Consider the following 51,025-nt stretch of genomic DNA (forward strand, 5'->3'; position numbering starts at 1 on the left):
GAGGTGAAGTTGTAGTCATGTTACGCTAAGGTGGGTACTTGTAAAGAATCACCCCTGTAAACAAATAAAAGAATTGAGAAATGGATAAGGCAAATGTTAACGTAAACACCAAGAAATACGAAAAAACAAAACAAATTCAACTAAGGATGCCTTAGAGATTTAACGTGATTAACACGTCAATTAGATGTGCTACATCCACAGGTGAAGCTTAAGATGATTCACTATGCGATGGAAGAAAATATAATGGAGATCTATCATGAACATCCAAAATACAAAAATGCCCAAATCTCACTTCTCTCTCATGCTTACACAACAAGACAATAAAGCAAGGCAATACTCTTCTAAGTCGGATTGATTCATCGGATCAGGTCATACTGTGCTCTCAACAACCATTCAGACCTTACAAGGAACGGGTACAAGAATCCAAGACACACATAACAAGAGTCACTAATTAGATCTATTATTTTACCAAGCCATTAATGTTTATTATACTATCATGGTTACCGTAAAAAAAAAAAACCAGAAAAGTTACATTAAGCATGAAATTCACACCAGCAGAGAATATATTACATATGTTTAATTCTGAAAAAAAAATTTAATTAATGAGCAAGAGCGTACAATTAACCTCTACACAGTCACTTACCATAGCCCAAAACAGAAATTAATTCTTTTTTTAAATAAATTTCATTGGATGATTCAGATTGGATTCCGATGAATTGGATCCAAATTGGCCTGAATCAGTTTAGGAATCGAGAATCGGCCCATTAATTGCTCTTAATGTTGTTAGGCTTGAACCACAACATCTAAGCCCAAATTGTGACTTCAGAAGTAAAAACATAATTTACATGTAGTAAATCCACTATAAAACACTACAGAGCATATCTAGAATGTCATGACTAACCTTCTTTTTTTTAAAATCAATTTAGTATGCATAATCGGTACAATAAAAATAAAAAAAAGATATAGAAGAAAAGATACATTAAACATGAAAATTCAAACTGGCAGAGAATATAATACATAACTTTTTTTTTTTGCAGAGGTTAAATACAAAACAAAAAATTCAGAAAAAGATCAGCAGAAAACTGAGAGAAAGAACCGACCACCATAGAATCAACCATTCATCATATCTTGGCCAGGGTTTCAAAAATTGGTGAATCAGATCGGGAATTGGCTGATTCATATTAGAATCGACTGAGAATGATTCTGGTTTTTTTTTCGAATCTGAATCAAAATATTCATGCCAACATTCTCCCGATTTCTACCATTTTTTGACCGATTTCGGCAAATTCCGATCAAAGCTGAATCAAGAATTGATATAGACCAACTTTGTCAATGATTCCTGGTTTCGAAACCTTGATCTTGATACCTTCATAATATCTTAGTGCCTCGGCCATCATCATGATATGATCTTTGTTGCTTCCTCTTCTACTCTTATTTGAGTTGAAGAAACAGGAGTAGGAGAAGGAGCAACAGAAAGCATGTCATGAGCATCAATATATGCTTCACTCTTTAACTTCAAGTTGATGCCTTCAAGGGTGTTCTTCCTGGGACAATGGCAAGACCATAAACATTTGCCATTTGTTTGCAAGGAAGTTTTTGCAAACTTACCCAACACTAGGGAAAGTTATTTCTAGGGTATAGTAATTACAGGGATAAGTACTATATAATAACAGCTGGGGTCGAAACCCCTTAAACTTAATTAACAAGATTTGGGGGGATTTGGGGTTAGTTGGTTATTAGGGTAGTTTCACAAGAGTTGAAATTGTTTGTGTTTGTTTGTAATAAGAACAACTGTTGCCTAGTCATAGATGACTACAGTATTCATCTCTTAATTATCTACATGTCTTATACCGAATAGATATCCTTAATCTATGCAGGTTAAATGCCAAATTCTGTGTAATTACTAATTTGATTTGTCTTAATTCAAACAAAACTCTATTAGAGGTTCTAGCATAGATTCCTCATAATGAGAGAGAGAGTTTGTGGATAAATGGGTTATTGGGAGAAATTTTAATTACATCCAATTATTAATGTATAGGCTAACTTTGGGTGGGCCAAGGTGGGCAGATTCAGGAAAGTTAGCTAAGATTTCGTCCCTCATGTGATAAAGCATACCCTTACTTGATTTGTTTCCATAACTTAGTCTCATCCCTTCGTACATCCCGTTGGAGGGCATTCACCATCTGTCTTCCTTATTTGTATCTTGTGTTTTCACCCATTTACCAAGGAGACTAACGTTGATGACCCTCGTATGGAGGCGTAACAGTACGACAATTTGGTCCAACTCCGACCCATGGATTCCGATCTGAATCAGATTCAAATTGGCCTAAATCAGCCATTCATCGTGTCTTAGTGCCTCAACCATCATTATGATATGATCTCGATCTGGTGTTCCCTCTTATACCCTTATTTCTTTTTTTGGATTTGAATTGAAGAAACAAGGGTAGAAGGAGCAACAGAAGCATATCATGAGCATCGACATAAACCTCATCACTCTTAATTTCACTTCTAAATCTTAATTAACAAGATTTGGGGGGATTTGGGGTTAGTTGGTTATTAAGGTAGTTACACACGAGTTGAAATTATTTGTGTTTGTAATAAGAACAACTGTTGCCTAGTCATAGATGACTACGTTATTCATCTCTTAGTTGTCTACATGTCCTATACCAAATCAAATGCTTGATCTGTGCGGATTAAATGCCAGATTAGTTATACTAAATAAGATTAAGACAAAATAAACATGTTCCTATTTGAATTAAGTGTCCAAGTAAGCAACTGCTCTTGATCTCCTTGTAAAGATCTGGAAATTTCCTCCTTAGAGTTCCATGTGAAACCAGAATGAAATCTGGTTTGCCCCTCCTTAGGTTGACGACTGTTAATACAGCAAATTCAAGTCTTGTGATCTTTAAATACACGTATAAATAGTTAAGGAACTAATTACTATTCCTACAATTTCTCTACTTATCCATTAGTTAACTACATCTTTTATAACTACTCTACCATTAATTCATAACTACTCACTCCTACCTACCATAATACAATTTTCTTACACTCTGGGGCTTCTAAATCTCTATGAGAAAGAGGCCACTGCTTGTAATGACTCTGGTTTTCAATGAATCTTCTTTCAACCCAAAAAAAAAAAAAAAAAAAAAAAAAATTTAAAATATTAATTCAAATTAATTAACACATCCATGTACTTCATTGGTGGTCCCTAGCTTAATTTACTCTCGCATGACACCTTGAGGCTTGAGGAAAATGTAGTGAATTTATTGGGTGACAGATGCCCCGTCTCGTCTAGGCTCTGTTTGGATGCCAAGAAAAGAAAAGAAAAAAAAATTGTGACAAAAATCTTGATGATGCAATGATTGATTTATGTGTCTATCTCTCTATTAATTCAAATTCAAATTTTTTTTTTGAATTTTTTCTTGGCCAAATGTTCTTTGTGCCGGATGTGGTGGGCGAAATGACCACCCTGCCCCCTGAATGGCAAGCTCATGTGTCTAGGTGTAGGCTGCGCTGCGGCACAGAGAACATCAACCCTTTTTTCTTTTATTTTCTTTTCATTTTTGGGCATCCAAACATAACCCTAAGGAGAAGATGAAGTGAAGTTGTAGTCATGTTATGCTCAAGCAAGTGCATGTTCGATCCTAAGTTGGGCATGAGTAGAATGGGATTTCTATGTTGTTGAACAACCTAAAGAAGAATTCCTCAAAAAGAATCACCCTCGTGAACAAATAGAAAACCTGAGAAATGGAGAAGGTAAATGTTAACGCAGACACCAAGAAATACAAAGAAACAAAACAGATTCAAGTAAAGATGACATAGAGGTTTAATGTGGTTCACACATCAATTAAATGTGCTACATCTACGGGTGAAGCTGAAGATGATTCATTATGTGATGGAAGAAAAATATAATGAGAATGTCTAAAGATTACTCAAAACTTGCAGCAAGAAATCTCCCTAGAAAACCCTAACATGAAAATGTCCAAATCTCATTTCTCTCTTTGGCTTACACAACAAGACAATAAAGCAAGGTAATACTCCTCCAAGTCGGGTGGATGCATCGAATCGGGTCATATCGTGCCTTTCGCTACCATTACAAACCTCACAAAATTTCTCCTTCGAGACACACATAACAACAAAAATTGAGATTTACAAATTATTCTATTAGCATTCTACCAAGCCATAAATTTATTATACAACCAAGATTACCGCGCCAAAAAACCGAAAAAATATAAGAGAAAAGATACATTAAACATGAAAATTCACACTAGCAGAGAATATATTACATAACTTTTTTTCTGAAAAAGAAAACCAAAAAATTAATTTTATTAATCAGCAAAATAGAGCATACCCTTAACCTTTTAACAATCACTTAACCATAGCCCAAACCAGAGATGATTTTTTTTTTCTTTTTCTGAAACAGAATTCATTGGATGATTAGGAAAGAGAAATGCAGAGGTTAAAAAGGAAACGAAAAATCAGCACAAAACTGAGAAAAAAATATCATGATCTCTGTTGCTTTCTTTTTTTCTTTATGGTGAGTTGAAGAAACAATAGTAGGAGAAAGAGCAATAGAAACATGGAAAATTATCCTCTTCAATTCCTTAAAGTGTAGGAGTGCGGCAGTGCTAGGTGAAGATGTCGACACTTGGCAACTGTCCCAGCACCTGGCAACTGTCGCATCCAACGATCCATATCAATGAATTCAGACGGTTGGATGTGACAGCTGCCAGGTGTCAACATCTACAGTTTTACAGCTGCCGCACTGCCACACTTTAGGAATTAAAGAGAATAATAATCCCAGAAACATATCATGAGCATCAATCAGGGTTCTTCCTGCAGGGACAATGGTAATAGCACAAACATTTGTCATTTGTTATTTTGTTTGCAATGAAGTTCTTACAATCTTACACCCCCCCCCCCCCCCAACACTTGGGAAAGTTATTGCAAGGGTTTTTATTCTTTATTTTTTATTTGAATTTGGAAGTCTTGAAGAACAAGTTATAGGTGAATAACCCGGAACCTTTTATAAGATTTTGACAAAATAAAGATATTCCTAGTTGAATTCTTAGTGTCCAAGTAAATGACTTCTATTGATCTCCTTAAAAGATCTGGACAAAAATTAAAAATAAAAAACGAAAAAAGGCAAAAGCAGAAAGGAAAGCACATTATCTACTCTAGATCCTCTCTACCATTGTACATGGACCACCCCTATCTCCCATTGGTCTGCCTAATTTAGGGTTATCAACATTCGGGTTTGGGTCGGGACTTGATCGCTCTTGCACATCTCAAGCACAAGAACAAAACCCACCAATTACATTATAGGTCCCCAAAACCAAAACCAAAACCAAAACCGGGATCGATCGATACTAATCGGTAGGTCGGTATTATCTGTCTTTAATCAATCCTTGTTGATGTATGCATTGACGCTACCCTTCGCTAATAGTTCGAGCTTTAAGGTGAAACGTTAATGAACATGATATCAAAGCAAGAAGGTCAAGTGTTAAACTCCCATCTTACACCTCAACAAAACACTGAGTAAACTGAGACTATGATACTCAGGGAGAATGTAGAGAAACTTGAACATGCCCTTAAAACTGTCAAGGACATAGAAGAACGAATGATTGATTCTGAATGCCTATTTTTCTTCCCCAATACTATCTTACATGAGAGATTTAAGTGAAGTTTTGCGAATTTTGATGGCATTGGAGATCCAAGTGCTCATTTGAGATAGGACAGCTGAAAATTAAAGGTTTCACTGATGATCAATTAGGGCCAAGAGTTCAAGTTTACCTATCAACATCTGCCTAGTGCAGTTGGTGAGCTGTGATGTACTTCATACCCATGCTCACCAGGAGGTCTCGAGTTTGAGTCTCCTGACTGGTACCTTCCTTAGTATTTGTTTGCACAATCTCTTACCACTTTCGAAGACTTAGCAAAAGTAGAAGAATAAATAGAAAATGCTATATATGAAAACCTCATATAGGAGGTGGGGCCCTTTATGATTGATGTCTTATGACACCTACCTTCTCTAATTATTTGATAAGGACACTCAAATCAACATGATCTTCATTAGAGAGAAAAAAATAACAGTTGGGTGCGGTATCGATTATCGATAGAAGGCCTCACATCATTAATGAGGAGGGAGGAGAGAGAAATTAAGGGAGCATATATTGAATATATATGATGTGCCTTCTACCAACATATATTTACTAAATACGATGAAAAAATTTAAGTAGAACTATATTAGATAAGGAATTTTCTTATTGACATCCTTTAAGGTGTCAAATAATTTTTAATCTCTCCCAAACACGACTAAGGAAGATGGTGCATGTGGCCATACAGATTTGTATATCTGTCATTCTTAATTAGTTTTGGTATGCATTACTAAAGAAAATGTACCCACTTGTGGTCTCCACACACCCCCATCTTATGATCATTTTAATATAATGAGGGACATTATGGGTGGGACAAATAATATTAATGAAGCACATGTGATGAACCAAATTGTCAAATCCGACGGTCCAATGCCTACAATGGCTCTATTAAGTGTGAATAATAGATTTAATATATTTTATTGTTTTGTTAGCTGGACTCTTAACTTCATTTCTAGGGATATTAATGATTGTGTCCATTTTCTTGTCTGAAAGGTCTCGTCGACGACATGTAAGATAAGGCCATATTTTACTCATTGGTTTATGAATTTAGATGTTTTTAAAATTTCGTGTAACACATCTCTTCTATATGAATAGAATTCATTTGTACCAAAAAAAAAATAAATTCAAATACTACTTTCACAAGTGTACTTAAATATGCAAGACAATGAAACCTTTGACAATGACGTAATGATAAATTACTTTCAATTATTTTTAAGGAAGAGGTTCTCTAGATCGCATATCTAGATGATGGCATATCTTTTTAGGATATGTCATCACTTTTATGTTTTTATTTTATTTTTATGGAAGTCATCATTTTTATGTTTATCTTTGTCCTCTTCACATGAGATGACCTCGTTACTCTCCTACATACAATACTATTTTGCCACATCTCATAATGGGATCCCCTCCACACTTGAGAATCCTCTCCTTATTTAATAAAAACACTTTTAGGGTCGTACAACCATCTCATTAATGGTTGAAGGAATTCTACAACCATTAATGTTTGTACTTCTCTGCCATATTTATGAATGATCGATAATATCACCACCCCTTGTGCAATATCCTGTCAACGCCATCTCAAGACTTCTCCATTCATCGTGGTGGAAGGAAAACTCGATCCACCATTTTATATTTCTAACTTAAAAAACTTTAGAAAATAAATTACAAGATGACGTCAAATTCTAAATAAATAATCTATACAACCCCATATTTCCATTTTATAGTGATTACAATCTTTTCCCTAATTGGATTTTACTTTTCTATGCTACTTTTTCCTTTCGAACATCACAAACAGTTTGTTTTGCATTATAATTTTTTTTTGTTGGTAGTGTTTAGAGAGAGAGGGTTCCCTACATTGCCCCAGTACAATTTCGGGTGAACAAAGGAAACCCTTTTGAAATTTGACAATTGAAAAATGGACATTTATGATATAACACCCCCTCACTTGATCAATGATATGTGAGAAAGTGTGCAATTTCATTGTTGACCTTGTGCACATCTTTTTCCAATGTTTAGATTACTTAAAAAAAATTAGTTGGTAGTAATAGTATATGGGTCCAAATTAATTAATACAATTAATGTGTGTTAGTCTGACAATTGAGGGAGAGACATTTAATGATATATCACCCCTTCACATGATTTGCGAGGAAATATGCAATTTCATTTTTGAACTGGCATTATGCACATCTTTTTCTGTGTACCTTCGATTTCTTTTGCATTACAGTTTTTTGATATATCCCCTCTTGATGCGGTCAATAATATGCGACAGAGTCTGAAATTTCATTGTTGACCTTGTGCACATATTTTTTTCTGTGTTTAAAGTACTTGAAAAAAATTTGTTGGTAGTATTGTAGTACTAGTATATGAGTCCAAATTAATTAATAATAATTACTGTAAAACAGTTTGACAATTGAGGGATGGACATTTATGATATATCATCCCTCACATGTTCTGTGATGAGGTGTGCAATTTCATTTTTGACCTCATTGGTAAGTTAGTTACCTTTAACTCTTGTGTGGAATTCCAAGCGACGATAAAATCAAGGTGGACAGTAGTACTGTACGGTACAGTACAGTGGGCCTTTCTATGTTAAATATTGGAGCCCACTGTCAAGCCCACACGTGCTCAACCGCCAGTGTTCTCTTTTACTGTCACGTTTCCACGTGTCCAATTACTTGATCATCAAGAGTCATGACTCCTACGGAAAAGCATCGAAGGCACAGCTTTGCAGTGATCAGTGTTGGTAACCAGTGACCGGTCTCCCTCTATCCCATCGTGGGCCCAACTCTGAAAAGTTTAGTTAGGTATACTCTCATGGACATCAACCGTTCGATCAGAATCATTTATTAGAATCGGTGTTCAAATAGATCCTAATCGGAAGGCTGTCAGACAGTACAGTGGATATCTTTGTAAATTCCCCTGGAGTACGTGTACTCCAGACAGTACAGAGTAATACCTTTTCAGTTCCCCCACCATTGTATACGATTCCCATCATCTTTCTGTCAAGAGGCTTTATCCGCTGGTACCTAGTACTCATCATCTCTACCATTGGATCAGAATCATAGGACGTCACTTAACTTGCCACGAAACATGATTTACCGCTTATCATATTGTACTGCCACACTATATAAAGCACTTCCCTCTTCTTCTCTGTTGACGAGTAGGGTTTTAAAAAAAATAAATTTGGGAGAGAGAGAATAATTACTGGCTTAGAAGCGCGCGAGGACTTTTTAAAGCCACGGTGGTGAAGAAAGAGAAAACGACTGCGACGCGAAAGATGGTGGGAAAACAGGTGGCCTTGGTCTTTCTCTTCACCGTCTCTGCTTTTTCTTGTTCAATTTTGAGAATTTGTGCGAGTTGTCTTCTCTCTCTTTCCCCTACTTCTATAGTCCCCACAAGTGCTTTTGATTTCTCTTTTCTCTTCTCTCTTCTCTTTCCAGATCACAGTGAGTATTCACTAGATGTGTTATTGGTGCTTTCCTTTCCTTTCTCCTGGTTCAGTAATACCTTGCTCACCAAGATTTTGCCTTTCTCTGTGTAGGGTATCGTTGGAGACTTTGAGTCCTCACCAGAGATGCGCAGAGGCGTAATTCCGGCTACCGTCCGGCATAATAACCGGAGAGGCGTCGTTCCAGAGAATCACCGTTCTGTGCTGCCTCCATTCCAGGAGAAAATAACCAACTTTAATGGAAATTGTCCGAAAGAGCAACGACCTTCACCAGCGGCAGATTTTAAACTGGACAATTACGTTGTTGTTCTCCACTTTGGGAATAATGGTTTCTGCGAGACCAGCATAGAGGCTTTAATTTTATGTTGCAGTTCGATCCCTGAGAACTTCTGTATTTTCTCTCCTGAATGTCTTGTAGCGGCAAAGATGTTTTTCAAGGAATGGAGTGATGTTGTAGAAGCTTTGGTTTTTTTCTGGGAACAACGACTCGATGGAATTCATCTTCTAGACCCGTCCGTGAAACTTAACGAATTCCTCCCTTTTGATATGGAGGAGCTAAATGAACGTCTCAAAGACCTCTTTGTCTCCCGAGTCAAGAGTCTTTTGGACGGAGAGGAAGTCAAGCGGTGGCAGAAGAAGCTTGAGCTTACCAGTGATGAGATCGCTGAATTCTCGGCTTCTCTCAAAAAGCCTCAGAGTATCGTTGTTTTTGATGAGCTTATGTCGAAGAAGAAGGGGCTTGTCGCTGCAAGGGAGCTTATTGCAAAGAGAATCAGGGAATTTAGGTCTGCCATGAACTGTATACTTAATTATTTCAACGGGTTGACTTCCCCAGAGTGTCGTGGTAACACAGTTGAGGTGTTAAGGTTTAGTGGTGATTTTGATTGGAGTCGTATTCACCACGTTATGCTGCGGGAGATTCGGCGCCTTGATCAGGGTCTGCCAATTTATGCTTCCCGGAAAGAACTTCTCGAGGAAATACATCGCCAGCAGGTATGCCGGTTCTCAATGTTTTTATCACTGAGGTTCTTATGGGGCTTGGAAGAACACTTCTGCTGAATTGATGAACTCAACTCCTATTATCTGTGTGATATTGAATGTCCTGTCTTAAGTAGTTTACTGATTAAAGATGGTGCTGCCAATCGAGTTTTGCTTGTTATGTGCTTTTTGTTGACATGACCCTCTTTTGGTTATAGGAATCGATTTGCTTCGGGGTGGGGGTAGGGGCTAGGCTTGGGCTTGAGAGACCAAATACAAATGTGGCCCTATTATCTTTTATTTATGATAGGAATTCTTTCAATGTTTATCCTTATTTCACCTACAAAAATTTACCAATGTTCAATTTGGTAGACACAATAATGTTACAGCAGTCATTTATGGAACTGAATTTGTCTCGAAAACTGTTATTTTAGAAGTACTTTTGTTTTTTTTTTTGGAAGTATCATGTAGAATGGGTAGCATTGTCTGGTGCTTGGTATTCTGTTATATTTTTTAAATTCCGTTGCTTATACTATTCTGAAGCATAAAAAATGTCAGGCAGAGGTTTGAGCTGGTCTGTTATTGGTATCAACTCTTTGTTCTCATTCTCATCCACACAGGTCATGGTCTTGATTGGAGAGACTGGTTCAGGGAAGAGTACACAGTTGGTTCAGTTTCTTGCTGATTCAGGAATAGGTGCTGAAGACTTTATCATATGCACTCAGCCTCGCAAAATTGCTGCCATGTCCTTGGCACAAAGGGTTATGGAAGAAAGTAAAGGTTGTTATGAAGACAATTTAGTTGCTTGTTATCCAACATACTCATCTACCCAAGGTTTTAATTCCAAGGTAGTTTTTATGACGGACCATTGTCTACTGCAACGCTACATGAAAGATAAGAATTTGAGTAAGATTTCTTGCATCATTGTAGATGAGGCTCATGAAAGAAGCTTAAACACTGATCTTCTTTTGGCACTGCTTAAAGACCTGCTGAACGAGAGGCCTGATCTGAGACTTATCATAATGTCAGCAACAGCTGATGCAGAGAAGCTTTCAGATTACTACTCTGGTTGCACAACATTCCGTGTTGTTGGAAGAAATTTTCCTGTTGAAATCAAATATGTTCCTTGTGCATCTGAAGGAACTTCTGCCTTTTCAAAATCTTATTCTGGGGCTTGTGCTTCATATGTTTCTGATGTTGTGAATAAGGCAACTGAGATTCACAGGGCGGAGGAAAAAGGCGCCGTACTTGCTTTTTTGACTTCTCAGATGGAAGTGGAATGGGCTTGTGAGAACTTTCAGGTCCCTAATGCAGTTGTATTGCCTTTACATGGGAAACTTTCGAATGAAGAGCAAAATCGTGTTTTCCATGATTACTCTGGAAAGAGGAAAGTAATTTTTGCCACTAATCTAGCTGAGACATCATTGACTCTCCCTGGGGTTAAGTATGTGGTAGATTCTGGCATGGTCAAAGAGAGCAGATTTGAGCCTAGCACCGGTATGAATGTTCTTAAAGTATGCAGAGTCAGTCAAAGTTCTGCTGATCAACGTGCCGGCCGTGCTGGTCGAACAGCACCAGGCAAATGTTACAGAATGTACTCAAAAAATGATTTTCAGTCTATGCCTTCACACCAGGAACCTGAAATTCGTAGGGTTCATCTTGGTGTTGCAGTTCTGAGGATTCTTGCGCTGGGCATCAAGAATGTCCAAGAGTTTGATTTTGTTGATGCGCCTAGTCCCAAGGCAATTGACATGGCAATCAGGAATCTTCTTCAGCTAGGTGCGATTACTTTCCAAAATGGTTCTTTTGAATTAACTGATGATGGTCTGTACTTGGTTAAGTTGGGTATTGAGCCTCGACTTGGAAAACTCATCCTTGGTGGCTGCTGTCATGGTTTGCATAAAGAGGGTCTTGTGCTTGCTGCTGTGATGCCTAATGGCAGTAGCATTTTTTGCAGAGTTGGCACTGATGAAGAGAAATTGAAAGCTGACCGTCTGAAGGTTCAATTCTGCCATCAGGATGGGGACCTTCTAACCCTTCTCTCTGTTTACAAGGAATGGGAGGATGTGCCCCAAGAAAAGAAAAACAAATGGTGTTGGGATAACAGCATTAATGCAAAGACCATGCGAAGATGTAAAGAGACTGTTTTGGAATTGGAACATTGCCTTAAAGGTGAACTAAATATTATTGTCACAGGTAACTGGCTCTGGAACCCACGTGTGTCCAGTGAGCATGATAAAAATCTGAAGAGAATTATACTTTCATCTCTTTCAGAAAATGTTGCCATGTATTCTGGATATGATCGATTAGGATATGAAGTGGCCTTAACTGGACAACATGTTCAACTGCATCCTTCTTGTTCTTTGCTGATATATGGTCGGAAGCCATGTTGGGTAGTTTTTGGTGAACTCCTATCAATATCAAATGAATATTTGGTTTGTGTTACTGCTTTTGACCTTGAATGCCTGTCTACCCTTTGTCCCTGTCCTTTGTTCAACATCTCTCAGATGGAGAGCCGGAAGCTGCAGTCGAGTTTGATGACCGGATTTGTCAGTATTATATTGAAAAGATTCTGTGGGAAGTCAAACTATAACTTGCATCATCTTGTATCACGCATTCAAACAGCTTGCATGGACAGATGGATTGGTATTGAAGTTGATGTTGAAAAGGGAGAGATTCAATTGTTTGGCACTGCGGAAGATATGGGAAAGGTTTCTAGTCTTGTTGATGATGCATTGCACTATGAAATGAGATGGTTAAGAGATGAATGCATAGAGAAATGCTTGTACCGTGGCGGACTTGGTGTTTCCTCTGTAGCTTTGTTTGGATCTGGTGCTGAAATCAAGCATCTGGAACTGGAAAAGAGATTTTTAGCTGTGGATGTTTTCCATCCAGATGCAGGCACTCTTGATGATAAGGAACTTCTTATTACTTTTGAGAATTGTGCATCTGGTATCTGTGGCTTCCAAAAATATACGTGCATTGGACAAGATAGTGAAAACCGTGAAAAGTGGGGCAGGATAACGTTTCTTACCCCTGAAGCTGCTGAAAAAGCGGCTGCAGAGCTAGATAATTTTGAATTCAATGGCAATGTTCTAAAGGTGTCCCCTTCATGGGTAAGCTTTGGAGGTGATGTGAAAATGCATTCATTTCCTGCTGTAAAAGCCAAGGTTTCTTGGCCACGCAGGTATAGCAAGGGTTGTGCAATCATTAAGTGTGCTGAACAGGATCTTGATTCTATCATTGATGACTGTTCTAACCTGCTGATTGGAGGTCGGTTGGTTCGTTGTGAACTTGGCAAGAAGTACATGGATTCTGTTGTCATGAACGGGCTTGACAAAGAAATTTCTGAACAAGAGATTCTTGACATTTTGAGAACTGTAACAGATAAGAGAATTCTGGATGTTTTCCTGATAAGGGGAGACGCTGTTACTAACCTACCATCTGCTTGTGAAGAAGCACTTCTTCGGGAAATTGCTCCCTTCATGCCTATGAAGAGTTCCCTAAGCAATTGTTGCAATTACTGGGTACAGGTATTCCCTCCTGAACCAACAGATTATTCAATGAGAGCTCTGATAACTTTTGACGGAAGATTGCATTTGGAGGCAGCAAAGGCTTTGCAGCATCTACAGGGGTATGTGCTCCCTGTCTGTCTTCCATGGCAGAAGATAAGATGCCAGCAGATGTTTTATAGCTCAGTATCCTGCCCTGGTCCTGTCTATCCTGTTGTTAAGACACAGCTGGATTCTTTACTTCAAAGCTTCAAGCATCGAAAGGGTACTTTCTATAATTTGATTTCTTTTCCTCCTCTTTCATGTATGATATTCTTATTTTTATGCATATATTTTTTTTTGATAGTTATTTTTCATGCATCTTTGTTTCATATATGCAAGTTATTGGGATCTATTGTCTCAATCATAGTTGTCTCGGCATCTAGGCGTCCCAAGGCATTGGAGGGGGTCCAGACGCAAGGCGACGCCTTGACAACTATGGTCTCAATGCTCTTTTGTGTTTTAAACCTGTATATGGTCCAGCTGGAGATGCTTGACATCTCTGTTTCATCTGATATTTCTTACGTTATTTATTTATTATAGTTATTGTCATCATTTTTTCAATAGGCAAAGTTTGTTGCCTTTTCACAAATAACTTTAACGATAGAATGGATTGTCATTTTTGTTTTCGTTTCTCGAGTTGGCTCAGGTGGTTAGTTTAGCAGAGAAGAGAATAGATTCGCTGAGCATCATAGACCGGGAGCACAGGCAAGCCCTCCTCTTGTTTAGATCTTAAGGCAAGAAAAAGTAGGTGTTTCCAAAAAATACAACACGGAGCTATCGCTTCACTCTCCAATCCGTTCTTTAAACAGAAGAACCACCCACCCGTTGGCAGAGTAAGCATCTCGTTGATATAAATATATGGGATCAAATATTCTCCCCATCTCAAGGAGGGCCTACACTTCTCTTTCGTAGTTGATCTTGCTCTTTGAAGTGGTTGTCAAATGTGAGGCTTCACTCCCCCCTCGCATTTTCAGTTTATTCTTTCCAACTTCAAGAGCGACATGGATCCGACCAACCAAGATGCGGAATAGAGTATGCCTATTTCCTTTTGAGAGTTCAACCTCCCCGCTAACAGGCATTGCCTATTAGTATAAAAATGTCGGATTGGGCTAGTTGACTAATTTTGCAGCACATACACCAGAGCAATTGATTAGGGAATCAGGAACCTAGCCTAAAGGGAGAATAATCTTCGCATCAGTAAACTCAGATAAAGCAAATAAAGAACTAAAATTTCAGCAATCCACTGTGCAACTCAACATGATTCAATGGGGTATTTTATGAATTGCAGATTAATGTTATTATTATTGACTAATAGGATTGACTTTTCAAGTATTGTTATTTCTGATGATGATGACGACCTGGTGTTGATGTTGATATCTTAACACAATACAAAATAAATCTATGTTATTTGAAAATAAAATATAATTTTAATGACAGTTTATTATCTTGGTGAGTCACAATTTTATTCAAGCAAATGACTCAAAAAACATTACAAGGCCTCCTAAAAAGGAGAGGCTACACAACTTGACTGGAGGCTGCCCTAAGAACATCTTCCAGTCTCTCTAATGTTAGCTATGAACTTTTTTGTGAACTCTTTACAATTTGAAGACCAAAAAATCAACTTCTCCCTTTAGCTTTGGCAGCTCCCTCTATGCTAGGTTAGCATGATTCAAAAGGCCTTTTGATTTCTTGAAGCCAAATATTCAAAATTATCAGCAGGCATAAGAGAACAAAGCCTTTTTTTGCCTTCTTGAAGTCCTCTGCTCCCCTCCAATGAGGATCCTAGGAATGAGGCACTGGCATCATCCAACTCATCCCCTTCTCCTTCCGAAAAAGCACCCAATACCTCAAAAAGAGAGTGTAAATTGGATGAGGAGATGGGACAGTGAATCTGCAGTCCCCCAAGCAATAAAAGCATTCATTGGGAATATGCCAATATAAGTATATGACAGTTTTTTTTTTTTGTTTTTGTTTTAGCGCTAGACACTGATAACATAACTATTATATTACTATTAATATGAAATGTTAAAAATAATATTCCTTTCGAATAGTTTTTGTTGTTGTTTTTGAAATGGGATGTTTTATTAAGAGGGGTACAGCTTTCAAGAAGAAAAGGGCAAAGGCCAAGGATACAATAGACAACGAAGGCTATGAAGAAAAGAAACAGAACTCGAAACAAAAAAAGACCCTGAACCATTAAAGCCTGTGAGAGATCAATCACAACAGGAGCGTATCTAAAGACATCTCAATATTAACAACAGAATTTTCTAACGCTTTCATTTTTTTTACATGTGAGAGAAGAAATAAGAGATTATGATCTAGAATCACCAGTAGGCCTATGGGAAGGGCATCACCATCATTCCCAACCTATTGATTCGCAATAACAGGGTTGGTGTTACATCACCACTGACCCAAAGAGGCAAAATCCAAGTTTCTTCATAACGCAAATTGTAGATGGCTGAATCCTGCTCTCCCTTTATTTATAATATCTAAGACAACAAAGAAGTAGAAATTTCTAATTCCAACACAGGTTTTATATAATAACCTGATTACAAAAGAAGACTGAAATAACAACTAAACTATGACCCCACATCTACAATTTAACGAGATCCAAAAAATCAGGAGTAACGTATAAATATCCCCTAAGCTAGGTCCCACCATAAATCTTCCACGCAAGGACCATATCGGGCTGAAGATAAGCTTCCTTAGATCTTGACAAATCCGTTTTTTAACTGGGCCTGCAAGTGCTGTTCTCATATAAGAAAGTATCTCTCCATACATGATAATTCCCTGAAAACAGTTCCGTACGATTATAGCAGCTGTATAACTTCGATATCGCAAGACATGTCTTCCTCGTAGTGGGCCTAACAGGGGCTGATTTTGAGAAGCTTTGATTCCTCCACATGCAGGACATGTCATATGACATATGGCAGTTTTAGTTTCTTAAAATATAGGCAACTTGTAATTGGAGATAATATTCCTGGAAAAGCATGGTTCAAGGTCTCATGAGATCTCGACAATTGTCTCGGTTTCGACCAGGGTCGAGTCGAGATGGGGTGCGAAATAGGGAATGTGTATTTTCTTGGCCAAAATTTTGGCATCTCGACGAGATTTCGGACCAAAATTTCGGTATCTTGCTGAAGTGACACTAATTCAGTTATTTAAATACCATGTTTCGACTTTTCTCAGTCGAAATTTCGACCTATTCTCAGTATACTCGACTGTTTCGCCAGTTTGTGAAGAAAACAGCTCCAAGTCACTTATTTTCTCCAAATCATACCCAAAAAAAAGCTTGGAACACTTGGATTTGATGCTCAATAACAACATTTGGAGGAGATTTGCTACCCAACAACCTTCCTTGGAGGAGATTTGAACTTGAAGGCCCAATACTCGCTCAATATGAGGATGACCATATAGGGATAGGGGTGAGTTGGTAGTTGTTGGCTTGTATTGTTAAATGTTGACTCAAAATATATTTGATTCTATTTAACAAACAATGCTAGATGTATTATTTATGAAATGGTTCATAATTTGATGTCTTTTCATTCCTATTGATTATTTAAGTTGTTCTACTTGAATTATTTGTGTTCTGATACTAAAGACTGTGTGGAATAGGTCATGTCAATATATATATACAACGTACACTACCAACCTAGGGTCTTAAGTCAAACTACCATTTTGGGTGTGATTTTTAAAAACCTAAGGGGTCCACCATGTTTATAGGGCCTAAAATAGGCTGTCTTGCAAGTTTCATCACCTAATTAGGTCATATGGCCCCCGAAAACAAGGGCCAAAATAAAAAAAAAGCATTAACTCAGCCAAGATCTCGACAAGCTACCGAGGCAACTTGATTTTTGGACTGGCCGAAACCATACGAAATACTGAGACCTCGAACCTTGTGGAAAAGAAGCCATAAGATGCCAATTGGGTCCCACAAACCCTGATTTGACAAATCCCAAAAATATCCACAAGATTCAGTTTGAGGCAAATAACTGACTCAATAATGAACCAAAACCACCAAAATTAAACAAACCAAGTCGCAAAATTCTGTATTAATTCCTCTTTGTTTGAAAAAAATCGTCTAGGAGTTCTATATTGAGGCCAATTCAAATTTGCACGATAAATCTTCAATCGGAAGTAGAATGCAGCAATCATCGATTTCGTTTGCTGTCCCTCCATAGCTCTGATACTAAATAATGTAAAATCGATCTTGAACCAGTTAAGCCAACGAGAGATCAATCACAACAGATCACATCTAGGGACAAATTAGCATTGATAACTTAGTATTGGTCTTATGTGGCCTGGTTCTTGGTTGGTTCGATGGAGCACCAGGGAGCCAGATTTATAATTTGGAGTATATCATAAGGGATGAGGGTGGGCCTTGGTGCAATGGTAAATGTTGCTCCATTGTGACCAAGTGGTCATGGGTTCGAGTTTGGAAACAGCCTCTGTGAAAGCAGGGGTAAGGCTGTGTACATTATGTCCCTCCCCAGACCCTGCAGTGGTGGGAACCTCATGCACTGGGTACACCCTTTAGTATATTGTAAAAGGGATCATGTAGACTGTGTGGGGATTATAATTTCCAGATTTGGTTAGAGTATGGGCCAGCAGTTTAATAGAGATATTTCCCAGATTTCGTTGCAGGTTAAGGAGGAGATAATGTCCAGATTGTGTGGGCCCCATGGCCAGCTGTATGAAGATCAAGTTGAAGGCCAATTGCTAATTACGTGGAGGGAATATGGAAGATTCTTCCAACTTGCATGGTCCTATATTTTAGGATTCAGTTATGCCTTGCGTGGGGCATTTTTAAGACTAGAGAAGTTTCTATTTTATAGAGTTGTTTTTAGGGAAAATTTTTAGGGAAAATTATGATAACCTCCCCTAAGGGTTAACGTAATATTAAGAACCTCCCCTCCTGTTTCAAAAATTAACCCTACCTCCCCTACTTTCGAAAATTAATTAACACTGCACCCAATCCGTTAGTGAATTACTGTGAAATGGTGATGTGGAAGGAGTAAATTTTATCAAAACCCGAAAATACCCTTTTGATGGAGTGAAGTACCTATTCTACCCTTGTATACTTTAACCCTAACCACCATTCTCTTCTCCCTCCCCAACCGTAAAACCCTTCCCAGACGAAGAACCACCGACCTGCAACCTTTCCTCAGCTGCTATGATACACTCCAGCAACAACTGACGAAGAAAGGCTTCACCCCGGCGACCATCCGTATCAACCATCTTAATCATCTCTCAACAATCCTGAATCCCAATCCCTTGCTTCAATCCCATCGATGACAACACCAATCCCAACTCATCCACCGTAATCATCCCATCTCCATTCCCATCGAACACATTAAACACTTCTCTCAAATCCCTCTCCCCTTCATCATTTCCCTCCTCTTCCTCCTCCTCACCATCCTTCTTTCCTCAATTCCTCCCCATCGAATCATATAATTCACAGAACTCATCAAGATTTGATGAGCCCATCACCATTAGAATCCAAATCTGCAACCATGCTTTCCACTTCTTCCTCTGTAGTGAACAAACCCATAGTCTTCAGGGACGCCCCAAATTCTTGCTTCGTTATGAAGCCATCTCCGTTCTTGTCGAAGGTAGCCAAAATCCTCTCCAGCTTCACTTTGTCGTGGCTATGGGCATTGTTCTTCTTATCTTTATTCTCTTCTTTCGTTGAAGCTTCGGTGATGGAAGTTGAAATAGTTGTGGTGAACATGATGGATGACATAGTGAGAAGCAAAGATCGAAGCCTAGCAAGAAACTTCTCAAGAGGAATAGAGAAGATGAGAGGATTTATAAGACTATAGAGGAAGATAACTCCTAATAACACTAAGCTCAGAAGCTGCAGCATCTTCTAAAGCTACCCAATGAGGAGATGCCATGCTTTTTGCAAATTGAAGTGGCTTTGATTGGGGAAACAACCAAAACATCACCCACTTTTGTGCAAGAAAGCAAAAAATATGCCCTAATTTCATACAGACGAAGTGAAATGTGAGGGATGAAATGGAGATAAGAGAGAATAAGGAGAGAACAAGGGGGGATGATCAACTTACCTTCGCCAGAGGTTGCAGGTTCCACAGGTGGGCGGAAGGATGCACCAAGCTCAGGTGACCGGAGAGCTTGCAGGTCCTCAGATGTAGGATGAAGATTGGGTTGGGCAATTTTATGGCAAAGGGTAATATAGACATTTCCATTTCAGATTTAATACCGTTAGAATGAAGGGGGCGGAGTTAATTTTTGAAACATGAGGGGAGCTTCTTTATATTACGTTAAACCTTAGGGGAGATTAGCATAATTTTCCCTTGTTTTTATGTAATGGGTAGTTTCTATTTTTCGGAATCTTTAGTTGTTGGTTAATTAGATTGTTATTAGGATTTTATTTTATTTCTAGAAGACTTTAGTTGTAATTGATTACTATTTAAATAAAGAACAAGGCTGAATGTAGCCCATGGTTGAATTGAGTAAATTGAGTTTGGTTTTTAAAACCTTGCTGATGGCCGAGAGATTCAGTTGAGGGGTGGGAAACCTATGCTATGAGAGGGTGAGAGGCCCGAGGGAGCGAGTGAGAGACTCAATCATATCTATCCATCTTCTTTTGTTTTCCTATCAATCTGTTGAACTGTTGCAAGTTTGAGTACATTCGGTGTATTTTCTGCTACTGAAATCTTCCATCAACTGGTGCGATTGCTGCAATATTAATCTGAATTGATTATATCTGACTTCCTGCTTAGGGTTAGTTCATTCGTGACCCAGCCTTACATTACTGAATCCCCCTCTCCTTTATTTATAATATCTAAGAGAACAAAAAAATAGAAACTTTCTAATTCCAACGCAGGCTTTATATAGTAACCTGATTTCAATAAAATACTGAAATAACAACTAAACTAAGACCCCACGTCTGCAATTTAATGAGGTCCAATAAAATCAGGATTAACTTATAAATATCCTAAGCTGGGCCCAACCATAAATCTTCCACTCAAGGAGCATATTGGGCTGAAGATAAACTTCCTTAATCTTGCTAAATATGTGCTGTCCTCATACAAGATAGTATCTCCATATGTGATAAGTCCCTGAAAACAGCTCCATATGGCTATAACAGATCCTAAGAGATCGGATCTGTATAACTTCCATATCTCAAGACATATCTTCTCCATATGGGGCCCCACATTGGCTGATTTAAGAAGCTCTAATTCTTCCATACACAGGATATGACATATGGCCATAAGATGCCAACTGGGTGTCACAAACCCTGATTTTGATGAATCCTTAAAATCTCCACATGCAGGTTCAGTGAGGCAAAGAACTGGTTCCATAATGAACCAAACCCACCTAAATCAAACCAACGTAGTCATAAGAATTATGCATAAACTCCTCTTAGTTTGAAAAAAACCTCGTCCACGAGTTTTGTAGCGACCGCCGATTCAAATGCTTACGATAAATTTTCAATCTGCAGTAGAATGCAACAACCATCAATTTCATCTGACGTCCCTCCTTAGCTCTAATACCCATTAATGCAAAATCGATCTCGAGCCAGTAAAGCCAGTGAGAGATCAATCATAACAGGGTCACATCTAGGGACAAATCAATATTGATAACAGAATTTTCTAATACTTTTTTTTTTTGTCAAATATGAAGGAAGAAATAATCACTACTAGGCCTTTGGGAATGGCTTCACCATTCACTACCATTCCCAACTTGTTGTTTCACCAGAACTGGGCTGGAGTTGCATCACCACAATCCAAGGAACAACATCACTATTGACCCAAAGAGGCAAAAGCCAAGTTTCTTTATAAATTAAATCGTAGGAGGCTGAATCCCCCTCTCCTTTATTTATAATATGTAAGAGAACAAAGAAATAGAAACTTTCTAATTCTAACACAGGTTTTATATCGTAACCTCACTGAAATAACAAGTTAACAACTAAACTAAGACCCCCGACGCCTACAATTTAGTGAGATAAAAAAAAAATCAGGATAACCTATAAATATCCTAAATCTGTTTTTTTAACGGGGCACACAAGTGCTGTCCTCGTATAAGAAAATATCTCCAAAAGTGATAATTCCCTAAAACAACTCAATACGGCTATAACTGAGGTTCAAAAACTCGTCTCGAGGAGGTGTCTCAACCAGGTTGAGATTCTCGAGATCTCGGCGAGACAGTGCATTTTTTTTTGGGTTTCGGTTTGATGTTTCGGTAGGAAAATGGCCATAGTTGGCTCTGAAACTTTAAGAGAAGCTTGTTTTAGGCTTAATAAACATATTTAAATCTTCAAATTGTTAAAAAAAAAAAAGCACTCAATTTTGTGCTTTTGGTTTGCACCCTTGGTTGGCAGTAAACGTCAAATCCTTATGTAATATTTTCCTATACACATTGTTTGAGTGCTATGAGACATAATGGGCAAATAAAACAAGTAAATTATGCAATAATGGATGAAGACACATAATATTGAATAATTATTTAAGAAATAGTTAAGGATTTAAAGTAAAAAACTGCAAAATGCAGTGATGAGTGAACAATGCATATTAATTAGACAGTCTATTACAGTGAACAATACATATGTCATAGACACCATAGTTTTCCATGTCCCAACAATACAATATTGTGAGTCGGGACTGTCTATTGATATGAACTATTACATGCTAGATCAAGTCCAATCATGGCCCGATGGAACCAACGTGCATTGTCTTCCATCTGCATGACATATGAATGCCACATCATAATGTTCGAGAAGAAAAAAGAGTAGTTTCTTCTTAAGCAGGTCGAGATATCTGAGATTTTCGAGATTTCACCGAAATTTCGGTTGATTTTACCGAAACCATGCAGATTTGGGTCTCGTAAGAGAACTCGTCTTGACCAGGTTGAGATTCTTGAGTTTTCTGAGCATAGTTGTTAAGGCGTCTAGGCGTTGCTTAGGCGACCAAGGCGGTACCAGAAATCAAGGTGAGAGCAAGGCGCCTGGACGACTAGGCGACGCCTTGACAACTATGTTTACGAGGTCTCGGCGAGTTTTAGAACTATAGTTATAACATATTCTAAAATATAGGATCTGTGTAACTTACACATTGTAAGCCATATCTTCTCCATATTGAAAATCAGCCCTAATTCCTCCATATGCAGGATAGAACAGATGGCAATTTGAGTTTTCTAAAATATGGGAAACTTGTAGCTGGAGATAATATTCCTGGAAAAGAAGCGTAAGATGCCAACTGGGTCCCCCAAACCCTGATTTTTGAAGAACTCTAAAAATATACACATGCAGGTTCAGTTCGAGTCAAAGAACTGGTTCAATATGGAACTAAACCCACCCAAATCAAATCAACCAAGTTGCAGGTCATTAGAGTGAGCTTTGCAGGATAAGGCTTCAGAAACTGGATGAATGGTCAACTTAGGCAACTTTGATTCAGTTGCTAAAAATACAGGGGTAAAAGATCAATACAGGTTGGACCACATGATCGAGATGTAATCTGAAACTTGTCATGTAGTATACTCTCCATCCAACAGCTAGTTTGATCAGTTGGACCTTCTACATGGCTGAAAATGGTGGACCATTAAGGAAAGCTTGCTTTGATGGGCTGTGTAAAGTAACACTTATGTTGTAGTACTGCCATATCATTCTTATTTTATAGCTTTGGATGATACTAATTATTAATATAATATCCTCATATTACTTGGATGATAAATTATTGTAAATGAAATAGAACTACTAGCAGTTTCATAACATCGCATAAATGTAGTAGTATATGTAAGTACTGTACTGTATGCAAATATTACAACAGTGATGTATTTCTTTAAGTGTAGATACTGGTAGTAGTATTAGTAGTACTCGTGGGAGTACTTCCAGTACGCATGTATGCTGCTATGCGCTGTGTGCTTGTGTCAGCATCAAAACATGTTGGATGTTCCTGCAGTTCCTGTTCTGAATGTGCAGCTAACATTGTTGATGTTTTGAGAAGTCTCTTCGTTTGAGCTGGCCCTATGGATCGGATTTGAGATTGTAGTTAATGCAGGATCAGTTAAAAGATTTTTCCTTTAACCAACCCTTTTTGGTTCAATTTCTAGTTCAGGGCATGATTTGTGGTTCCTATTCTCTAGAAATTCCTGATTTCAGGAATTTTACTGCCAATACAAGTCGTGGAGTGATCAAGGACTTCATTTATATTTCTATTTAGAGAAACTTACTCAGACCTCCCCTGACCTTTCTGACAATTCAGGGAACCTCCCCTGCATTTCTGACAATTACTCAGACCTTCCCTACTTTTCAAACTTGGCTTCACTTAACCCCAGTCCGTTAGTATTTTAACGCTAGTTAACGGATAAATTTGAAAACCCTAAGAAACCTGACAATTATACCTATTTTCCCTTTAGGAAGTTACCCTATTGCCCTTGCACCCTTTCCCTTTCTTCTTCTTCTTCTTCCTCCTGCAAACCCACCTGCTCCCACCCCTCTGCAACCCCATCCACGCAAGCCGCAACCCCCACTCTCCTCCACCTGCTCCCACCCCTCTGCAACCTCATCCACACAGGCCCTAGAATCAAGTTCCAGAACCCTAGAATCGATCAATCCAGAATGGCTGAAAACAGATCTGAACCAGTGTAGAAATGAGACAGATTCGAAACACAGTGAAATTTAAAAGTCACAGGAATCTTTGAGGGGGAATCGGAATTCATGTAAAAATTGTATTCTAAGTTCTAACTTCTAAAAAGGAACGACTGAGAAGTAGAAAGAAATTTTTCCAGAAAAGGAAACAGAGTACTTACTGTTGTTGATCTTTTGGCACAGCTTGCTTTGCTAAACATTTTCATTTTCGTGTATGAACATTGGCTGCATTTAGATTATTAACTTGCTTGTTTGTAAATAGTATATAACAGATGGATGTGCCATATACTCATTCCTCCTTTGCTAATTGCACAGTTTCTTTGCAATGATCTAATTTTGTGTATAAATTACTGCATTTAGATTATTAACTTGCTTGCTTGGAAATTGCATAAAATTATGATGCGCTGATGCAATCCCGGGTCACAAAACCTTGCTTTGCATCGCTATGGGCCCACAAGAATAATAAATAACTCAAATAGAAAGTGGCAATTTTGTAATTAAAATGGAAGTTCAGAACCCTATTAAGGGAGATATACAAAAGCAGGGACAGAATGGCTACTAAACTTGAGAGGGAAGGATGTGTTTGGAATTCTAAATAAGAATGGAGAAGAAAAAGAATGGACTCAAAGATAAGGGGCTTTTATGTAATATCTATTGTCAGGCCCTTACTTGCAAGTAAGAAAAAAAAATTTATGTCAACCTCTCAACCATTATAATGGGCACCAGCGGTAGAACCAAATTGGTTTCAGATGAGAGAACTCTCTCAGTTCAGCTCCTATCAAGGTAAGAATTTAGAGAGAGATTCTCAAGGCCTAAACCTCTTAAGATTGACCAAAAACTGATCCAAAGTTCAAGGAATAACATTATTCTAATCTCAACAAACACGTTGTGGCTGAACAAGGGAATACAAGATCTGATTCAGATCAATAAACCACTACAGAGGTAGCTTTAGGGGATGATACTCAAGCATAGTTGTCAAGGCGTCACCTAGGCGTCCAGGCGGTTTTGTTGGGGTCTAGGCGACAGCTGCCTTATTGCAGGGCGCCTTGCACTGGTTTTTATTGGTACCGGGTTCTGGAACTGACCCTTATTTATGCCAAATATCATTTAAGTAATAATTTCATTTACTTAAGATATTATTCATAAATAAGCAAATACCCCCTATTTGAATCCAATAAAAATATTTAAAAAATCAAATTCCAAAAGGATAAAAAGTCAACCCCCAGTTCAAGAATAAAAGCTGGATTTTCGGCGGTAGGTGAGATTTTCAACTTTCAAATGCTAGGGTTTTTTCTCAAATCTAAAAAATTCTATAAATTTTAATATTGTAAAACACTGCTAAAAACCAAAAGTGCAGTAAAATTTTCATTTGTTTTAATATATAAAAAATATTTTTATTCAGAGTGATTTTGACAACATTCGCGCAGACCAAATAAGGTTTGACCGGAACATAACTTCTTCAATATAAATCAGATTTAAGCACTTTTGGATTTGTTTTTTTTTTTTAATGAGCACTTTTGGATTTGTTGGTAAGCTGGTTTTGTGCTCTAACTAATTCAAAAAATCTCATGTAAAACTAAAATCATTTAACTTGTCAAACTTCTTAGAGAACAAGAACATCTCGCTAAATCGAGAGCAATTTAATTACTTATAGATAAGATCATATTTTTGATGACTTGATGTGACTTAATGTTATTTTTGATGACTTGATGCAGCTTAATGTTGATTTTTGATAACTTGAGATGACTTAATGTTGATTTTTGATTACTTGAGTAGGCTTAATGTTGATTTTTGATGATATAAGGTATATATTGTAGCATACTAAAATATTGTAGCACACTAAATAATTTTAGAAAAGGAGGGAAATAAAAAATAACCCTTGAGGGCACTTTGATTGCCTAGGCGGGCGCCTTGTCGCCTAAGTGCTTAGGCACCTCTCCACCGCCTTGGGTCGCCTTGCCACCTTGACAACTATGTACTCAAGGGGTTGAGTTGCCCACTTGCCCTAGAGTAACAACCTGATTTCCAGAGTTTCAGGTTGATAGAAAAGGTACTGATTGAACTCTCAATTTATGGATCCTTACAGTCGCTGAAACAGAGTGGCAGTTGAGGAAATAAAATAAAAACAGCAAGAAGGGGAATAGAAGGAATAAGAAACAAGAAGAACCCACTTGGGAAGGAAGGAGGAAGACACATTACCACCGTGAGAAGAAATTCCAATCTTTCAATATATATATATATATATATATATATATATATATATAGAGAGAGAGAGAGAGAGAGAGAGAGAGAGAGAGAGAGAGAGAATAAACCTCACAAAACTGAAACAACTCTCAAACTAGGAACAGCTAACCCAAAATAAAATAAAAGATTACAAGACAATTCCCTACCAAGTCTAATTAGATCAAGATCATAGTTTGGGTCGGTTCGCCTCGGTCTGGGTTTCCAGATCGGTCATGCCGTTCCAGCCACGAAGATGCCACTGCATAATGTGCCATCTACTCACACCTAGTTTGTGGCTCCATCTTTCCTAGTATATGTATCCTTAGGTTTAACCTCAGATGATCTCTTGTTTTTGGTTGGGGGGAGGGGGATTATTATTTCATTGGAAAAGATAAAATATAGTAGTATATAGAAGTACAGTCCTCCAAGAGCTAATCTGCTCAATTAGCATCCATGACAATTACAACACACCTCATGCTCATCAGCTAATTTAGCAACCTCAGATGGATGCCTATTTGTAGGCATATACACCCAACATCTGACACCTGTTAATGTAGTCCTAGAATAGGAATTAATCCCACTAGGAACCAAGTAGAACCAAGCTTAGGGTAAGCCTTCTGTTTAGGGCTGATTAGGGGCTGTTTTAGGGCAAAATTAGGGTTTAGATGGGAATTTGGGAATGGGGTTTATAGGGTTTTAATCTGCAGGTTTAGAGGGTCATTATGGTATAAAAATATCTGGATTTGAATAAGTTTTAATTTCCTGCAGAAATTAGGGTTAGGTTTTGGGTTTTGTAAATAAGGTAAACAACTAAAATTATGGTTTAAAGTAGGATTTAGGGGCAGGGGTTAAGGTCGACTGTTAGAGGGGCTAGGGGGAAGATTCGGTTGCAATATGGAAGGTTTCTGATGGCTGAATGTGTCCCAGCAGAAAATTAGGGTTTTTAGGGTCAATGGAGAAGAGGGATCTTAGGGTTTGGATGGACAGAATGGGCAGCAGCTAGGGTCGAGTGGAGATGGTGATGAGGGGAAGTTATGGTCCAAATCTGATCAGATTCCAATGGAGGAGCAGATCTGAATCAGAGTTTAGAGTCTTCTAGGGTTTATGAAAATAGGACAGAAGAGAAAAGGAATTGATTGGGGAAGGGAAGAAAGGATAAACAGAAAATAATAAATTCAAACTCACTCTCGAATCCTCTAACAGCAGTTTGAATGGTTGAAGGATGAAGCCACCTTCGAAGAAAGAAGATCCTCCCAGCCGTCACGGCGTAAGGAGTCAACCGGATTCCACCAGTCCCTTTCCACCTTGATAGAACCACAAGGATGCACACTCAACAGAGCAACACTCAACAGAGCAGGGCAGCAACTATGGCAGCAAACAAAAAGCTTTTCATTAATCAAATTCTTGTTCAAGGCTTTGCCCCCTTACAACCTTATATAAAAGACTCAAAAATAGACTTTTACTCTAAACAGGAAAGCCCTAACCCAATTCCTAACCTATTAGGTAACTTAAACTGACTAGGAAACTAAAATAGACTCAAAATAGAGTCCTAATGACTTAAAAACAACTTAAACTATTTAAAATAAAGAAGATTCCCTACTAGCCAATAGGATATAAGAACCTCTTAGCCAATAGGATCACTTCACTTAAATTAGACCAATTGAACCAATTGGATGCAACCAATTTAAACCGGTTCAATTAAAAACATAAAAATAGACTAAATATTAGGTTAATCCCGTATGCAACCAATGTACCCCTCTTTTAGGCCCATAAAAGTGGTCTATTACATAGAAAACCCATGGGATCAAAGGCCCAACATACATATAACCCAACCCTAGACTTATTTCTAAAGAAATAAGCCCATTTCAGTGACGAATCTGCATCACCTGTGCTTGAACATAATATTTGTAGGCATACACACCCAACATATAAAGTTTGTGTTTTGTTTACTTGCATCACTGATCAATAATAGGTGGTTCATTGTTAGTTCAAGAATGCATAGAAACAGGTTTCTATCTTTATCATGTGCTTCTTTTGTTGTCCACTTTTTTATACTTCAGCTGACTAATATTTTAAGGTTCTCTCTTTTTTTTTTATTAATATATTTAGTTAATCAGTTATGCTTTAAAGAAAATGTCATTCATGATCTTTAGACTTTCATTGTGTGTTCCATTAGCTCTGATGTGATTGATTCTTAAATTTTCTGGCATGCCTAAGATTATGCTAGTACCTGTGAGTTGTCTCGTGAACATCACCTTGAGCTCCTGTCGATAATGGCAAAGCAGAAAGAAAGCAGAATTTGTTACTTGAAAGTTGAATCGACTTGATATGAATGAAAGAACTCTTCCACCAAAGTGGCCAACAGAACTTTGCACATGCCTACCTCCTTCAGAGCCAAACCCAATACCATGAGATAAACTAAAAAAATGCAAAACAAACCACACCCAACAAAAAAACCCCTAATCACCAGCTGTCATGACCCACCCTTTATCCCTTAATATTGTGCTGAATGTTTTCCAATTTTGTACCCATATCTGCCCCTTGCGTAGCTATAATCTCCTTGAATAATTTAATTGATTACCATCCCTCCTTTAACTCTTCCAGCAGTTTGAGCCTTTTAGATGGATGATCTGGTTGAACTTTTCTACTTGCTAAAGAGGGCTTTCAACCAGTTCTCAAAACTTCATATTTTCACATGTAAAAATGCATCTTGTTCGAAATTTTACCAGATTGATAAATGGTGATGCTGACAATGTCCACAAAATTTAGGGGCAACTAAGATATTTAGGACAGTGTAGAAAATCTTATGTAATGTGCCATGAGGTAAACCTTTGTTTTATGGCCCCTAGTTCCTGAATCATATTCTTGGGCTTTTGATGAGTTGTGTCATTTCCTTGTTGGCTCTTGACTCCTGCACCAGTTCCAGTGTAACCGAGAGAGTTGTTCTATTGGATTTTGATTCTCTCATACCATCCAATGGATGAAACTAAATCTAGTGTTGAATACATCACTCTCCCTACTGAAGGTCATTAAGAATCCCCCCATGTATCTTTCTTTCATGACTTTTACCACTGATCTTATTTCTTACATGGTCAATTCCGACTGACCATGTGTAGCATCATCAGTTGATGGGGTGGAATAAATAGTTTTTCTATGTGTAGCATCATCAGTAAGAAACCTCTTAATTTTGTTATGCAATAGCTATGCTTGCCTGACCTTTTGTCAATTGGCCTTCTGTGTAGGTGTATTCTGCAATCTTGAGAGGAATGAGAATGGCTCCTTTCGAGTAAAAATATCTGCAAATGCTACAAAAACTGTGGCAGAGTTGAGAAAGCCGCTGGAGCAGCTGATGAAAGGGACAACCATAAAAGATGCTAGCCTAACTCCAAACATACTGCAACTTCTCTTTACAAAAGATGGCATGCCACTCATTAAGTCAATTCAACGAGAGACAGGTACATATATCCTTTATGATAGGCAGAACATGAACATTAAAGTCTTCGGTTTGTTGGAGAAAATTGCTGTTGCTGAGAAGAGATTGGTTCAATCCCTTTTGAGTCTCCATGAAGACAAGCAACTAGAAATTCACCTGCGTGGTGCAGAGCTGCCACCTAATCTGATGAAAGCAGTGGTTGAGAAGTTTGGGCCAGACCTACAGGGGCTCAAAGAGAAAGTACCTGGAGCTGAGTTTATGCTTAATATTCGCCGTCATGTCATATTGGTACGGGGTAACAAGGAGTCAAAGCAAAAGGTAGAGGATATTATTTATGAATTTATGAAGTCTCTAAGTGGTAGTTCACCGACTGAGCAGCCAAAAGGTGAAGATACCTGTCCTATTTGCTTGTGTGAGGTGGAGGACTGTTACCAGCTTCAGGGTTGTGCACACTTGTTTTGCCGGCTATGCTTGGTAGAGCAGTGTGAGTCTGCAATTAAAAGCCATGATGGGTTTCCTCTGCGCTGCACCCATGAGGGGTGTGAAACACTCATTTTGCTTGCGGACTTGAAGGGTCTGTTGTCAAGTGAGAAGTTGGAGGATCTATTCAGGGCTTCTTTAGGGGCATATGTGGCAGCTAGTGGTGGTACCTACAGGTTTTGCTCATCCCCCGACTGTCCTTCAGTTTATCGAGTGGCAGATCCTGGGACAATTGGTGAGCCATTTGCTTGCGGGGCCTGTTACGTGGAGACATGCACTAGTTGTCACTTGGAGTACCATCCATTCGTGTCATGTGAGAGGTACAAGGAGTTTAAGGATGATCCAGATTTGTCGCTTCAGGAGTGGTGCAAAGGGAAAGAACAAGTCAAGGTCTGCCCTGCCTGCGGATTCACGATAGAGAAGGTGGATGGATGTAATCACATCGAGTGCAAGTGTGGGAGTCACATTTGCTGGGTCTGTTTGGAGTTATTTAATAGCAGTGACAAATGCTATGACCACATGAGGTCACACCTAGATATTTTTGAAATCTAAATTACCTAACAATTGTATATATGTATTCATGTAAATAAAACATCTCTCATCCTTTTTTATTATGCAATAAAACATCTAAATCTATGGGGCTTGTCTTATGCATATGCCAGTGCTTGCTCCCCTGTTTACCTCAAATTGCTGTCATTTTGATCGCGTAGCTGAGTTTATTTTAGGCAGTTCAGGATTGTTTGAACTGTGCAACAGAAGATGAGCATTACAGGTAAGGAACAACTAGAGGCATTTGATATGTTTACTTGTTTCGTACAGAACGTTGGAAGGTGCAGAAAGTCCTACTTACAGGTTTAACAGTCAGAGATGCTGATGGCTTTTGTTTCCCTTGGGGGAGAGAGAGGGGGGGGGGGGGTTGTTGTTGTTGGACTTGAGGAGAACTTAAGATAAGTAAAACTAGTTGAAATGGTGTTGGCGGTACATTTTTTTTTTTTTACTTTATAGTTTTGTTTTTTTTTTACTTTATAGTTTTTTTCTGTTAACAACGCCCTATCTCACAAAGTCACAATCATGATTCTTAAGAACTCTTTTCAAAAATAAAGAGGGAACAATATGAGGGGGAAAATCCATAAACTCTGTCTACAATAGAAGAGGAAGAAATGAAAGATGGAACTCCAGAAAGGTTTTATCTGCAGCCAAACAGCACACCCAGACCAGCAAAGCCCAAACACAGTGCCAAAGCCATGAACAATGATGCCCAGCCACCACCGGTATCATCTTCTTTCTTGCTCTGTATTTTCTTCCTCTTATCTGGTTGGTAGCGTCCATGAGATAATTGTTTCTGTTCAAACTTTTGCTTCTGTGATCGCAGTAAGAGGATCTCAAGTTCCAGAAGTCTCACCCATTGTCGATGAGCAAATAATCGCAGTGACTCCTCCAGGAGTGCGTTGGACAAGCGATCTCTCTCCTTGATCACAAGCGTGGCTTTCTTTTCTGCTTCTCTTGCCCTTGTCTGGGATAGTTGCAAAGCTTTCAACAGGTCTAGCTTCTCATCATATTGAAGGGATCCTGGGCCAATTGGGAACACATCATCTTCATCTTTTTTACTGATTTTTCTGCAGATTATGATTAAACATCATAAAAAAGAAAAAACCCTTTAGTAAATGATCAAATTATGCAGCTTTACAACCTTCCTTTGATGTCTAGTAATAAAAAAGACTCTGTTTACTTACGTGGTTGTGGGAGTAGGTCTTTCAGTGCCGGCGAAGACCTTGACTGGTGGAGGGAGATCGCAATTCTGCATAAGGTCGAGGTAGGATCTTCCCTGAGAAAGCACAAGACCCATTACCATATCTTTCTCCTCTGCAACTGAAAACTTTTGAATCCAATCTTGATCATGGTAACTTCTGGGAACAGAAGACTTGGAAAACAAATTCACCTGGTTGAACCCACCAATCCTTTTCTCTTCTGCACCTTTAGAATTCTGCTTCTCATTGAAATCCAACTTCCTCCGTGAGGGGCTTAATGGATTCATCTGTGTATCTCTTTGTTGTAACCCAATTCCAGGAGTTAAAAAAGAGATGAATGGAAAGAATAGATTTAAAAACCAAAGAAATGGTAGGCTTCCCTTTGGTTTTGCCTAATCTCTGTCTTGATCAGATGATGCAACACAACAGGTAACCCAGTTTGTGCCGTAGAAGAAAGAGACGAGAAAGGGTTGGTGAGAGAGAGAGAAAGTAGAAAAAGAGATGAGGTATTTAAGTATTTTGTCTCTTGCCGCAAGAAAAAGCATTCGGACTTTGTCGAGGTTGTCCTTAAATCATAAAATTCTAATTAGTGAATCTGTTAGCTCGCTTGCATTGCACATTATAGGATAAATCTGATTTTAATATTTTAGATTAGATAGATAGATTTTCATGCAAGGAACTTGAAAAAGTTCTTTTTACACTTCTCCCTTCTGTCATGTCACTCTGATATCATTCAAACTCAAAGTGAGTTATAAAAGGGTTGACTCATTCATTTTAGGGCAGTGACTCAGCAATTCTGGTTCTAAGAATGGGTATTGTATCGGATATCTGCCAATACCGATTCGGCGATTCCTGGCCGATACTGGTTTAGGGATCGTATCGGCCACTAGATCAGATATCGATCCGGATTAGCCGATCTAATCTGATCCAGATCACATCATCAAAAACTTGCAAGCCGATATTGGGCCGATCCGATGATGTGGAAGACAAGTGAAACACAATATTTTTAATGGGTGTTGTTCTCTGTGCCGCAGCGTAGAGTTGAGCCCAGGCACATGGGGGTGAGCGCAATGACCACCCTGCCCCTTGAGAGACAAACCCATGTGCCTGGGCACAGCCTACGCTGTGGCACAGAAAACATTCTCCCATTTTTAATTGATAGGTACTTAAAATATTCTGCAGAATATTTTTTGATTATATTATCATAAATATTAAAATGTCTGTGTCGCACGGGTGCCATCAAGTTTTTCAATTGCTTAGATTCGCATCTAATGATACATCTTAAACCGTACAAAGATTCGCATCCAACTGGTATTTTTAATATGGCTTGCGATATTCGATATGAAAATTGGGAAGTGCTACCAATTTAGCAATTCGAGCAAAAGGGTTGAGGTGTGATGGACGGCCAGGATCAGGCCGTACAGTGGAACCCACACAAATAAGGGTGATTCACAACAAATGGGGGGAATCCCTTCTCCGCGTGGTGATTTGAGTTTAAGTTTCCAATCCCAACTCTCTTTAAAAAAAATAAAACTGTGGTCTTACATTTTGTTGCTAAGAATATTTTTGGAGTAATTCATTAAAAAAATATATATATTTTTGGAGTAATCATATATAGTTAGACTCAATTATAACCATTTGACGTAGATCAAATAAGACTATAAACTCAATATAAATCATCATGTAAGAGTTAAAATACCTTTTGTTAACCCCTTCATATGTATGTAAGACTGGAATTCCAATATAATTATAGACTCCATCATTGTTTGGTCGCATGGAATGCATCAATGTAGGACCAATGAGAGTGTGTGCATGGGCATCCCAAAAAATAAAAACACCTTTGTTGACCATTGTAAAGACGATTAAAAATCACTTTTTTTTTAAAAAAAAAAAAAACACCCCTCCCCTTTTCCTTTTGAATTAAGTAGCACAAACACGCCTCAAGGTCTCATTGAATTACATAAAGCCTCCATTGGTAGTAACTAACTAGATTCTTTTATTAATATTTTTGGAATAAGTGCAATTTGATGTCATCAAAGTGGTGAACTAAGATCAAACCCCAACCGTTTTACAATCCTAAGAGGGCAAACATTGAGGGCGGAATCGTGGTCAACCAAGAATTGTGGAGTCTTGTTCCCATTGCAATCTACGATAATGTGCAAAGCATAATGTGCAGAGCCTTGGTGTGAGTGTGTGACTAGTCCCTTCAGTCAGGAGATCCTTATCGGGGAACATGATGACTTTTACTGCATACAACACACCAACCATATTAACTAGTCAAGCTGATTCAATTTTGAATGGTGCGCGATCAGTTGTAACCTTATTTTAATCGCCACTTGTCTTATTTCTTAAATTTATGCAAAAATTATACGTACACCCCCTATACTTTGCCTTAAGTGCAAATCGATTCGAGGTTCCAAAAAATAAACGTGTACACCCCTTGAACTTTTGAAAACATGCTAAACTAACAATCCTTTAGCCATATATTCTTCGCTAAGTGATGCCGTGGTGTTTATAGTTGACTTGAAAATATCTTTTGACTCTTAGATACCCACTACCTAAGAAGGGGGTGAAGAGATTCCCCCTTCTTCCATCTTACTTCCCAAAAGAGGAAAAATGTTCAGTCCACCACCGATATTACACCTTCAATCTGAAATCGATTTCAACGGAACAAAAACCAAGTAGCAATTTCCATGGGCTCTAGTCACTCTGAAGCTACAACAGAAGAACAAGAACCCACAGAAATTCTCCCTCTCTCGCTCTCTTTCCCTAATTCTTTCACTAATGGCTAAATTTCTAGACCTAGAGGCTCAAGACACCGTTCAGATGCCATGGAACCTATTTTCAGGAACGAAGCAAGAAACAACACACTCTTAACCAAATAAGGTTTTGTCATCTTATTTTTATTTTTATTTTTTTGTATTTCTTTAATGTCTATTAAGGAATATTTTCAGAGTAATCATATATAGTTAGATTCAATTATAACCATGTGACGTGGATCAAATAAGACAAAATGTACTAATTCGAATTCTAATTAGTTATAAACTCAATATAAACAACCATGTAAGAGTTAAAATCCCTTTTGTTAACCCCTTCATATATATGATTAGAATTCCAATATACTTATAGATTCCATCATTGCTTGGTCGCATGGATTGCATCAATGCAGGACCAATGAGAGTGCATGCATCAGCATCCCAAAAAATTAAAACACCTTTGTTGACAATTGTAAGACGACTAGAATGCAATTGTTTTTAAATAAAAACCTCTCCTTTTCCTTTTGAATTAAGTAATACAAACATGCCTCAAGTTCTCATTGGATTACACGAAGCCTCCATTAGTAATAACTAATTAGATTCATTTATTAATATTTTTGGAATGAATGCAATTTGTTGTTGTCAAAGTGGTGAATTAAGAAGTTGTAACCATGTTTTAATCGTCATTTGTTTTATTATTTTAATTTACTTAATGTAATATATATGCAGATCTTTATCTCCTCCAGTTTCTTGCCCGGCCTAGTTTCCCAGTTCCTCTAAAAGGGGGGCTGGAATGACTACCTTACCCTTGCCCAAACACTCTGCCCAGGCGGGGTCCACCACTCCCCTATTAAAGGAACTGGGGAATTAGGCCAGACAGGGAACTGGAAGAGATAATTTTCCATAAGGGTGTTAAACGGTCCGGTTTCGGTTAAACGGTTTGGTTCAGTTCGATTTTGACTGCTTGAAGGGAGAAACCGTAAGTTAAACGGTCTCATAATCAAAACTTGGACCGTTTGGTAAACGGTTTCGGTTAAACGGTTTCGATTAAATGATTCTATACGGTTTTACACAGTTTTGGTTAGACGGTTCTATACACGTTTTCTACTCTATTTATTAATACTAATTATTAATTAATAGTTATTACTTATTACTTACTAGGTTATTAGTTTTTTTGTTTGCAAAAAGGAAATCATTAATGAAAAAACATGACTGCTTACTAGTTACTACTTGTTAGGTTTTGATTTTTTATTTATAAAAAAAAAAAAGTTGTTAAGTTTTAAAATGGTTAGATGGTTTGGTTATAATTGGTTTTAATTGGATTATACGATTTGAAATCGTTGAATTAATCGGTCTAAACCGAACCAAACCGATTAAATAAACAATGTCATTTCTAAAACCATAACCAGACCATTTAACTAAACGATCTGCCGGTTTCGGTTTAAAGGGTTCGATTTGATGTCAGTAAACGGTTTTGGTTTAGTTTTGACACCCTTAATTTTTCATATATATGCTGGGGTAAAAGGGTTTTCAAAAAATTAAAATATATTTAATACAATAGTTAATGTAATATTTATGTGAAATAACAAGACTTATCTTTATTGAAAAAAATAACCGTACAAACTATAAATGACAAAAAAAAAAAAACTTCTTATTTCATCACTTTGATTACAATAAGGTTTTCTTTATTAGAATAATTTATTTATAAATAGTGGGATTTCGGAAAAATCAAGATTTTATTTGTTTGGGTTTTGATAACATCAGAGAAAACAATCTCTCAGTCCTATTTGAACACATCACAAAGAATCTAGGGTCAAGGTAGAGCTATAAACGGATTGGATTCGGCTTGGATAATGCTATATCCGCATCCGCATCCGATTAGCTATCGGATGGATTCGGATAGTGCTAAACGGATACGGATCGGATATTTTATCCGTTTACATGTAAATATAGCTTTTTGAATAGCTATAGCCTATCCGTTTAACTTTCGGATGGATTTGGATAGTGCTAAACGGATACGGACATGGATACGGAAACGAATTTCGACTATTCATTTACACCCCTAGGTGAAGGTGACTATAAAATGGTGGATAAAACTTATTCATCTGAAGTGTCATTGGACTCTAGCATTTTTGCCTCTTTTTTTTTTTTTTTTTTTTTACTTCCCCCTCCCCAGTCCTCTGGTGCCCTCACAGATATCATTAAAATTGAATTTAGAGTAGGAGGAAAGGTAGTAGTGCCACAATGGCTAGAGTCCCACTGTGTGCTTTGTCAAGCGAATTTAGCTCGTCTCCAGGGAGGCGTGCGCCCAGGGTGCTGCCAGGGGACATCCAACGGTTGAGCGGTGTGCATCTTGGCGCATGCCTAGGGATGTGTGCAGCACAGCCCAACGGCTGGCAGCACCCTGGGCTTTCCCTACTCCCTGGAGACGATCCTGATGTCAAGCAATTGGGTTTCATTTCCTTTACTGCCAGTGGTAGCTTAATTGGGATTAAACTTCTTTACAAATGTCCATGTCACCTATCATCCATTGTCAAGTAAATTTAAGTTCAATTTTAATTTCCTCTACACTGATAACTAATACAATGCTTTGATAGTTTTTTTTTTTTTTTTTTTCATTTAACATCTTTGGTTTAACATTCGAAAATATAAAGTAAAAGTTCAATACATGGTGAGTCATTTATTACTAAATGTAAAAATGATCATAAGTGCTATATTTACTACTACCAGAAGGAGAACTCATTAAGGGGACGGACGAACTTACAAACGGTTAATTTGTGAAAACAACAGTTTTCCTTTCACTACCAGTGGAGAGGAAGAATCTCAACCCACCGATGATTTGGCATTTTGACCATAGGATGAGATTCTTGTCCCATCAATAAATCTCCCACTTACCCCTATTGAAGAATTCTAAAAATATCCTTCCCTTGCATCTCATCTGATGGTGCCTATGGTCATGAGCAAAGGAACATCTCTAACTCTGATCATATTCGTGATAATTGTGATTTGTGATGCAAGTCTTCTAGCTTCTGATGGAAAAGGAGGTCTTAGATATGTTATTAGAGATTCCTTCAATAACCCTTTGATTGCGGTTTCTTAACCTGTGATGCTTGATGATATTTTGGTTGGGGAAGCATGGTCTATCAGATCTACACTATTGGAGGCTAGTATGATGGGGTTCACAGATCTAAGGGTAGAATTTAATAACATGCGCGTCATCAACTATGTCTTGCTCGGGTATGGTGAATCTCAAATGGTGGTTAAGCTATTCTTGGAAGATATTCTACAGTTATCTTTTTCTTTCAGGTCTTGTATTTTCTGTTATATTTCAAGGGAGCAAAATAGCTTTGCTGACTCCCTGGCAAGAAGGGCCTTGTCGTTGACGTGTACGACTGTTTGACCGATTTTTTATCCTTGGATTGTGGGAATGATTTCTTCCACATCCTAGTGTATTACACGTTTCCTTAATAATATTTTAGCTCTTTCTACCCAAAAAAAAAAACAAAGGTATTCAACTTTGTTGTTGTAGTATTTTTTTTTTTTTTTTGTAAATCTTTGATATTCATGACTTTGACGGTGAAAGGAAATTCCCAAATCCTATGTTTGTGTTTAATGGTAAAATTAGGGGTGAAACAGGGTTGGGTTGGGTTGGGCTGGGTTTTTTAAAACTCCAACCCAACCATGAGTCCTCTTAACTCAACCCAAGCCTAACCTGGCCTAAGGTCGGGCTGAGATATCTCAACTCAGGCCCAACTCAGCTCGGGCATGATTGACCTTGATCGGGCGGAGCTGGGTTCGGTTAACCCTTATTGGCCTTATTTTTTGTTTTGTTTTGTTATTTTTTTTTTGTCATTTGCGTCCTCGTATGCATTAAACAAATGAGACACGGGATTGGCATCACATCTTGAACACATATAACCTTGGGCCCATAAGAAGGCCAAATAGCTCAATACAAAGATGTAATGGCAATCCCATAATTTCTCTCAATTGCAATACAACAGGCCACTAGAATGCTTCTATTTAGTTCATTAAATCTTCTTTTGGTAAACCAATAGATTGAAATTATAAATTTGATATTAAATTGTCATATCATAAAACAGGGTTAGGTTGGGCCAGGTCGGGCTTAGCCCAAGGTCTCAATCCTGACCTGAAAATTTCAACCCTAACCCATCCTCAGGATTGAAAAATCCAGCCCATGCCCTATTTGGACTCAGGGCGGGCCAGTGGAGGCTTGGGCCAACACAGGGCCAAACTTCCACAATTGGGCCATCAAGGGTCCCAAATCGATCCAAATACTGAAAGCCCATTCATTAATCCATTAGTAAGCGATAATACTTTCTTGGACAACAGTTTTTTCCTTCATCCATGGAGTAGAGAATATCTTCTCCAATGGTGATGTGATCATGTGATTGGACTCTTAAATCGTCATTACAATTCCTCTCTGATGCAAATGTGCAATCCAATAATACTGATGGAATGCATATGGAAATTCCCACCATACCATTAATTTTCACAAGGAAATTCTGTTTGGTATTGGGATCGGATTGGTCATATCAGCCCATCCATATACGTGTCTGATACCATATCGATAGTATTGAAACAAGAGAGAATAAAATAGTAAAAAAAAACCCTTATCGGTATCTTGAGTAGTAAAATTGTCCAATCTGACCCGATATAGCCGATCCATATCATTATAGCTCAATTACCATGAACCTGATTATAGATAGGGATGTAAACGGATCGGATTCGGCTCGGATAGTGCTATATCCAAATCCGCATCCGATTAGCTTTCGGACGAATTCGAATAATGCTAAACGTATATGGACAAGGATACAGATCGGAAGACTACCAGGCCAACTGAAGACTAATAAATGTAGAGACTCCCTCCTTACCCACTGTACTAATAAACTCGGTCCATGATTTTTTTTCCCCCTCAAGATCTTTTCTCCTTTTCCTTGATTGATTACAAAATTATCTTTGATTTGATCACAATAGTGGTGGATGACCATCATTTTTTTTTTAATTAAACTAAAATTTAATTTAAAAACCAATAAGATTACACCATATCTCATGTCTGTCCATTAATCACGAAGGAAACGCATAAAGCCAAACAAAATTAATTATCAAATCTAAAAGCAATTATAATTCTATGCTCAGAGAAAGAACAAATAATCTAGACTAATAATCGTGATAGGCATAATTTATTAAAAATTATTAGAGATATTAATATTAATTGTCATCTACTATAACAACTGGAAGATCACTATTCTTAATACATTTTCGGGGGAGGAATGTGTTGTCCACACTCTCAGACAAAAACATTTGCCCTATATTTTTTATGGGAGAGCGTTTCAAACAATGAGAGCACACTCTGGCATCTCTAGAGATGGAGATTTCGCCTTTCATGAGGAGAGGGGGGGGGGGGGAGGGGACTGTGCAATCATTTTGCCCTACCCCCATTGTGTTTGAGCATGGCCTACTCCCCTCCGCCTCCCCACCCCAAAAGAACGCTATAATATAGGTCTATCTCCCCAAAAGAACGCTATAATATAGGTCTATCTCAAGCACATAACCTTTAGCTAAAATAAATTTAAACAAATGAGATATTTATATTGATAATATGTTCACAAAGTTTACACGTATATAGACCCTTCCACAGACAAGATAATATATATTTTGTTAAAAATATTTTAAAACCTTTGATATTGGTTATGCACTACCCAAAAACTATAGCCAAGGCATAAACAAATTATCTTTTAAATCCATGAATTGAAGCAGTATAGTTGGCCAAATCACTCACACCAAAAGTCTCCCATCCAACTAAATATGTCCACATGGCAATGTAAAAGACTTTTTTATGTACTATGAATAAAAAAAAATTTTGGGTTTCATTTCAATGCGAACCACGTACTTTATTTGGTCTACACATTTATTGCCATGTGGTACTTCAAATGATTATAAAATTTTGTGAACAGATAAACTAAGTAAGGGTGAAACTACGATTTTATTTGTAGGTTCAAGTTTAATAATCAATTGTTTCTTGATTTGATATTTGGTTCAAAATTGGATAAGTATAGAAACCTAATTAACTGTATCTATAATTACTTTAGTTTTTTTTTTAAATTTTCTCTCCCCCTCTCCTTTTTTTTAACCAAATATTGTTTCTATTCAATTTTTGTGGTCCATATCAACCGAATGGGCACACGACTCCCACCATCTAGAGGATTTCTCTCATGTTAATTTAATCTATCCTATCAATGTGGTTGATCTGGCATTGTTGGCCATTTTTTTTTTTTAGGTAAGAAGAAAATTTATTGAGCTAGAGAGTCATTAGAAACAGTAGTTTCATTCTCACAAAGATGAAGAAGCCAATGAGTGGTAATAGGCCAATCAATTGGAGACTCAACCGAAAGGGTCGACCCAGCCAAGGAATCAGCCACACTATTGGCAGACCTTGGAACAAAAGAAAAAGAGCAATCATCAAAAGATTTCTGAAGCTGAACAATATCATGATGAATACTTTGAATGGCAAGCTCCGGATCAAAAGAAGATAGCTGCTGAATTAACGAATAACAATCTAACTCCACCAAGACTTTCCTGAAACCACCCGTAGTAGCAAAAAGAAGACCAGACCGAATAGCAAGGGCCTCTGCAATGAAATCAGAGTCACAATTAACGCCAACCGAATAAGCCAAAAGAGGATGGCCAAAGTGATCTCTTATAACGTTTCCAAGACCACCTTTCTTAGATCCTTTACTCCAAGCTGCATCAACATTCAATTTAACCCAAGAAGGTGCAGGGGGAATCCAACTATGAGTAGAAATAGAATCCGAAATACGAATTGGTTCCAGAGTCTGAGTAGAAGAGTAAGGTGGATTATTTGCAAGCTGGAATTCAGTGAAAGCTTTTTCCGTCATTTGAATAACCTCCACCGGCGACTAAGATCTGTTTTTAAAGATAATATCATTTCTATCTCTCCATATATACCATAATAAAAATGAGGCTTGAGAAAATAAATCTTGAGCCATCTTCTTATCCGCACAGAAAAAAGGATCCTATGCTTGAAACCAATCGCTCATGATAGCATGCAATGGAAAATTGACATTTTGAGAAAGAGACGAGCCAAACCACATAGCTTTTGAAAAAAGGCAATTGAGGAATATATGGCCCACTGATTCTTTTTCTGCTCCACATCTTTGACAAGAAAGATTAATAGGAATATTTCTAGAAATTAGGTCGACACCAACCGCAATCCCATTCGCACAACACTTCTATAAAAAGAGCTTAATTTTAGGAAGAGTATGAGCATGCCAAATATGTTTCCAAAAAGATTCTTTCATCAACTGGTATGCTTTAGGATTTGAAGAAGAATTGGTGTGGTCCACAATAGACGCTGCTCTCCTATTATTAAGGAGATGGTACATAGATCTGACTGAAAATTTCCCGAACTTGGTAGCACCCCACACAAGTTTATCATCATGGGAGACTTAACTGAATTTTCAAAATAGCATTCCTATCCACGGGTAAAAATATTTCATTGATTAAGTCTAATCTCCAGCATCTTGATCGGGCATCAATGAGAATAGAAACTTTTTCAATACTGCAATTTTGGGGTTTCAATGAATGGACTTTAAAAGTTAGAGAAGAGGGAATCCAATTATCATTCCAAACTGAAATTTTATCACCCCTGCCAACAATCCAAATAAATCCAAGAAGGAAATGATCCCTACCTTCCAACAAGCTACGCCAACCCCAAGAAGGTTGATGACCCAATTTAGCCTACAGAAAATCAACATTAGGAAAATAAATATTTTCATCATTGTTGCCCACACAGAAGAAGGATTATTCAAAATCCTCCAAGCATTATGCGCCAACAGAGCTTAGTTGTGTAAGTGAGGATCCCTTAATCCAAGACCACCTTTCTGTTGACCATTGGATTAAACGGGAAACGATTGTTTGACTTTGAGGTGCCCAAAAAATTTCTTATATGAATTGATTGATCTTTAATGTTGTAATGCTTTTCTCGGCTAAAACTTAATGCATGGATCAAGGAAAATGTGGACCACTGTTCATAAATTTTGAATGGCTTAAATATATGGTGGTGGTGGTTTCCTTAGTGGGATATACCATTTAGTGAGAGAGAGAGGATAATATATGTGGTGGGTAGGTGGATGTGAAGTAATGGTTGGTGTTTTACCAAAAAAAAAAAAGTAATGGATGGTGGGATTTGTGAGGCACCCGCACCATCACTACCTTTTGGGGTCAATATTTTAATCATTATATAACAATTGGGTGATACAATAGGAAACCCTTGTATTAGATGTTAGAAAAATAATGTAGTAGAATGACGATTTTGCAAGAAAAAATACAAAGAGAAAGAAAAAATTAGAACATACAAGACAAATTATGTGGTTCATTCTCAAGAAGGAAGCTACTTACATGGTTGAGCGATAGAACGAATCCATTATTTTTGTGAAGCAAATGCAGAATCTCACTCTCTTATCTCTCAAAGAGATATTTACAATATATAAAATAAAATAAAAAAACCTAACCTAGAAAACACAAAACTGCACCTAGAGATCCACCCGGTATAGTTCAGACCTGAACCAACATAGGTCGAAATACACATCAAATTGAAGATCTCAACGAGTTCTATAGGAATTAGTGCCTATGGCGCTCATGTATGCACTTTTTGACTATTTTGGTGCGTTTTGAAAATGAAACGATCCGTTGAAGAATCACCACAACACTTTCTGGACTGAGGTCAGGCTTCACCGATAATATTAGACACATCAAATTTAATAGATAATGTTAACCATATGTTCAAAACTATAGTGCTTTTCTCATTGGTTTTTTAGTGGCCTCCATCTTTCAAATAAAAGTGAAAATTTGAATCAGTTTTCTAATTCTATCTTAGTGAAGACTCATAGATATTGATATGAACAATATATGTTCACAAATTTGATTGTCAACCGCGATTGCCACATTCAAAAAATTCAACAAATTGAACTGAACCCAATAAGAGTTTGAACTGAAATTTACAAAGGAAACACCAAAATACAAGGAAAGAAAGGTAAGAAATGGACTCGAATGTTCAGCAAACAAGGCAGCTTCCTTGCAACCTTTTCTATAACCTCTGCTACCTCTTCTACCTTCTCTTCTGCCACTTCCACTGCACCTAATCTTACATTACATTACATTCTAAGAAAACTCAAAGACATGTTTACAAGTTTAAATGACTTCATCAACAAAGCAAACCCTTTAATTACTCAATCAATTAATTAAACTACAAGTGACCATGACTCTCTCTCTCTCTCTCTCTCTCCTCTGTCAAATTTCAATTTTCCTCACCTTCTATGGTACACAATTTTTTCCATTTTTTGCTTCCAAAACGGTAAAAGGATCAAGCCCAACACCCATCTCGCATTGAAGAATACGCATCGTTAGTATATACACTGTGAAAAACCCAATTGAGATAAGTTACAAAAACCAAAATCATGTTAGATAATGCTTACCAAAATTTCTCTTTTTGATTTAAAATTTTCACTTCCCTTCTTTTTAATTTCCCTTGCAATTAAATGGAGCCGAAGGTGTCTCAAGGGAAAAAATTAAACCAGAATTGATGGTAAGAAGTAAGAACTGAACAGGTGGGGAAACAAGCAAACTTGGAATTGTTAGAAAAATAATGCAACAGAATGACAATTTTGCAGAAAAAAACAGAAAGAAAGAGAAATAAAGTACACAAGACAACAATTTTACGTGGAAGACTACATCCTTGATAACTAACAAATTTTTTTATTAATCAATTTCCATTTCATTATCTTTGATAACTTCATTTTTGCACGAGCTTTCAGTTGTATATTATCCATTTATACCAGTTTTCCTTGGTTTTATATTTTTCATGTAAATTTTATTTTATTTTTAATTTTCACCATAAAAATCATTATGGGATCCAATATGTTTTCTTCTAATGAATATCATTCTGTGTTTTTTATTCATTTTATTAAATTTTAATTATTCGTTCTCTGTTCCATTTGTTAGTCTCGATATGCATTTTTTCATTTTCTTTCTATTTATAATTTCTTATATATAATTTTAGGGAAATAGAACGTTAACCGGTCGAGTGGTTTGTGTGCCTAGTAGACATAGGAGCGCGCAAAAAAACCACTCAACCCCCTGTGAAATCGAAAAACCCACCCAAATCAATACATCTATGAACACTCTCATTGGCCCCATGCTTAGTGTCCTCTTGCCCATAATTTTAAAATTTTTGACTTTGTTGATGTGAAGTTTTGGACCTTTGGTCTGAAATGGATTTATCAAGAAGCACTTCTTGGCGTGGTGGTGGCAGCCAATCACAATACTTGAGCCGGCCAGTCGCTTTTTTGATGCTCCTCCAACCCACTCACCATTGAATGCTTGGCATCCTGTTATTATTTTGACTCTAAACATATATATCGTAGGTGATGATTGGATTTGACTTTAAAAAAAAAAAAGATTTATCTGATCATTTTGATTCTAAACATGTTTTCTTTGTTGTTATTTATAATAAATGTAGCTTTAGTCATGAGTATTCAACTCGGACCGGATCCAATACGCCAGTGCATTCAACATACAATGGACGATTGGGTGCACCTAGCATGCATCTTAGCGTACTACCCAGGTGTTGGATGTGCGCTGAAGAGGATCTGGTTCCATTCAACTCTCTCCCTCCTCTCTCCCAAATTCGAATGCTTGACATCCTGTTATTCCCCATGGAAACCCCACCTTCTCAAGTGGTTGGGACAAAAAAATGAATTTATTTGATCATTTTGACTTTTAACATGTTATCTTTGGTGGTGGTTGGACTTCGAAAAAAAAAATGAGAGAATTTATCTGATCATTTTGACTCTAAACATGCCATCTTTGTTATTATTTATAAGAAATTAATATACCTTTCAGTCATAGCTACTACTTTCAATTTTGTAATGGCTTTTGAACTTTCAGGTTTTTTTTTTTTTTTTTTCCTTTTTTGGTTAATTTAATGTTAATGTTAATGTTTATGATAATTAAACATGTTGGTACAATTATTTGTAGTAGAGAAATATTAAGATTTAGTTCTTTTCACTCATATTTTTAGCATTACTAGTACTTTAGCTATTTGACTCTAAAGCTTAAGTGTTGCTAGATATCTTTTGTTTTCAATTTATCAGATTTGTGAAAGTGGCTTTCCTATTTTTGAATTTTTTTTTTTATAAGTACGTATGATTATTTTGTACTTAATCTACTGACTACTGAGTGTATACTAGAACCTGATTGGAGGGTTTTTTGTTAATTCCAATTTTAAAAATTAATGCTCTACTAATGAAAAGGCTTATGTTGTAGTTCTTATTCTAAGAAGATGTGTTGTTAGGTTAAGATAGCAAAAGTCAGTCTCTCTCTCTCTCTCTCTCTGTGGTTTGAGGGATTCGTATCAGATAGGCCGATCCACTGCTACTGATTCCGTATCAGTGGATTTGTACGGATTTGAGACAAGGGTAAAAATGAGAAAAAAAAAAACTATTTTTTTATGAAAATAGAGCCCGATACCGTTACTGATTACTAAAACCCCAACCCACCCGTTCACCTATTTTTTAATTGGAACGAGTTTTCAATGAAGAGAACTTTCTTCAGCCCACGGCTATCATTGCATTAGATGAAACTTTTTTGTTTTGGTAAAAATTTGGATGAAACTTTGAGAGCAGTGAAAAGGTATTTTGGACCTTCAACATATAGAAGAGGTAGATAATAATGACCATCCCTTGGTACAAGAAAACAGGGAGTATAGCGCACCATCCAACAGCCTCTAGTGCTTGGGCACACAGCCCAACACATGGGTGGGGTGTTAGGCTGTGCGCTATACTCACTGTTGCGCTACAAAAAAGCCCAACGCACAAGAAAACTCTCATTTTAATTTCGTACTTATATATATGAGAAGGTGTGGGATGGACTCGAACATAAACTTTAGGGAGAAAAACCCAAAGGAAAAGATACTACGAGTTTTATTCCATTTGTGTGGTTTGAACTCTAAGGCATCAAATCACGTTGTTAGTTATCTGGTCGATTGACCAGAAATTTCTTTCTTTATTTATAATTAGAAGTAAAGTTTTGGATGGTAGTTTTTTATCCGGGAGCATGGCCATGTGCCAATGCAAGGGTCGTTGGGAGCATGCACGAAATCATTAACAAGAACGGGAGGGGATTCATTTTGTCTCATCTTGTGTTTGGTCGCAAAAGTCATGCTACCAGACAGAGTCCTTTTTTCCTAATGTTTTCACCATCCTAGGTGGAGAGAGAATTTCTTTGTCTAATGTGCACAGGTTAACTTGTGATAATAATATCTCACTATATATTTTTTGGGAGAGGGATATGCATACCGCCCACACGTGGTAAATTAACGGGCGATACCAATGGAGGTGTAGGACGGGTAGGGATGTAAATGAATAGTAGAAATCCGTTTCCGTATCCATTTAGCACTATTTGAATCCATCCGAAAGCTAAACAGATGCGGATACAGATAGGCTATAGCTATCCGAAAAGCTATATTTACATGTAAACGGATAAATTATCCGATCCGTATTTGTGTGCTAATCCGTTTAGCACTATCCGAATCTGTCCGAAAGCTAATCGGATGTAGATGCGAATATAGCACTATCTGAGCCAAATCCGATTCATTTACATCCCTAAGGATGGGGCATCATACAAGAGGGATAGGGTAGTCATTTCAAGGGGCGAAGAGAGAAATAGATACATCAAACCAGCTTGTGATATACTAGCGGTGTGCCTAGCCTTTTTCCATTCTTTTTAATGCAAAAAACTATAATCGATACGAAAGAATGGCTTAGCAGATGGGATTGATGCCTAACATTTTCCAAATTCGTATTCAAATTTGAACCTGCTTCTAAGTTGGACCAATTACTTTGGAGTCAAAAGTTACATCTGGCCTCTAGTATAGGACGTGGCTCCACATTTTGGCGGGTTTATATAAAAACTTCCTCCTCAGTAACTTTCAACCTATTGTCATTACTTTCTTAGTCTTCCTTCATTGGCGGGGAAGGGTTTGGGTTAGGGAGAAATATCGCCACCCGGTCGTGCATTAATGTAGCGTCAGGCGTGTTCTTGCACCCAGACACACGTGCATGCGGAATGACCAGTGTATTCTTGGTGATTTCGCCTTTCTAGGGGTTGCACTAATCATTTTGCGCACTCCTGTGTCTGGGGTCTCTAGGAGCACAGGCACGACCTGGTGAAGTCCCTTTTCTTAGGGGTTTATTAGTGTATTTTTGATAAAGGAAAATTCATTAATAAAGCTTAAGTTATATATTGAGGCTTAAGGGGTAAGGTGGTCATTTCTGTCCTAGAAGAATTGTAGGAACTGTATCGGGCAGGGATAAAGATCCTCCATATAGTTGGGGATCAACATACTTTGAAGCCGGTGATCGCGATTGGTGACCAACAATTAAGTACCCATCACTATAATCAACTCCCATCTCTGCATGGAATTCAGGTTCAAAGAACCAAAGATGGGATCAATAAAGGTGTCAAACCCTAGCCAGAATTGATGAAACCGGATCGAGTCGATCAAAATTGGTCCGAAACAAATCAAAATGAAGCCTATTGGATTGGTTTCGGATTAAGGTTTTATACCATCGAACCAAAATCAAACTGTGCCGAAATTGGTGAAATCAAACTGACTTCAAAACTACAGAATTACTACAAGGTATAGCCTAGCCCATAAGCAACTAAAATGAAATCCATCTTGATATTTTTCAATCTGAAAGGGAAACAAAAAAAGGTCCTTGTAATTTTTGTAATGAAACAAAAATCAAACTTTTCCTCTAAAAAGTGTCTAATGAATCAGAAATAATACCATGGATCTACAGTACTGAAACCATCAATTAGCCTAGAAAATTACTTTAATATTTCTTGGAGTGATGTTTGATATAGGCTATACGAGAGAAAAATCTTCAATGAAAAGTTAAAGTGTCTTTTTGATACTTGAGAAATAAGTGAAGTGTAAAAGCTTCAATTATTTATTATTCCCACTAATCTTGAAAATGTGGTCAGGATAAACTTCAATTATTCCCACTAATCTTGAAAATGTAAAAGCTTAACCTTCTCTATACTTGACCTCGGTCCAGGGTTTTAAGAATCGGATCGGATCGGATCGGTCGGTTGGTCTGTCTATTGCATTTCTCTGTGATCTGGGTTGGGTCGATCTTGTACGAAAAATACCCTATATGCCTGGAATATACTGATCCTAAGGCCAATCCATCCAGACCGACCCTAACTAGGATTGGACGAGACAGATCCAGAGACTCAGAGAGATCCCGATTCTTTGCTTTTAAATTACTAATAATCAAGTTTTTAAGTTTAATCAATTAAAATAGACAAGCATCCCTGGGGAATTTCATATGTTTATCTCAACATCTAACCCAAGTGATTGTTAATGAAGATTTCAAATCACACGAAAATTTTCACCAAAAAAAAATCACACGAAAATGGATGGATTCCAAACTGCCAGTTAAATTAAATATAATGCAATTTTTAAGTTAAATTTAATGCTAATTTATTATGCAGGAAAAAAACTTATTCTCATGGCCCTGTTAGGAAGCCCGTCGTCCAAAAGGTTCCACCATATGGACTTATCATATATTAAATTTTAGGGAAAATTAAAAGTCACCCCTGGTTTTTAAACGAAACTCAAATCACCCCCTATATTAGACCCCAATATGACAATTAGTCCCTACCGTTAGTTTTATGCTGTTAAGTGATGATGTCAGCCAATTAAATAAATTTAAATCCCTAAACTACGCTTGACATCCAAATATACATTTTGAAGGGTAGTGTTGTAAATTTAAATCTAATGCTTTAGTACAAGGGTAAAATATTCCTTTCACACCAATAACTAACGGCAAACTAACACCGTTACTGTAGAGGGGGACGGATAAGTATTTTCAAAAACCAGGAGGTGATTTGAGTTTCGTTTGAAAACCAGGGGTGACGTGTAATTTACGCTAAATTTTATATTCAGATTCCTTCAAATATCCTCCACTATATGCCCATATATTCTTGTATTTTTTAGCCGTTCATATAGTCCTTAGATTTTTAAAGCTTTATTTTACCACATACATTTGGATTGAAACTTGATATGTAAGCATGGGAATTTGGGGCCTAACATTGTCTGCAATATTTGAACCCTATCTGATTTGCCACATGGCAGATATTTGGGTCATTTTCGAAGATATGATGTTTCTAAAACACACTGTGTTAGATGGTTTCGCCCATGCTTAACACCCTAAAATCATGGAAAGTCTAAACAAAACACTCCATTTCCTTAGAACACTTCACCAATTTTAATTTTCATAAAAAAAAAAATCTCTTGCAAAAAATACTCTCTTATAAGCAATGAATGATAGTGAGTGAAGAGTTTCTTGGTTTGTATAAACCAAGCAACCCTACATGGCCGGCACTCATTTGTTTGCCACATGTAGGTCTTATGAGCCTGAAATTTAGTGGATAAGCAGATCCCAAGGTCTCCTACCAACATGTCTATTGAATCATTTAACCCAAAAACCTAAAGCTATTTAGATAAAGAGACCCAACTGATATATAAAGGCATCCAAGGTCCCAAATGTAGGTGAAATTATGGTCCAGGGATAAAAACATGGTTCCTTAGGAAAATCAATTAACTGAAAATTAGGGTATTGCACGCCTTGGGTTATCCCATGGTGTCTCATGGGTGCCCCATTTTAATTTTAGGGTTTTCCATGATCTCCCATGAGAACCCTGGTGCATCCCTAATAGGATTTCTCCGTTCCTCATGTGTCCCACGCAAGTATAGAACACATTAGGGACAGAGAAAATAGATCTCTAGTCATCACATGGCAAAACGGATCCATCCCATACTCGAATGCGCAGTGAAAATAAATTGATTCGAGTTTCTTTCGCATCCCATAAAATTAATAATCAATAAAGCGAAGGAATTAATAAAGACCGCTAACCTGGTGAGCCTCAAGTGTTGCTCCTCCAATAGCAGTGGTTCTTCCTCCAGTGAGCGCTCAAGCAAATAGATTCGAACCTCCAATGGTGCTACCAAGGTTCTACACGCCAAT

General features: G+C 37.6%; 4 protein-coding genes across 4 annotated transcripts; 1 reads left to right on the forward strand and 3 right to left on the reverse strand.

Annotated features, from left to right (window-relative positions):
- Positions 1–9,234: 9,234 nt before the first annotated feature.
- On the forward strand, positions 9,235–30,941 carry LOC122661493 (ATP-dependent RNA helicase DEAH12, chloroplastic-like). Its single transcript, XM_043856899.1, has 3 exons — positions 9,235–10,101; positions 10,707–13,863; positions 29,718–30,941. The coding sequence occupies exons 1-3, from the start codon at positions 9,235–9,237 to the stop codon at positions 30,938–30,940; spliced, it is 5,247 nt and encodes a 1,748-aa protein (XP_043712834.1). The 3' UTR covers position 30,941.
- Positions 18,867–19,514, reverse strand: LOC122661495 (calmodulin-like protein 4). Its single transcript, XM_043856901.1, has one exon. The coding sequence runs from the start codon at positions 19,504–19,506 to the stop codon at positions 19,108–19,110; it is 399 nt and encodes a 132-aa protein (XP_043712836.1). The 5' UTR covers positions 19,507–19,514; the 3' UTR covers positions 18,867–19,107.
- A 624-nt stretch (positions 30,942–31,565) lies between the features above and the next one.
- Positions 31,566–32,624, reverse strand: LOC122661494. Its single transcript, XM_043856900.1, has 2 exons — positions 32,122–32,624; positions 31,566–32,004 (listed from the first exon to the last, which is right to left on the reverse strand). The coding sequence occupies exons 1-2, from the start codon at positions 32,421–32,423 to the stop codon at positions 31,575–31,577; spliced, it is 732 nt and encodes a 243-aa protein (XP_043712835.1). The 5' UTR covers positions 32,424–32,624; the 3' UTR covers positions 31,566–31,574.
- Positions 32,625–41,203: 8,579 nt separating this feature from the next.
- On the reverse strand, positions 41,204–41,809 carry LOC122663183. Its single transcript, XM_043858885.1, has one exon. It carries the CDS (start codon positions 41,807–41,809, stop codon positions 41,204–41,206), a length of 606 nt encoding a protein of 201 aa, XP_043714820.1.
- Between the last annotated feature and the right edge of the window lie 9,216 nt (positions 41,810–51,025).

This window comes from Telopea speciosissima, chromosome 5, assembly GCF_018873765.1.
Source record: "Telopea speciosissima isolate NSW1024214 ecotype Mountain lineage chromosome 5, Tspe_v1, whole genome shotgun sequence".
NCBI classification, from domain to species: Eukaryota; Viridiplantae; Streptophyta; class Magnoliopsida; order Proteales; family Proteaceae; genus Telopea; species Telopea speciosissima.

What these genes read in the sequence shown, in the direction of transcription:
- LOC122661493 (XM_043856899.1), top strand. Translation starts at nt 9,235, where the DNA reads ATGCGCAGAGGCGTAATTCCGGCTACCGTCCGGCATAATAACCGGAGA. An exon ending in AGGAAATACATCGCCAGCAG is followed by an intron (nt 10,102 to 10,706) that starts GTATGCCGGTTC and finishes TCATCCACACAG; the next exon opens with GTCATGGTCTTGATTGGAGA. An exon ending in AAGCTTCAAGCATCGAAAGG is followed by an intron (nt 13,864 to 29,717) that starts GTACTTTCTATA and finishes CCTTCTGTGTAG; the next exon opens with GTGTATTCTGCAATCTTGAG.
- LOC122661495 (XM_043856901.1), bottom strand. Translation starts at nt 19,506, where the DNA reads ATGCTGCAGCTTCTGAGCTTAGTGTTATTAGGAGTTATCTTCCTCTAT.
- LOC122661494 (XM_043856900.1), bottom strand. Translation starts at nt 32,423, where the DNA reads ATGAATCCATTAAGCCCCTCACGGAGGAAGTTGGATTTCAATGAGAAG. An exon ending in AGACCTACTCCCACAACCAC is followed by an intron (nt 32,005 to 32,121) that starts GTAAGTAAACAG and finishes CATAATCTGCAG; the next exon opens with AAAAATCAGTAAAAAAGATG.
- LOC122663183 (XM_043858885.1), bottom strand. Translation starts at nt 41,809, where the DNA reads ATGACGGAAAAAGCTTTCACTGAATTCCAGCTTGCAAATAATCCACCT.